At 33.6% G+C, this 72,089-nt stretch overlaps 3 protein-coding genes and 1 pseudogene across 3 annotated transcripts in view; 2 read left to right on the forward strand and 2 right to left on the reverse strand.

The window, feature by feature from the left end:
* Window positions 1-242: 242 nt before the first annotated feature.
* On the reverse strand, window positions 243-6,859 carry LOC128556458 (uncharacterized). Its single transcript, XM_053541676.1, has 3 exons — window positions 6,434-6,859; window positions 3,265-3,383; window positions 243-2,646 (listed from the first exon to the last, which is right to left on the reverse strand). The coding sequence occupies exons 1-3, from the start codon at window positions 6,473-6,475 to the stop codon at window positions 2,439-2,441; spliced, it is 369 nt and encodes a 122-aa protein (XP_053397651.1). The 5' UTR covers window positions 6,476-6,859; the 3' UTR covers window positions 243-2,438.
* Window positions 6,860-9,239: 2,380 nt separating this feature from the next.
* Window positions 9,240-13,951, forward strand: LOC123528028 (tryptophan--tRNA ligase, cytoplasmic-like; annotated as a pseudogene).
* Window positions 13,952-33,422: 19,471 nt separating this feature from the next.
* Window positions 33,423-39,606, reverse strand: LOC123524154 (tryptophan--tRNA ligase, cytoplasmic-like). The gene is made up of 8 exons (XM_053541653.1): window positions 39,383-39,606; window positions 38,733-38,847; window positions 38,186-38,305; window positions 37,437-37,622; window positions 35,655-35,862; window positions 35,209-35,382; window positions 34,650-34,793; window positions 33,423-34,449 (listed from the first exon to the last, which is right to left on the reverse strand). Exons 1-8 carry the CDS (start codon window positions 39,477-39,479, stop codon window positions 34,279-34,281), a joined length of 1,215 nt encoding a protein of 404 aa, XP_053397628.1. The 5' UTR covers window positions 39,480-39,606; the 3' UTR covers window positions 33,423-34,278.
* Window positions 39,607-63,441: 23,835 nt separating this feature from the next.
* The window catches only part of LOC123524147 (tryptophan--tRNA ligase, cytoplasmic-like), a 12,342-nt gene continuing 3,694 nt past the window's right edge, over window positions 63,442-72,089 (forward strand). The window contains exons 1-4 of the mRNA XM_053524702.1: window positions 63,442-63,651; window positions 64,482-64,590; window positions 64,939-65,058; window positions 66,484-66,669. Coding sequence (XP_053380677.1) covers window positions 63,564-63,651; window positions 64,482-64,590; window positions 64,939-65,058; window positions 66,484-66,669 — 503 coding nt within the window. The 5' untranslated portion in view covers window positions 63,442-63,563. The remainder of the gene's footprint in view (window positions 63,652-64,481; window positions 64,591-64,938; window positions 65,059-66,483; window positions 66,670-72,089) is intronic.

Consider the following 72,089-nt stretch of genomic DNA (forward strand, 5'->3'; position numbering starts at 1 on the left):
ACATATTTGTTTTGCAAATGTATGTTTCTGCAACACTTTTCTGGGTGTAAATGAAAAAATGCAGTTGCATTATTGCTGATATGACAATTCAATTAGAGCCTTTTTTTACACCGTCTTCGGAGGAAACTGCGTACCCATTAAGATGAGGTACAAGTTGCTCTTGCTTCATTCTTCACGTTGGCTGCCTATCAAGTGCAGTTTGTAACTATATACATGCTAATGTTGAAGAATTAACACGAAAACACAAGTGCACTTTTATTCAAAGTAAGAACATGAAAAAACAGAAAGAATAATTGTAAGTAAACTGAACATATGAAAGTTACGTATAAAATGTGTATTTCAAAAACATTGCAAAAATACTAGAATACATAACGTGATCGGAATTAATGTGTATTTAAACATCAGATTAGTTGTCATTTCTGTCGTTTAATTGAACAATGGTAGAAAATACATTTTTTCTATAATTTACAATGTATGAACCACTTTGACCTTATTTTATCTTTTACTATCGAAATACAAAGATTATTTCTGAAGAACAATTAAAGTTAGAAAGGACTGCAATATTTCATAATTTAAACAAAACAATTGTGCTGAATATAAACTTATTTCGTCTTTTCTGTATCCTTCTGAAGAAATTAGTTTGGCAAACTAAAATACAGACAATAAAAAACAACCTTGGTTAAATATAACACAAACAAGTGAATACCTAGACACACACACATAGAAGTAAAATTATTTAGTACAGATAAAACCCAAGCAGATGAAAAGGATGACCATAATACGCAGTTTAGGAATGAAAAAAAGACTAAAAAAGCTTGCTTTATAAGGCATGAATACGAAACTGATAAAAAGGAATGGATCCTTGTATATTTTGGTTGTGACGCTTCAGATTTCAATTGATAGACTCATCCGTTGATTAAGGTGTGAATTAAGGAAATCAGCATAATTTGATTTACCTTATCTAGGTTAGAACCACTACCCCTTATAGCTACTAAGAATGACGCAATAGTGCACGCTGGCTTCTCAACCAGGTGGCTGGGGTTTAATACTCCAGCGATGCCATTGCATTATATATAGTATCACCAGCTGTGTCAATGGATTCTTGGAGTCATAGTCTTCAGTTACAATGGCAAGCACACATTTTCCGAGCCGTGCATTACATACAATTATTTCTTAGAGAACTTGCACCTGCAAACAACTCCTATGAAGTGTTTTATACTTACATTTGTAAAATTATATTACGATACCCGACAGACATATTATTTTATGTTATATATCTCTCTTTTAATGGTGTATGAAGGGCGATACAGTTTTGCGTTTCTAATATTAATCTTTATCCTATATAAGTGTTATTGAACAATACTGTTTTGGGAACATTACCTTAATAACATACCTTTCCATTGTTTAAAGTACAAACAAGTCACTGACCTCGACAAAGAACTATAATATGAACGCTTATCAATTACTTTACATATATAGATATTAGACTTAAAATTATTTAAGACCTTTGAAATGTAATTGTTTTAGAGTTTTTTGTTATGCATAACAGTATCAAAAGTTTCAACGTCTATAAAGTATTGAAACTCATAATATGGTTTTCGGCTCTATTTGGATTTTGCCAGGTCTGTATTACATGAAGCGCGCAAGTACATAGTATGATGCGGCCTAGTAAACCTACCAGAGGCGAATACATCCGTAATCAAACTACTGTTATTATGTCCCTTATATTATATACCACCATCTGTTGTTTTTTTCTAACCATGGCAAACGGACTTTGAAATTGTCAAAGACACTTTCATTTATTCTGTCATATATATCATAAAATTCAATAATACATTAGTTCATAGTTTTAAAGTAAACTAGATGAATTTGTTTCGCTTTGAAACTAATTTTGGATGATTTTTTGCCTATATGTAAATATGAGAATATAACTACTAGATATTGTTCAATAATTCAGTGACCCCCATATTTATTTCTAACTATACCATGGCAACATAAATGCCTTTAAAACAAAAGTGTTGTTGTTGTTGGTGTTGTTGTTTTTCCTTTCAAAAAATCTTGCAGTTATATAACTGAGAAGTAATGCAACATACTGTTTAAAATGAGACATTCAAGTTTGCCTGAATATAATTTAAAAAAAAAACACATATAATTTTAAAATTCAGTCTAGAAAATAGCTAAATTCAGCTTAATTGTCCATGTCCTGTTAGTAAAAGCAGTTAGTACAAAGTTATAAAAGAATGTCTGCAAAACGTGCAATATTTTGTGATCATGCAAATGTCCAATATATATGATTAATTGATAAAAAAAACACACACACATACATATCACTGAAGGTCAGCAAAAGTATTTGATTAAAACTGTTCTCAAAATAAAACATTTCATGAATGGACATTTTCTTTCATTGTAACAATGTATTTTCCCAGTCACAAACATGATTAGTGTTCAGCATCTTGATATTTGGAAGATGAATTGTAATTGACAACTCCTTCTTCTCCAGAAGCAGGTCCCGGACGCTGTGCAGCTTTCATCAATACCTCTCGCGGTCCTGTGATTCCGCAAACACATTTGCGCACTTCAATTATCCAGTGTAGGCCGTACATGACGACCGCTATCAACAGAGCTACCAGAATGAACCCAGTTACCCTGAAGGTGTAATGGAAATATACTAATAAATTAGACAGTTAAGCTGTATGGAGATGATCTTTTCGTTTTAAATGCAATGTGGTTGTAATTCGTCATGTTTTGTACATAGTTGATGTCAGTGCTGGTTTTGGCCACTTTGGCCTTATAGATTGCAGAGGGGTCCATAAAATTTTACTTTGTTACCACTGAAGAAGAATGGTCTTCCGTGGTCGAGTAGTTATGATCGCTGCATTTAACTAACTTGCAACTCAATTCTATGTGTTTTGCCCTCTCTCAAGGCATATGAGGAAAACAAACGATGGTTCCCGTGTCTTAACTAATGTATTAAGTGGTTATTCCTCCACCATTAACGATGGAAGGTCAAAATATGCACTGAATTGTGTCGTTTTCACTAAACACATCAAACAATTAGGAGGAATATTGAAACACATTATTTTAATATAAACAGTGCAATATCTTTACAGCGAACACCACTGGGAAAAACAATTAAAATTCGTTTGTTACTCAGATAAAAACGTTAATTCTAAGAACTTGGATAATCAGTAAAGAAATAATTAGTCATTGTATGAAGGTATCTGGTCTTCGGAGACGACATTAAGACAAGTCAAATTGTTTTACCTTCTAAGTCGTGTCTCAAAAGCATCATCAATACAACAGCCTCCTTCACAGCAATACTCTGTGATTGGGCATAAATAACTCACAGCCGTTCGTGTATCCCATCGGCGGAAGCATTCAATCTGCAAAAAATAATATTATTATTTTCTTTCGGACCATTTAAGTATGTATTATCAAATGTTTCCTGCAGTTAAGATTTTTTATACCCTGTGAGCTTAATGAACATTAGTTTCTAAGAAAACTAAGAGCAGAAAAAGTACATGTCACGCCACTCTTTTTTTATTTTATAGGTCATTTCTTCACCCACGGTCTAAGCATTTTATGAAATTAAGCAAAATTGATAAAATGGGCGTAATTTATAAAACATATAATAGTCCACTTAAGTTTATACGGATTTTAGGTCTTACAGGTCACTATGAATGCATGTTGATATCAGTATCTCGTTCAATTTTACATGTTGACATAATCATCGCACCCACTTTTTCAATGGAAAACTGTTATTAAATGTAATAAAAATTTGCTGCTTTAATGACACATGACAATGCTTTAAAATGGAAAGAAATAAATGGGTTCACCATGCAATTAAAAGATATATTTAGAAAAAAATCTGGTGATTTTTATATTTTTAGTTATTTTTGTTTTAATGAATACCATCTCAAAATATAAAGTGCTATGTTGAAAAGTTTTATTTCAATATGTAGCTTATTATATATATTTATTTATCAGCCAGGAAAATATCAGAACAAAACCTGATCTGCTTAAATAGATATTTAAAATTTACAACCCCTGTCCCATTTTGCATCTTCCATCAGATTAAAGCAAATACCGGCCTAAAAAGTAAGGGTGAAAAACATTTCGCAACAAGTTGGTTAAATGGTACATTATTTGCCATATTTTGATGATTTTGCATTAACTTTCGGCATAAATTTCTTAGAAAAAAATATTCAAAGAAACAATTTTCAAAATGGCGGATATCCTGATAAAAGACGCTCGTACATCCTTAAAGTATATATTTCAACAGATGTTTTTAAAGTGATAACATAAGGAGTCCTAAACATTTTTTATAAATACATAAAATATCTTTTTGAAACATGTAAAACAGTTCAAAAGTATTTTTTGTTTTCAGAAATAAAGCTGCCTTGGCTTGGCTTAATTTCTTTATTTAAAAGTCAAATATGATGTAGTAGGGTAGAGTATAAGGGTGCACTTATACTTCCTTGCTATTGAGCTAGCTTTTATTGCGACGTGGTAGAGTGTCCGCCTTAGGTGTGAGAGGACCCGGGTTCGATTCCCGGTCAGGCCTGAAGTATTTTCAGCCTGTTACATTTGGCGCCAAACGTAAAAAACTCACGAGTAGATATGAATGGACACCTTGGAACGTCCCACAGAGGTTTAGACTCCTGGAATTCGAGGACGAATTCTAAAATGGAGGGGATGTATGTAGTAGGGTAGAGTATAAGGGTGCACTTATACTTGCTTGCTATTGAGCTAGCTTTTATAGCGACGTGGTAGAGTGTCCGCCTTAGGTGTGAGAGGACCCGGGTTCGATTCCCGGTCAGGCCTGAAGTATTTTCAGCCTGTTACAATGATATATAGACTGGCTCCTAGGCTATGACAGATTGAGAAAGAAAGCTTTCATATCATTTTATGATCAGTAATTACACCATATAAAAATAGCTTCATGAAATGTATTTAAGCTAGTTTATATCATGTTCATTTTTTTTGGATACCACTTTCGTATAAAAATATCAATTAGTTATGCTTTCCTCATTTACATTTATATCATTTTAATATGATCTTCTGATGTAAACACTTTCTGGAGGGCATCAAAAGAAGTGAATTGTGTGCACATTGCTTTACTGATCGTTTAAAATTAAGTTTTACATCTTATCATAGTTTAATATATTTGATTAAAGAAACGTTATTCCATTCCTTGAACTCTGAAGCAGCAACTTGTTGCATAGAATTGTATTTCACAAGCTTCACAAGGCCACAGAACAAGTAATATTTGCCTTAATCATAAATAATGATAATTGCAACCAAGCAATGTACTTAAAATGATAAAGAAATTATATCCAGACAGTCTTATGAATTTTTCATCTATATCCAACTATAAAAAACAAATGACATGTTATCATATAGCTATTTCTTTAAGAAATAATTTATAGGAAAAGAGTGTTTTATCACTATTTATGCACTATTTATGCACGATGGGCGGTTATACGTCGGGCTCAATAATTTCACGAGGGCGCAGCCCGAGTGCAATTATTTGTACGACCTATTACCGCCCGAGTGTATACACGGTTTTGATATTTCGATTCTAATATGCCCTTAATCTAAAACAGTAGATAAAATATAGAAGCGCTCTTTCTTGGTCGCAACAAAAACATTGACGTCACCGCACGTTAACGTGACGTGATTCTAGCGTAAGAGTGTTTTACAGAGAAAAGCATATTAGAATGTTTGATAAAACCTAAATGACTGAAAACAGCAATCAGTTGTTCTATTTTCTCTGCTGCAAGGATCAGTCTTTATTCTCAATTCTCAATAATTATTCTGGACTAGTAAATCACGTATGAATTAAAAAAAAAGAGACTAATAAGTAAGTCATTACAATACTCTCTATTACACATTCCTAAAATTTCAACATCAGAAGTTAGATGTAAGTTATAAGTCTAAAAACATACAAAGGTGTATTTGAAAACATATTTATCTCGATAAGTTTAAATAAAAATGTAGATATATAAGTTATCTAAAACGATTCATTATTACTCATGCTATTGACTATTGTCCCTACTACAACATAAGACAGCACACAGTCATCACACATAACCTCAGGCTATTCAGTGCTCTACTCAAACATTTCTTCTATGCAATGTGTTCATACGAATATCAACATCTCCGCTAATTCTTCTTACCTCTTAACAAAATTATTTATTTTACACGGTTATTCGTGCCTCTGAAAAATCTGAAAAATTTGTAAAGAACGGCAGAAACTTGGTCTCAAAATATTTTTTACAGAATAGTTATAAAACTGTGTCTTATAGGAGGCGATAACATATATATAGTCTAGGTCACCGTACGAAAAGGCAAGAAGGCATAAGCGACCATAGAGGATATAAAATATATGTGTGTTCAAAGAATAAAGTAAATTGTTGGGAAAAAATCATACTTGAAGCCTTCCGACACTGTTTATCAGCGCGATCAACTTCATGATATTTCTCACAATTCCACAGGTTAAAGCCTTAGGGTTGTTTCAGCAATATTACCAAGACCAGTTACCATGCCAACTCCATATTGTTGAATAAATTATCCACTTTAAAAATGTAAACACGGCCATTGTTAGAGAAACTTTGTCGAGAAGTATACAAATATAACTATATCCTTGAATTCTTTTGTTCATAGTTTCGGTAATTGTTTTATGTCAAAATATCTATCAAACTATAATCCAGGTTTTATTTGTTTACAAAACACATATATTGGATATATTCAAACAACACTGAAACGATAAAACGTCTCAAATCATTAAAGTTTAGAAAAACATATGACGAAATTAAAAGCGGTAGATAAAACGTAGTAGGTCATATAACTTTATTTCATCATACACTATATATATAGCTATGAAGTAACGACAAACATTGAACAAAACAGTCTCGACCACGTGATAAATATTGGTAAACGCATAATTAAACATATACGCAGGAGTATGATAATTCATGTGTATATAAACATTTCCAAAAATTACAATCAATGAAAACATAGAGCCTTTAAAGACGGTTGTCAAAGTATTCGTATTAGAAAAAGGAAATAGAGTTTTGATGGACTTAGGGACATGCTGTGCGTATTGCTCAGACTATTCCATTTCTAAATAAGTCCTATTTTATTACAGCGAAAAACGTGCATTCCCTAAGTGATGTTACCTAAATCTCTCACTTCTAGCATTTAAAATCAATTTAAGTTCTTTGCGTAGTTATATTTATCTTTTCAATGGCAAGGGAAGGTCATGTGTACCCAGTAACTATCACGCTATAGTGGAATGTTAGCTTAGTGTTTTATTGATCAAGCTATCTGACATTGTTCGCGCTCTTACCTCAGACTTCCAAGACAACGTAAACATCGAATGTTTAAATATAGAACCCATGCATTTTATATCATATTTCTTAATGATTGACACTGTTACTTGTATAGACATGATATATTATGGATTGCGCTACGTCATGTATGTTCAATAAGAACATTTTTCTGTCATGCAAACAACTTTAAAATGTGCAAAAAGTTTAGCGGACCAATAATAATAATGTCATAGCTCATTATGGTTAAACACCCGTCTATCATAATCTCAGCATAACAAGACATGTCCAGACAGAGCATGTTACTGACTATAGAATCCGTACCGATTGAACAGTATATGTGAAGGCCTGCTGTACAGTCGTGTTTGCAAAAAAAAAAAACATTTTTATGACAGTCCGTTCAGTGTTTTTTATTGCAGAGTTTTGCCTAGGACAATGCTATAAGAGCTGAGGCTGTGGTAGCACCTACTGACTATGACGCAACCAAAGATTATGGGTCAAGAGTTCAAGCTTCCGTTCTACATCAAACATTACTAATATTCGGATAAGAGTGCCGTGTATAGGTAATTTACACTTTGCAAGCTAAAGAATGAGGGTAAATTCTGAACTGGAGCGTCTTCTGTATCTTGCTCTATTCTCCAACTAAAATTATGAATAGTGTTATTGAGTATTCGCTGATATGGTTTACCTGATATGATGTGGCGACCAAAAAATAATTTAAAATACAAACAAGCTTTTGCAATAGAGCATGTGTTGCGTTCTGCTTTTCATAACCTTCATAAACAGACCCCTTCAAAATAAGTCAGGTTGAGTACATCTACTTTTATGTTCATTTAGACAGTTACACTGCAATGTAGTGAATCTTTGGAAAAAGTAGTTTTAACTGAGATAGAAATTTGTAAATCATAAATGTTATATAAGTAAAGAGACATCGTATAGGTCATGTCACGATTGATGACCAAGACTGTACTTGTCCTATATTTGTGTTCTGGGAAACCGGTTTGGGGACAAGATGAGACCTAGCAATTACTGTTTGGCCTGAATTGACAGTTTCTGGCATTTCGATTATAGTATGGAACATGGAGATCAAGAATTGACAAAGCATCAAACTTTTTGATTACTACGTCACAAAGCCTGTTAAATCAAACATATATTTTATCTCATTGAAACATTCCATATGTTTCTAACTTTTACACGACACAAATAATTTTTTTTTTCAACTTCTTCTTTTTAATATATAAAATACATTAAATTTTCATGTCTATAAATCCACTAACATCCTCGTGGTTATTTTCATTTTACCTACATGTAGGCATTTATGTACAAACAGAAAGTGAAGTTCGTGAAATGTTCAGTTAATAGAATAAATAGAATCGCTTTCTAAACATCATTTCTTTATACAATATAAGGCCTATTGATGAATTTTCAAACTGTTGAAGGTTGCAGAATATTTACAATAAAACTGAATTGTCTGTTGAAATCAATTACTGTACTACATTTAATAAGAAACTATATAAAAGAGCTGTTTAATTTTTACAGAATGTGTACGACTAATTCGAAAGTCTGTGTTGAATATTACAATGCTTAATTCTGTATATTTTTAACTGTGAACATTATTAAGCGTGTTTTGATTATTTTGCAGAGGTCATTGTGAGAAATAAACTTTTTCTTTCTCCAGTGTTTGTAAAGTCTCTCCAAAATAAAGATCTCTGAAGTCCTGTTATCATGGTTATAAAAGAGTGAATTCATCGATCAAAGAAGACCGAAGTTTGTAGTAGTGACACTATCCTATTACTTAAACTTGTGTTTTCTTTATCAGCAAAGATATTTTATCTGATTACCCGTAGTTTTGTAAAAACGCAATGTTAAATCATATTGTTTACGTAAAATATTGCTTTCAACGAAAACTTAAACTCTTGCCTTGTCATGCAGACATTTGCAAACCTGGTTATATTCAAGGTTAGATATATTGATCAGCTTGCTAAACAGCAAACGCGTGTAATATTTCTTAAAAGCGGACATTGCTTTACCTGCCGGCAAAAGAGGAAGATTCAGCATTTTTATAATTTGATAGTTAGATTTCATTTTAACTTCATAAATTTTCATCAACTTTAACTTGTTTTGAAAATGGTGGAAGAGCAATCGGAACAGACTGTAACACCATGGGAAGTGTCTACAAAATCTGAAACTGGGATTGACTATGATAAACTTATCCGTATGTTGTTAAGTTTTTATCAGTTACATTATAATTATTCTTTTTATTCTTATTTTAGTTATCTTAGAAACAACGTTATCAATAATAATATCATAATATAAATAAAGAGAAAATTTTCAGGCATTAACTTTGATATTTTGATTAATAACGCACACGTCAGCCAACATATTATTATCAAATACTGCAACTGAAGTTATTTAATAAGGCATTTAAGAAAATATTTGCTTGCTGCAAGAAATAGTACCGTCGTGTATTTCTCTTTATATGACTGAGTTTAGATTTTTAAAGTTTAACAATTCATACTTAGCGGAAGGACACATTACTTGTTCCAAATCAGGTATTAATAACATTATCGAAATTACAAAATTATCAGTTTTGATTGATAGATATGAATATCTATACCAAAGAAAAGATATATATTTGTAATAGCAATTTAAATTATTCAAAAGTATCCGTCATTCCCTATACTTACCTTATGAATATTTGCTGTCCAAGGGAGACAGCTCTTAACAATGTGAGTTCTTTATCAATGAAAAATGACTGAACGTTCATTGCTGGTATTAAAAAGGGCTGCAAATTTTGAAAACAATCTTTTTAATTATTTATTTATACACTGACTACCGAAACTGCCTATCGTTTGCATATAACGTAAATGGTTTTCTTTATGGACAGTCATATGTGAATAACAACGGTTTGTTACTGTTTGTATACAGACTTCACATGAAACTTTACGTTTCCTTTTCTTGCAACTTTGAAAGATTTTCGTTTGTAATTTCTAAACATTATGTACATTGTTAAAGGCGATTTTGGCAGCACCAGGATAGACGACGCACTGATCAACAGAATTGAAAAGGCTACAGGAAAACCTGTGCACCATCTTCTGAGAAGGGGAGTTTTCTTTTCAATGAGGTTTGTATCTAAGATCGAACAATTTTGAATTATAAAACAGTAGAATATGTATATCTTAGTGCTTTCTTTATATTAAATAACATGAAAATAAATACGAATAGGGCGCCGCAATATGAATTACAGATAAAAGAATTTAACGTAATGCCGAGTGAAAGTTACATGTACTAGTACATTTTCATTTCAAACTTTCTAAGACGTTTTGATAAGTAACGAACACACAGGATGTTGCTCAACATCCAACGCAAAAAAGGAATTAAGAAATCGTGGACATAACGACACAACACAAACATTTCACTAAATGTTATTCAAGCCAACAGATCAAAATATGTTACATGATTAAAAAATGTTTTAACAGAGACTTGGAGACCATACTGACGCTTTATGAACAGAAAAAGCCGTTTTTCCTGTACACAGGCCGGGGACCGTCTTCTGAAGCATTGCATTTGGGACACCTTATCCCCTTTATTTTCACGAAGTAAGTCAAATAAGCATTCTTCGACTATATATATAATACACAATATGTATACTTCTCTTAACTAACAGTAATTATAGTAAGTACTTAGTTTTCTGTCATTGAAAGCGTATATAACATTCAGCTATTTTATAGCTATTTCATTTTTTAACTATATTATCGTATTTTGACGACAAGGCTGATAACTGTCCCGGTTAGATACACACCAAATAATAGAATTAAATTAATCATTTATCAACTTTTACCAATATCTTCGTTGAGATGGCTACAAGACACATTTGATGTCCCACTCGTCATACAAATGACAGACGATGAAAAATTTCTTGTGAAAGACAATTTGCCGCTAGAGGAGGCCAACTGACTGGCACATGAGAACGCTAAAGACATCATTGCCTTGGGGTTTGACGTCAACAAAACGTTCATCTTTAGTGATGTAGAGTATATAAGGTAACCGATTTCGAACGTAAGGATTTTGCAAAAAAGTAATAATTTGAATGAAATAAGCTAATCAGGTATTATAAATATCTATGAATTTTTATGTATTTTAATGAAACATTATTTCTGAGAAAAATGAAACCACTATGTTAGTATGGTATATCACATAATGATAATTATGATCATCATATTAATAGTAATAATAATATTAATAATAATAATTATAAAAGAAATGACAATGATAATACATTATTATATCATTATACCTCCTCTTAAACAACTTAACAACGTTTTGGACCGTATGTTATTATCATTTAACTTAATAAATAACTTAGAAAATAGAATTAACCTCGGGAATGTAGCGGAAATTAAACCCTCACGAAAATTTCTGCTTTTACAATAAATAAAATTTACACTTTCATATAACGTTAATTATCCAACAATTTGAATTTATCGTAGAGTGTCTTTCCAATCTCTGGATATTTTCTGAATGAAGTGTTCATTGTCTTTTTCTTTACAGTTCCTCTAGAGATTTTTATATGAACATGTGCAAAATTCAGAAGCATGTTACATTCAATCAAGCAAAAGGAATATTTGGATTTGGTCCAAGCGACAATATTGGCAAGATCTGTTTTCCCGCAACACAAGCTGCGCCAAGTTTCAGTTCTTCTTTTCCTGAAATTTTTCATGGTATAAAGGACGTACCTTGTCTAATCCCCTGTGCCATTGATCAGGTATGTTAACAATTTTGATTCAGTGGTAACAAGTCCAACTGGATTCACAACCATGTCTTCTCATGAGGCATCAGCGCACATTATTGTAGTAAAAAGTCAACTACGTCATTACAAGTCAAAATACTTAAATGGGTTTACTATGAAATTCATTAAATGTAAAGTGTTTGTATCAATAAAAACTGATATTAAGTTATTTAGATTGAAATAAGAAGAAAGTTTTACCACATACTTCGTTGACGTTTTTGTAATTTGGCCAAAATCTTGTATCAAGTCCCAAATCAGAGAATGTGGGATTTTGCGTAACTTTTATGTTTTAGTATATTAGAATAGATATATTATTCATGTTTTGCTTCCTGGAACCAGGATCCATACTTCAGGATGACAAGAGATGTAGCTCCTAAACTTGGTTACCAGAAACCAGCTCTCATTCATTCCACGTTCATCCCTGGATTACGAGGAATGCAGTCCAAGATGGATGCTAGTGGTGATCCTAACAGCGTTATATTTGTAACTGATTCGGACGAACAAATCAGCAATAAGGTAATATGTTCGTTGATAAAATCAATCTGTTCTCCAAATGATCTCCTTTCCAATCAAGGTAATGGTGATCACTAATTCTGTTATTGCACAATGAAAATACCACAAAAAAGAGTTTAAAGTTATTTGATTTTGTCACACATTTTAGAAATTAAATGATCTGATATGCGCATTTTGTAAGTTTTACAGTTCAGTTAATCTAGAAATAATAGCTAAAACTTTGTTATGTTTACAACACAGGTTAAAAAGTACGCATACTCGGGCGGCGGCACAACTGCAGAGGAACATAAAAAGACGGGAGGTGACTGTGGGAAGGACGTGTCTTATCAGTATTTGACTTTCTTCATGGAAGATGATACTAAACTGGAACAGATCAAACAGGTATTAGCAAATATAAATTGAGAGTTCTTTTAAAAGAATGTACTCTATGCGATATTATAATGTTAACTCTTTAGTTTTCACTCGTGACTTATGTCGTTGAGTTAAAGGTATTTGAATTAGTATGAAAACATGCCCAGTCATAAAGTATATTAATTAAAAACTTAAATTTATAACTTATGATTTCTGATTGTTTTTACCATGAGATTGAAACCTTGTTGTTGTATATGTTCCAGTTTTATCCTGTATTTGCAGAATTACACGAGCGGCAAGTTATCTACGGGAGATTTGAAGGCAGAGCTGATATCTGTACTGCAAAGCTTATTTCCAGGCCCAGACAAAAACGTGAGAGAGTGACCGACCTGATGGTGTAGAAATTTATGCCTCCCAGAGAGCTAAACTATCCATACTAATGACGTGACGTCAGTTTTATACACGAAAAAGAGAAATGAAACTATGAATTCTTAAAATCATTAAAAGATATAGTAAATTAACGTGTTCTGAAAATGAATAAGATTCTACAAAAGAAATTGATATTTGATATAACCCTTACACGTTTCTATTTACATTATTTTTGAACACTTACAAACAAATGTGGATATAATCTTAAACTTGACATGTAGCTATATATGATATCAACCAACACCATGATGGAAAATCAAATCACCAGTAAGAAATAAATAGCTTAGTTTAAAAATGATGGAGACTGTGTATTACTTTTGGTATTCCTCATTATTGATATCTAAGTACGGGATAGCACGAGTATGTGAGTTCAACACTGTGTTAAACAGATTGATGTATTTACTTCCTTGTGTCTGTATCTACTGTTGTGGCTTACTATGTCTTTGTTATAATTTTTTGGTTTTATTCAATAATATTGCGCATATACACTTTGCTTTTATAATTTAATGTCAAATACATTAGTTTTTGAAAAATGAAATATCTTAAACTTAACCTATACATCAAAAAATGAAATACCTTAAATACACTGATTCTGGTATGCCAGGTATGTGGCCTATGGGGATGATAAGGTCTGCGTATTGGCGGTAAGAACCAATATACAAGACTGGACCTTTGATAGACATGCTTCTGTTTACATAATAAGCTACTGTATAGCTACTGTACAGTACATAAATTGCAGGTGATAATTCTCACCTTTTTAGCAAACCAGTTCTCACTCTCATAACGAGTTTAGAAAGCCTGATTAAATTAGGGCTAAACAAACAAAGTGATAAGACACAACAGTGTTTTTATTATTTCTTTTAATTAATCAAGTTTTTTTACAATTATATCTCATCATTGCTGGATTTTTTTATTGAAAATAAAAGAAAATTCATTCAGGAACCTAGCTTTTATAAATAATAAATTATGTGTATTTTGAACAATGATATCTCTTTATTGCTGGATTTTATTATAAATAAAAGAAACTGTATTTAGGCCACACAAGGGGAATTGTATATTCCCAAATCACCGTTCTTATACTATAATCAGAATTATCTGCAATTAATGTAGTTTTCATATAAGTCAGTTCACATAACACATTTCACATTTTGTCATTAGAAAGGTCTCCAGCCAAACAGTCTGTTCATCCATCGTGCCCATATATGTTCCTGTAAATATGTGTAAGTCTGTTAGGTTCAACATTTTCATTCCAACGGAGAATTGCCATGTTACTTCTCAGCATATAATTTGTATCATTTATTAAAAATGCAACTGAACGCTTCTTTTAATTTCTAATAAAATCCAGCAATGATCAATATTTCTGGTTTTATTTTGTTACTTAGATAAAAAATATCATAATAATTGAATAAAAAAAACCTTGTCATTTCTCTTATTAAGTTTTAAATAATTATTCTATTTTTTTTTAATGAAAAAAGGTGAGAGTTTTCTAAAAGGGGTGAGAATTGCTTTGCTGTAAGAATTACAATTTAATTTAATAGGTCAGCACATTACTCAACATGACAGAGCAATCAAAATTAGTATATTTTCAATTAAAATAAGTTTGTGTAAATTCTGAAAAAAAAACTGCATTTCAACCAATAAAATGCAAAACACAGGAAATAAGCAATTTATCTGTACATATAAATAAAATTTATGATCCGCTGACAATAATTAGACTACATGTCAAGTCTACAGGGGTTTTATAGACCCTTATCAGACTGGACCAGACAGGATCTTGTTTATTGCGGATTAAAACGTCTGGTAATTGGGGGGGGGGGGGGGGGGGGTCACTTGTATAGGAAATTTTCTTTGCCTTTACCCTATATATCAAAGGTCGTAAGTTAAAAATAATTTCTATTGACTTACGACCTCATAAATTCTATTCCTATAAATTTCGGTGCACTACAATATTAATATTCATGGTCCACAAGCCTTTCATTTGAATTGACCTAGCAAATTTTACTGACATATCGATACCATATATTGCCATAGGATCATTTTGTCAGTTATGTTATATTATATTTTCTTCTATCAAAACTAAATTTTGAATACATATAAAAATAAATAACAATGTACATTCCACTGTCCATATGAATATTCTTAATGTCAGTTATTAACACTTATTTCGATACTGGGTTCAGCAATTCAACTTAATGTCAGTTATTAACACTTATTTCGATACTGGGTTCAGCAATTCTATTCAAAAGTTCAATAGTTCTATTTATAGATATTAAAAACAGCCCATTTAAAAATATTTTAATTTTAATATATTGATGTTTGCAAAAATGGAAAATTGTTGAATGCCTAAAACTAGCAGCCAAACTGATCGTCTTTAAGCTTACAATAGGTAATAGACAATAATCTTGCTGACAACAATATATTTTATTTCTAATGTATACATATCAAATATCATTCTTCCAAGAAGGACTTTAAATCTGTGAAAATTTGCATTTGCTTGAACAAATAAAAAGCATACGTTCAAAACAGTTTATGAATTAAGGTCAAGGGTATTTCTGTTTTAAAATAGTTTGCAATCAATTATTTGAAATATTAATATGTATACCCGACTTGAAATTAACAAGCCTAACTGAACACATACCAATTGCTAGATGTTATTGACATCTAAATATACTCAGCTCCTGTCATTTCCTTTTTGTGTAATACGTATCTTCAATAAACTTTTACAAAAACAGAAATTGTTCTTTTGTATGTTATTTTTATGCTTGTATTTCATCATTTTAGACAGATTTGCCAGAAAACAGATATATAATTATGATTAGGAGCGGAGAGTTAGGGTGCGGAGACCCGAACTTTGCCAATGCCTAAACTTGATCGCTGTCCCCATCCCCTTCACTTCCATCCCTCTAACTTGTGGAACAACTTCACTTATATAAAGGAAAGAAGTTTTCAAAATATTTAGAAAACTTCAATGTTTTAAGTAGTTAGATCATTTGGTAAATGATTTAGACCAGAATAGTCTATTTCAGTGGGAAGAACGTATTTGAAGTTTCGAAGTTTGGCCATAACCTGTGTCCCCCACCCCCACCTCCTCGCCTCCCGCAGTTTAAAGACGCTCCTATGGCAATTTTATTTGAACCAGCTGTTGATTTAATATATATGATGAATAATATACGTGTCCTTATACGTACCTACACTGGATGTTATCGTTGTAAAGACCAGATATCTCCGGTCCACCACCCTCCCACACACAGTCAAAATAGTCTTAATGTAAACTGCACACGATTAAGACCTAAAAATTACTGCATTAGCAATGAGTGAGAAATGTCTTACTAGTATCTGTGCAGAACTTAATCATAAAGCAGCTGAGCGTATTTGACGTCACAACTAACACAAGTAGTCCGACCATTGAATATTTGTCCGTATCCGCTGGAAGATTAGCGCAGAATTTTGAAATACCCTATTTCTGTCCGAAAATACGCCGGTATATATATAGTTTGATTTTGACGTTTGAGAGTTCAAGTTATGGACTCGTCTGCCGATTATGGAAATCAGCATGATTGCTTTGCCTTATGTAGCTTACAACCACTACTAGCTAGAATAATTTTTAAGAATAGTGTAGTGGTTGCGTGGTGGCCTCTCACATAGGTGATCGGGGTTCAATACTCCGACGACATATTTTTTCAGGGAAAAAAACTTGAGGGGCACTTATATTCATTCTATTATGTTAGCATTATTAATTGTAACTATATTTTCCATTTTGTACAGGTACATTTCATTTTAATTCAAAATACCATTCACAGTGCGTCATTGGCGTTAAGTTTCGCCAGCTTTTGTCATTAAATCCCGGGACTCAGAGTCCACGGTACAAATGTTTGTAGCCAAGGATTACATAAAATTATAACTTATCTTATTTACACATTATACATCGAATGTGTATTCTTTAAAATATTTTATACTTATTTGAAAAAAAACAGATATTACAATACGCAACAGACTAACATTATAATTTCACTTTATCCATATAAAATTGCAACTCTGACGGATATCGAACACGCACCTAAACTATCACGGCTTTTAAGACGGTACATGTTTTTTGTTGACAAAATTATGATTGATCGCATATATGTCGGACTAAATCATACTATTCGTAAGCATTACCCAAATAGCGGACCGTTCAATTATTAAAAGTACAAAACATGGCTGACCTCAAAACCGAACTATGATATATAATTCTTTTTAATCGTCGGAATATGAAAGCCTAACAACCTATCCATGTTGCACATTTTAGGTAACTGCAAAATTTATTTGTACATTAATATCGATTAACAAATCATGGCCACATGTCTCGATTTTCAGGAGTTATTACCTTTATTGTGTACATGTAGAAATTGACACTTTATATCAGTATGTTTTGGTAAACAACTTGGTATAAAAAGTTGCAATGGTATAATAATCTGAAATAACAGTTCACTAATTTCGTGCACAAATGATTTCAATGAATAGCAATTATTACTCATAGCAGAACATGTATGCATGCCGATCAATTGCCTTATTTGTCGTTTTAAATATTGTATACACCAATAAGAATTTTTCGAATCTTTGAAAAACTTTAAAAACATACTAGGAAATAATTTGCATATTTTAAACACGAATTCATTTTTTCTATTTTGAAATGAAAAGGTACTGCATTCGATGGTCCTTGAAAACTTTTAATTTACTAAGTTATAATAGCTTTAATAATGTGTTGGAGTGCCGATAATCAAAATAATTACGACGGATAAAATTAGTCATACCACGAAAACAACTTTTTGATGAGTAAGTTAAATCAGCTTTTAGGTTATCATGGATCAATATTTATTTATTTATTTATTTATGTCTCATTCATTTACAAACATATAAAATTACATACAGACTAAAACAATTGTAAATGACCTTTCTAAATAGAACTATAAGAGACAATATACATACTCACATTTAAAAACATACCATATAACTTATAAATTCATATTAACTTAATTAAGAATTAAAATATAAAATCATGTGTACTATATTCAATATCATTTATGAATAAAATTCCTCTTATCAGTTATATCTATAAACAAAGTTGGAATATTTCAGAAAGCTTCTTAGTTACATCTTAACATAAGATAATATTTCTACAATTCTATATATTAATTTTAATTGTTTCAATTTGTTTTCTAAATCTATTTCGAGGATGATCAAATGAATTTTGATTTTATCTTGCTGTTCAATAAAAAGTATAAGTTAAACAATCCTAACATTGATTTTAAATGATAAAAAAATAAAATTTATATTCCGAACTAAATTGCTTCTTTCTACTTATATGCTTTCTGCACATGGGTTCAATTCTATACAAGTTATATCGTACTTATTTCATCGAAACCTGCTTGACTTTAATTTCAGACTCACTTTTCTGTTAATTCAGAATTTCTTTGCAAAGCCTTTGTATCAAAACCGGTCGAAACAGTGATATAGGATTGTATTACATATTTAATATGAAAGTATTTGAGATGAATATCATTTTATTAGCGTGCCACTAAAACAGAAATTAAAGACAGATACAATTGACAATGGCTGCATAAATACGTTTACTTTTCGAAAACCTGACATGGCATCGTAAATGTACAATTAACAATCCAGCAACATTTATATGCTCAACGAAATATTTAAGAATATCATGATGATATCTCTTTTACTTATTTAAAAAAATTACAGAAAATTAATACACCCGAACTGAAAATGTATTTGTTTTAAGTATGATTTATTTAAGTAAATTCATTTTGGCTCGTTGTATGATAGATTCATGAATACCATGAAAACATAATTTGATGCATTTATCCTTTCTATAAAATATATAACCGAAATCATTTCACAGTAAATTTAACTTTTCCTTTAGTACTAGCCTAAGCTGAATGTATATGATCCCAAACTTAAAATGCCGTTTTTAATAATAAAAATGCTAACAAAAGCAAGTGTGTAGTATTTATAATTGTTGATATGGTAATAGCTGTATTAGAATGATATGAATATGCTTTAATTGCTTTTTTGAGAAAGAAAATAAAGATTGAAAAGATGACATCTTGCCAAATAAACAAGCTCCAATTAGGTCAACTATACGTGAGATTGCACCATTTGAGGTACAAGACTTTTCTAGGCAGTGGGACATGCCCAGAAACAAATCGCCCCACATTCCGCCTCCCCACCCAATCCCATCCCCTAAACCAAAATCCTTGTTCCTTGGTTTATTATATGGGATTGCACTTTTGAAACAAGATGATAAGATTAAAACTATTATTTACTGAAAAGGTATGCATAGTACATCGAAACGGTGATAGACTCGGTATGTACAATTATATTCAAGTGCAATATGCAGATAATCTGTTTACATTAAACAAAGTGTTAACATATTATCGCACACTTATTTTTGTTTTAAATATTTCTAAATAGAAAATGAAATGTTATAAAATGTTGATATTGTGACGAAGTATACTTAATATTTAGACAAATAAGACTAAATACTCGTTTGAAGTGAGATACTTTTACATAATAAGACAATTAACGTGTTTTTAGTTCAATTGAACATGGCGATCTATGGCTTTTTTTTTCCTGCAAGTGTCTATTATCCATTTGTGCATAACAAAAAAATCATTCTTCCAGGAAGAATTAAATTTTTACTTCTTTGAAATCTTGAAATTCCTTTAAAACATAAAAAACATGTGTGCAAACATTTTATACATTAAGTTTCAGTCAAATAATGCCGTAGATCGATAGTGTTTTAATAATGATACGAATATTACACTTGAACAGAATAAAAAAAACAACAGGAAAGTAATAAACAAGTTTTAAAGCAATAATCAAATACCTAGTCACCAGCGTAGTTCCAAATGAAAAGGTTCACATAAGCTCTTAACAGCCTATATATTTTCTAATAGGCGATACTTGACAAATTTCAATATTGCTTGCAACCAGAATAATTGTTTATTTGGTTGTGACGGAAAATCATGCTTATATTAAAAAGTTAAATGTTTAATAAAAAAAAATTCTTAAAAATTGATTTTACATTTCAGTATTGTCAATCTGTATAATAGATAATCAAACTGCAATTTATAGAGTCATAAATTAAAGTTTTGTAATAGTTCATGCATTAGTTTTTTTTTTTTTTTTGATTGGCGACAAAATAGTTATCTGTAATCGAAGTGGGTCTTCTTTTTGTAACGTTAGAATACCCTTCATATCTCATATTACAGGAACAACTCTAGCGTAGCATAATACGCGCATTATTTCATAACCTGAACAGAAAAGGCTACACAATAACAGACGTGTTTGTATATGACTATGAACAGAAAAATAAACATAAGGCTAGATGAAAGGATCATATATCCGTTTCTTCAGTGTACACCTTTATTTCGAGGTTACTGCAACGGCCAGGTGTTTGCGTTGCAATACAGTGTGCATATGGTAAATCAGTTATGAATTAAATTGTTTTGCCTTTTATTTTCTTTCAGCGTACACTTGTTTAACCGGAGAGGGAAGTCTAAAATTTGGTCCCTGTGACCTTAACCTTTCAGTCACAAATCCCAAAAGTAATATAGAGACACAGTGACGTTGAGAACAGCTTCTGATTCCTAATCACTGGTTCGAATCCCGATGAAAAAAAAAAGAGAATTATGATAGATAGTCATTTAAGCAGCAGCTATTATAATGCGAGTGTTCTAAAAGTTGCGATCCGTAGATAATAACTTTTACATACGTATTTGACAATCATTATACATATTGTATTATTTAATATATATGAGAACTGAAAATGTTTCTTGAATCAGACATATGAGGCAGGTGCCATTAGCAGCGTATATTTCACTCGTTGCATATTTTTGATAAGAGAGTAACAAACAGATCTCCTTACATTGATTTCCCGTCTCAAGTTAAACGGTACGTGGACAAAAGTTTAACAATAACGACAACGTTTGCAACTGTGCATAATTTAAGAGCTTGGCTTCAGCACTACTACTGCATAAATATGAGTGAGAAAAAGGTGACACAAAAAGTAGATGTCTACTGCTTTGAGACAATAGTGAAAAGGTGATGTCCATCTTATACCAAAATCTTTGTACTGCCAGAGTTCGGAAATAAGAAAGTAAAAATTGCATTATACTATGGCATACTTTATCTCGTTGTTCTGAAATGGCATATCAAACGTTCTACATTTAAAAAAAGAACTGAACTATATAATGCATTTCACCTTTCTTTTGATTACATTCTTGTCATCTGTAAGAAAAATTGCTCCCTCCGGATGAATGGCACTCATTTTCCAGCGTTTGAGAGACGCCAGAAACTTTGTATGCAAAACAGCTGGCTTTGCAAAGCCTAATTTGGGAGCAATTTCTCTTGCCATTCTAAAGATGGAATCCTTAAATAAATAGATAAAAATGAACATTTACAAAATATTGCATGTGACACTGGCCAAAAATGTACGCCATTAAGTAAGAAATATCTATAAAACACATCAATCTGACAAAACTTCACTGGCATCGAAAACCTGTTACATGCCCTACCTATCCCCGAATCGTCCCTAATATATAGCCTATTCGGGGCCAATTGCATCAATACAATATCGTGCGTTTTATTTATCAACACCAGCACGCATTTCCGTCCAATCGTAGTCCCTTTTAAAGTGATAGAAAATGTAATTGTTTATTCCCAACTTTTGCCGCCAGGATTCTACAATTATTTTAATTCGAAGGATCACACAAAACAAGTAATTTGTGAGCACTCCTGCTTAACTCATTATGGAGAGCAAATTTCTACGGATCGCGGGGTCGACAGTTTGATCCTGGACGAGGCGTATGTTCTCCGTGGCTATTCGATAAAGAACATTGTGTCTTAAAATATTCGTTCTCCACCATGCGGAAAAGATGGCAGTTACTTGTTGAGAACAGATATTGGTACAGAAACCATAAATATCGGTTAGGTTAACTTCTACCCGTTACCTAACTGATAAACTGTAAAAAACAGCCATAAGCCCAAAAACAAACAAACAAACATTTTTCTATATATATCTTCATTTTCCAATAGGACAAGAGCAATTTTGAATCGAATCATTATATTGATATCGAAATATTTCAATTATATCCAGGAGATTGCTTGCAAGCATTAAGTAAGTCGGATCACATATTTTGTCTTAAACATTTGGTGAAAGCCTTCTGAAGCAGTAAAACAATCAAATGAGATAAACTGTAAAATTGTCTTCAGTGAAATCAAGAAGTAAGTGCAGTGGTGGCATATGTTTTATTTTCAGTATGGTTATAATAATGCCATTAGATTATTTAAACTATATTTTAGATATAGGTGCTCTTTGAAATATTTTCCGTTCCTGCTGGTGCATACGTATACATATATTTAAGCTTTCTGTACGTGCTTGGTGCGTGCATGTTCAAGTTTTATTACCTCCTAAGTACAGACTGATTCAAATCGATTATGCAGTTAAATTGGGTTTGGTTCTATTCTGAGCTTCGAATGGTTCTTATTAAAGATTTCAGTTTTAGATGGAAGTCAAACTCCGTAAGAACGTTTCGAGCAATATCGAAACAGAATTAAAAGTTTAACACAGTTGGAAGCCATTACCTATGGCACACGTTCTTCAACACAAAATAATGCAAACTGGCAATACTGTAGCTTTACTATTACCTGATCAATAGCGCATGGTATCAGACACGCAATATCTTTTCTTTTGTTGAAGAATTCTGGGAAGGACGAGCTAAAACTAGGAGCAGCTTGGATAATGGGGAAAGTTAACTTTCCGATACAATCGTCGTTTTTAAATCCAAACTGATGTTTGATGTCCTTGACATTGTACAGTTTTTGTATCCTTCGTATGTTTTTTGTAAAATTCGGGGCTGTAAAATTCAACAGTTTAGACATGCATTTTATACTAAACGAAAGATTAAAGGGATCAGAAATACATATAAAGATTTAAAAACATAACTAGCTACTAGTATCCTTTGATTAAACTGCAGGGCAGACCAAAATACACTTTTTTGTTATGTTTGGTCTATTAAGGTCCCATATATGCAAATTAAGAATGTTAATTGCTGGCTGGATTTCGAATTGTGAATAATTACTGCAAAATAAGATATGCTTATATTGAATTAGTTTTAAACGTAATTTCATAAATGCATTCTTTACAGTAGTAAGATCTACTTTTTCACGTGGCACAATATATCAGTAATGTATGGCTTTCGGACACTTTTCAAACACTACCAATGCCGGCGTTATGCAATAGGTAATTTCGGAATAAGCTTTTGTCATTGAGGATTGGCCTTCCACAGAAGACTACAGATCATATGGCGACTTTCTAGCGTTGATGTTCTCGCATGAAAATACAAGTAGAAAAACTTTGAACAATTTACCTTGGAAAATGTCTATGCTAAATATTCCACTATCCTCTATATAAGTACCTTATGCAGGGTTTTCTTACAAATGAACTACAAACTACACTTCTTCTCCTCAATTTACCTCAAACATCTTTAATAATGCAAGAGCACATTTTCGCTATATGGTATGTTCGGGCTTGTAAAAGTTTTGACATTATAATTTACTACAATTGGCACAGTAATCTAAAACAAAAGATATATACCGCATATATTCTATGTCTGTGAAAATAAATGTTTTCTTTGGATCAAATCCAAAGGCAATGATGTCTTTGATATTTTCATGGGCCATTTTTGTTGCGTCGTCAATTGGAATTTTTCTCCACAAGAACTTTTCGTCATCGGTGATTTGTATCACAAGAGGGACATTGAAAGTATCTTGAAGCCATCTGAGAAATGTACTTATAAGTTTTAGATATATTATTGTAGTTGTTGTTTAAATAAGATTCACCTTTAATATGGCCAGTATAGATACATCTTATACGTATTTGTACAGTACAAGAAAAAGAGAAGAACAGGAACAAACGATACTAAACAATGATTGATTATAGATCTACATGTTGTATATAAATTTTGCATTGAGTCGTTTGTAATTTATGTACCAAAAACGTTTCTTTACACAAACAACTAAATTCTTCATGATACAAATGAAAAATCGTCAAATGAAAGAATTGGGGCATTAAAGTGCACTGCAACGTAAGGAAATTAACTATGATCTGAGAACTTTCTAATATCAAAGCGATGTCTTTTCATACGTTTCGATTATTCTGTCCGACCACAATATTGTTTCTGACAATTTTTGCATATTATGAGATATGCAACATTTTAGATATACAGTAAAGTATCACAACGTGTACTGTGTGGATAGGAAGTGAAGCTATTTGATTTTTGACCTCTAGGTTTGACTTTGACCTCGGACCTAGGTTATGCGCTATGCATGTTAGTTTTAAAAAAATCTCCCCAACGGATAAGAAAGTATGGAGCGGACACAAAAGTAATAGCTAGAAGTAAAGTAGAAGTAAAGCTATTCGTATTTTAACTCCAAGTATGGCATTGATCTTTGACTTCGTATCCGGATGTGTACGCTCTCGTCTTGGTGAGGTAAACAATTGATGTTAGTTATATAAAATCCTATAAGCGGCTCACGGCCAGTTTGTTGACATTGCGTTGGAAATCTTGAAACAAATATCTGCTTCTTTAAATGAAACAGAAAAAGTGGAAACTCCACAGGTCTCTCAACACAACAAAAACGAAAATGATGCAGGTTCGGTTTGATTGAGCCTGTTCATGGACGGTAGTGGAAATGCATGCTACCGTCCACGCCCTCTAAACCCGGGTTGAGCAGAACTCAACATTTACACATGCTAAAAGTACAAAAAAAAAACATTTAGAGACATCCGATGCTGAAGCCATGTTAATTTTGACATTCAATGAATGATGAATTTTGTCAGTTTTACTTGAACAGGATAGGCATTTATATCGGTGCGTATTAAATTTAGGATGATATTATTATTATTCATTAAGAGCACAACATATGTTAAGAACTTTTATTTCAGATGTTTTATGGTTTTAAAGTTATATATACTATGTATATAGCTATAGTTTGTTATTTATGATATTAGTCGGTTTGCCTAGATCGTTTTCATTCTTATTTTGTATGTTACAATATACTCTCTAATGATACTTTTAAGGACTTCCGTGGCTCTGTAATTAAGGATGTTGACTTCGAAAGCCCCAAACTCTCAACGATGTGGGTTCGAAACTTCGCTTAGGATGTTGATTTTTTTTTTGTCATGTAAGGAACATTTCAAACTGGCTAACGGAAGGCCGGTGGTTTACTCATGTTCCCGCCCGTGCATAAAATAATGCCAGGAACTGCATCTTGGGTCTTTCTCCACCACCAAGAGGTAGACATGTTGCCGACGTAAATTATGTCGGTGTGACTCCAAAGTCGGCAAATATTAACAACACAGTATTTATAAAATTATATTAAGCCGGCAGATAAATTACTATAAAAAACTATATAAAACTATTATAAATTGGAAAATGGAATGATTTAGACCCTTATGCATTATAACTGAATACATTTCCCGTCTACCCTTGGTATTCGTATTTTCTATCAATGAACTTTTAGTGTATACGTACTCGTATTTTTTTTAGGGTGTGTGTGAGGGGGGTGGGGGGGTTAACGTCTCATCGACACAATTATAGGTCATATGGCGACTTTCCAGCAGCTTTTGATGGTGATAGAAGACCCCTGGTGACCCCAGGTGTACCTCCGTGCATTATTTCATCACGAGCGGGCACCTGTGTTGAACCACCGACGTACCATAAGCCAGCTGGACGGCTTCTCACATGAAGAATTCAATGCCCCGAGTGAGGCTCGAACCCACATCGATGAGGGGCAAGTGACCTTAACCACTCGGCCACGGAGGTCCCTACTCGTATTAATAAACAAAATGTATGAATATTTTTCATTTTTGCATTACATGGATTAATTGCTGGGAAAAGGCCAATCCATCAACCAGTTTCTAAACTCTCATAAGTACTATGACATTCAATTAAGAAAATGCCGAAAATCAAGTTTCTGAAACAATTACTAGGAGAAGATACATTGAGTTATGTTTTATCATTTAACCTATGGGAAACTGCAATGTTTCGGGAAATTAGATGATGAACCGGTCTTACTGTTAGAGCTGGCATCTTTTGAATTAGCCGGATGTCAATCTTTTGACATCTTAACCGCACTGAAATTTGACATTAAAAAAAAAGTTTGAATGACCTGTTTCGTGAGACTGCTCGTACAAATGCTGGACCAAGGAATTTTAAAGTTAATATATGAATATGTCCATTATTACACAAATGAGCTAAACTTTAATAACATTCTTCCAGAAAATAGAAACAAACTACAATACAAGTATTATATTAAAACATTTGCGCGTGCGCAATAAGATTTTCTATATTATGTCCCTATCAACGGTTTAAACACAGACACCTCATTAGTTGAATTGTAGGCGGACACAAAAGCTCATTGACCTCCAGAAGTAACTAATTGCATTGTAACGAAATAAAACACTGAAAAATGTAAACATCAGCGGCAATATGTATCAATATATTTACTCATTTCTCAAGTAAATTTAAAGTTTATGTATTCTTTGATATAACAATTGTTTCCATTTTAGTTTGGTCAATATGAGGATTATTTTATCAACCCGAGAAATGTGATACAAAGCAACCCTTTGATCGATATTATTTATTTTTCTTGTCAACTTTTCTTGCACTCATAGTAGAAATGTCTGATATTTGAAATGTTAGATTTGTGGTTATTCTATTTCAATAAAGACATTAAACCTACTGATAATAACGATAATTAATATTCAACCTACTTCTCAATTCGTCATAATCAAATCCAGTTTTAGTTTTGCTAATTGCTGTCCACGGGTCAACTTCATCACCCTATTCTTCGTCGGAATTTGCTTGAATTGGTCTATTGTTATCGTCTGTTTCATTGCCCACCGCACCTACTTTTTAAACATGGAATTGTATATATATTAATACTTCTTATATGTTTTCTGAATGTTCTTTAATGTGTTTCTTATTGCTAATTTGAGGATGAAATGTGCACATATCTCTTGAGCAATTACATCCTTGCAAATGCATTTTCAACATTTGCTAGTTTGTTTTATTGTGTTTATGATCTACAAGTAAATTGCATTTTATCTTTCAATTACATGAATGAATTATTCACAGTTATAATTGTTGCAAAAATACAGAAAATATAATGAGTCCCTTAACAGTCTATTTGTTAAATTTTCAGAAGTTATACCTTGTATTTTTTCATCGTTACAACTTAATGTTATTTAACATTATGACAAAAAATGTCATTGATATAGAAGATATTATGACAAAATAGGTAAGCACACAGTTCATTATTTCCAAAATTATAAATATTTTCTATATCAAAATCACAGGAAATATAACATGCCAAGAAGTGTCACTTTTCTATTCGACAAGTAAAGGCTACTTTTCAAAACTGAGTTCTGAAATAAAGATAATTTTATTTAGTTCATAGCTTAAGTACGTTTACTGTGTACTTCTAGAAAGTTAAAAAATATGTATAGGCCTTCCACATTTTACATTTGGAGACAGTCAAATGAGCTTCTTTTTCATGTCTCAGCATTATAATAGTCCGTATAAAGTTACTTTTTACTGCCTAGTGTAAACGTTTGGTCATATGCATTCTTGTTTCAGGAAAACAAGTTATGATTTATCACACTGTGTTTGAATAATACTAAGTATAACCTTTAAATATTCAAACATACTACAAATAATGTTTCCTGAAAAATGATGTATGATTTCTGCTATCTTAAATCATGTTATTTTGCTTTAATATTAATAAAAACATGATTTTTGATGCAAATAAAACGCCATTGTACCACATATAATCCGTCTTGAATCGAGCTTCCAGGTGATCTGCCTGCATAGGAATTTACTTTATCTTATTACAAATTTACAATCATTTTTGAATTATTACTATGCCTAAACTAAGGATACATTTTAAATCTGTATAGACTCATCATTAACTGCATTTTGTTTTTGTTTTTTGTGTAACGAGTGATTTTCCTAAAATCTTATAAACGTTTAGATAGTTTCTGTTACTTCGAATCCCTCAAATAAGCGTATTTTACATTTTAAGACGCAAGGTACAGAGCCAAAAAAAAACTAATAAAAAAAAACTATGATTTTCACATAGTGTGTCCTTCTTATTCTTAAATTACCCCGTAGCCTCGAAGGATTAGGTTTCTCTAGCCTTTTTTCCTTTTCTTTTTCTATGGAACTTAGTATTATATGGGTCTTTATTCGTCAATACACAAAGTCTTTGACAATTCTCTTGTAAGTAGATATGGCAAAAAGCAGCATGCATATATTTACAGCGAATTCTGCCACATTACTTAAATCAAAACGACAGTTTAAAGGTATACTAAACTGTTATTGTATTTAAATGCAGGTAATGTATATACGTTGCCGGATGTATTAAATTGCAATGTTTCACTGATAATGAAATAAAAACTTTAAGCATTTTGAATTTGGAAAAAGAAATTGTCACCTGTGACCGAGGGTCCTGCAGAAATGTTTTCAATGTGTCTTCTTTTACGTCCTCTTCGGTGAGCATGACAATTCTTTCTTTTTGTCATCTTCACTCATATACAACTTCAACTTGGAAGTATCCTGCGTAATACGTCTTCTTGATTTTATTTGATACAATGTCGGCAATACAAATATTATCAAAACACAATAAAGGACTTCTGATGCAATAATCAAACACTGAAATGGGTCTGACAACGCCAGTGTGTAAACGTGTGCTTTGAAGTCACTGTGGTAACCCCCGCCGCTGTAAAACATGATCTTACTCGTTGAATATAATGTGACCAATATGTGTTTAATAATGTAGGGCGCTATACATGCGTGCATTGTATGACAAATCTACCAAGTTGTTTTAGTCACCCTGTACTTAATCTGGCGGGTAAATGGGAAGTTCCGTTTCACTTCTAAGAAGTAATCATTTTTTTTACATAATATATTACCGTTATGAAGGGCATATAAATTCAAACATTTACAGTTTAAAAGTAAAGTAAAAGTGCTATCATTTGTTTTGTTACTCTAAGAAACTAATGAACGTGTAATAATATGACTGTAAATACCTTAACTGTTGATTATTTACGAAGAAAACGCAATACGCTATTTTATTGTCAAGTTACTAGATTTTAAGATAGCTTTTATACAGTGTCGATTTTTTTAATGTAGTAGAGTTACAATTTTTGCAACCGAAGTAAATGCATTTATTGATAAAAATGCTGTAGATCCGGTTTGATTTAGCCTGTTCATTAACGACAGAGTAAATTCATGCTGTCGTTCATGCACACTAGCCCCGGGATTAGCAGAAACTCAGAAACAAAATAAAAATGTAAAGCTTTTTTTTTTAAACTAAACTAATATGATGTCAGTATTAAAATGTTCCATGTTGAGCAACATTAAACTAAATAAAAACAAAGAAAAATATCAAACAGGGAATGCCACGCACCAAAAGCGCAGCCTCCTCAAAATGAACCCCCCAGCACGCAAACGCGTGCACCACACACACACACACACACACACTCAAAGCTTACACATCAGGACAAATCGAACAACACACACACACACACACACACACACACACACACACACACTCAAAACCAACATATAAGGACAAGACGAACAATAAGCATACACACACGCGCGCACACAAAGTCAACACACAAGGACAAAACGAACAAACAAAGGAACACAGTGTGGCACCGCCTTGGAACGGTCAGTGGCAAAAACACCACTGGGGAGCTTAAACCGGTTTATGATGCGCACCCAACCTCACTCTTACCCCCACCATGTTCCAAAGACATGGGACAGTGTAAATAAAAGTAATACCCTCCAGGTGAATCTCTAACACACGTAATGGAAACAAAAAGGCATGGCATGTAAAACACAAAAATGCTCGTGTATAAATATATAAAAAGCAAACCTTAGGAACCAAAAACGTACTCAATGCCTTTTCAGAAGACAGAGCAACAAGAGAAACACCCTTAAGGGCCCGACGAAACAGACCAGAAGACAAATATCAAAACAGTTCAGTCCTGGTAGGATTTAAAAACTGCTCATCATAGAGTCCTCCCCCTCTTCCGTCAGACGCAATCAAAGAGGGAAGCGTAGTGTCCAACTGTAAACGGGTTGAACACTAAACATGCGGTATGTCTCAAAACAGTTGGGTCGTAACCTCTTTTAATAAAACGTTTGGTAATCTTTCCAAATACATTTGGAAAATTACCATGACCCAAGATCTTACGAAGTTTGTAAACCACATCCCCATAAAAAACGGGTTTAGAAAACCTTCTCGCAGAAGTGTCTTTAAATTACTATTGAATTTTAAAACTAAATCAGAATTACGATAATAAAATTTAGTAAAATATTTAAGTTCACATTACAATTCAAAATTTAATATCAGACACAATTGATGACTATTTCTTTCAATGAATATGCAGACAACAGACTCAAGAACTTAAATACGTCCATTTATGCATTTGGAAAATTTGATTTAAGATGTTCATAATGCATATACATATACTATGAAATATGCATGATAAATAAGGGTTATAATGTGTTGATTTTATTGTACAAGTAGAAGCGTGCCTACCAATCAAGTTCTTATTAGGATATACAGAGATTCAGTCTACATTCTTACACGAAGTAACAAACATGTGATCTATAGGAAATTCATTATTTTCCATCATTTTTACCCAGTACATAACAACCCACTCATAAAACAAAGCAGATCGTTATTGAAAAGATACATAAATACATGTACCAAAATGCAGTAGTATAAAGTCAAAATTTTAAAAGAAATTTACAATTGCCATTGGTGGTATGTACACTGTTGATGCGGATGTGAATAATATTGTCTTTGTTGAACAGTATCGTAGTTTTTGTCCAACTTTGCGTCAATTGTCTAATAGCATGTATTTTTCTAAACAGTAGTTATATATTTCTGATTTATTATTTTGGCGCATATTTAATCCGTTAATACATGGTATTAAAATTAATGTTGTGTGTTCAGTAGAAAGACATTGATTTAGATTCTTTTACTTGCATATTTAGTGAGATACAAACTAACATAAGTAAAGCAGACGACAGGAAAAATACAATATAATCGTTAAGAATATGTTTCCCATTTTGCCGGTTTGGAGTCGTTGACTTTTGAAACACTTCAAACACCTGTCTATACCCTCTGTAAATCGGTAAATGTCTTTGAAGCTTACCTGACATGTCATTAAGAGTTCGGCTGTTTACATTTCAGTAAAGGGCGGGGGTTATTGATAAGCATGTTGCAAACACTGAGTATGATCTAAATTAAGCTGTTGTTTGTTTGCTACTTATTTTATTTTTATTTCTGTTATCTCGTGTCTTCCCGTCGAATTTGTAGTATTGATATTTCTTTAAAACATGTTTCATGAGGACTTTGTTGTTTCTTGATTTTACATTATTATATTAACTCAAACTGGACATACACATTTTTTTAAATTTTCATACTAGGTCCTATCACATATGTTCATTATATGCACAGATGGGGTTCTCCAACGGGTCATTTTTTCAAAAGGAAATTTGCGTGTAACTATTGTTAAAACTTATGAAGAGTTACAGTCTTTATGTAAAAAGGAACTGTATAAGGCTTTGGTTTAGTAGCATGTTTTTATCATATTAATCATTTTGTAAAGGGTCGAGTGGTTAGGGTCGCTGACTTGCTACAAAATAATGTTAAATTCAAACAGAAAACATTGAGTGTGAGAAGAAAACTCGAACAGAATCTTCAGACTGAACATGGGACCCGTACGAAGCATTTTGAATCACCAATTGTGGTAGGACATTTGCTATCCCTATTACAATAACATATAATAGAAATAATAAATTTGACTCAAATATAGCAGAGCCTCTGCGGAATGGTTAAAGCCTCTGACTTTGAATCACTTTTCCTTCACTTATGTGGGATCGAGCTTCTCTCGGGGCGTTGAATATTTTAGCTAAAAAAGCCATCCAGCTTACTTACGGAAGTCGGTGGTTCTACCCAGGCGCCTGTCCGTGATAAAATAATGCACGAAAGAACACCAAAGGTGTTGCCATATTACCTATAATTGTTTCGTTGCGACGTTAAACCGAACAAAAAACAAATCATCATATTGTAATCATCAATTCAGGTCTATAAACCTCACATTATTAAATTTGAAATGAACATTTTTAACCCAGCTGCGCCTTAATCAGTCAAATATAAATGTGGTTAGTACTGGTACTTGGTCAACAATCTCTTAAGTTTTGCTCAGCACGTGTAGGACTAACTAAATCTAACCTCAAGTAGCTATTTCTTTTTTATATAAATTGGACACCAGTTAAAATAAATCAGTTCAGCCGCATTTTTATCAAATGCAGGATGCAAAATTGAGATCTACAGTCAATCTAGTTCTACAAGACTACAAAGTATCTTTGGGCACAGGGAGGGGTATGGCGTGGTCACAAGTCGTTCCTCTATGTTAAAAATACATAAGGAGTGTAATAGCTAACCAGATGCAATCAACATGCAATGAGACTGCGACTAACTTGGTATAATACCACGAGGTGTTTTCTTTACCTACCAGTTTGTTACATGTTGTTGAACTTGCCAAGGTTTCACTGGTTTTCAAACATTTATAATGGTAATCTATAAGACAAAATAATGTGACGAGTTGTTGTACAGAGCATTTTCAATACGACGGATGCATTTCGGCCAGATGGCATTTACTTATCAGATATAGACTTACATTCTTTTTAAGTTTTCTATAGAGAATTAAACTGAATCAAACATCTTCTCAGGGTCAATTCTCAATAACTTCATTTCGGTTTGAGATACACTAGAGGAGTAGTTTTATGCCTGGCTTTATTCATTTGGCAATAAGTTTCAACTACGAGTGGTAAATGTCGATGAATTCGTATCACTTGCCCCACATCGCTGTGGGTTCCAAACCTCGCTTACGGCATTTGTTTGGGAAATTTGTGCTTGACACCAGTAAAGGTAGACTCACACGAAAAACTTATTTGGAATGAGCCACAACAGAAACTCTAAACTAATAATAAATTTGTTACTTTTTACTTGGAGCTCACGTGGCCGACGTACGCTGGAGCGTTCGTTCATTAAATAAAACGAGATTTTTTATTGCCGCTTACGTGACCGACATAGGGGGTTGGACGAAACGAACTGGTCCAATAAGCATGATCCAACATCAAAACAAACAGAAAGATAAAACATATTATACCATATAAGCCAAGATACTTTTGAATATGATTATGAATACTTATGATAGATTATGACTTTCTTTGATTATTTTAATATTTTTAGTAATATGTTTGGACAAACAATATAAGTCACTTCACATAAACAAATTACATAACAAATGTTCAGTCAAAAACACAATTTGCACATTTAACTGTTTTACAATTAAGCATATGGAATGCGAGCATCAGTATATGGTGATGCCAATCTATATCATTCTGATTACTGTAAAGGTGTAGGTAGTGTGAGGTACCATTATCGAATACGAACCTCCTATACACTCACATGGATTTAAGTTATTAGTTTGGAATTACATTTCATAGGAAAATCTTTCGTGGCGATGTCAATGAGATAGACTTGATATACTGAGTCTGTCTAGATTGCGGTCTACTCTTCTATAGCTTTTGTACATACTGTGATATTTGACAACGCACGTTCATGATGATACTCGTCAAATGTTTTATTAAATTCTGATTATAAGAATTAACACTATGCAAAAGTTACTGTTTCAAGAAAGTTTTAGAAATATTTTTACATCACATTCTTGTATTTGTAAATAAGTGGTCTTGGCGACATAAATTTTGTTACAATGTCGTCCGTGACGTTTTCACGCTCCTCTTGTATTTTTCTGACTGTCTTTTTAAGAACTATGATCAGCCTTTCCTTCAGTTCCATCGCTGATAATCTCCGTGTTTCGTAATCCTATAAAATGCAATACTGCATTGAAATACTCTTTTTTTTCTAAATAATTTGTCTTTACAAATTAAAGGTCACTCATCTTTGCGAAGCTTTATTAAAGAAACCATTTCTGTGATTATTTTAAATTCTATTTTATAGCATGTGACTATTTAAGTGTAATGCAGGAATAAATTAATATACTGAAATTACGAAAATGGTATCACCTGTTTGATTTCATTCCATTCCATTTCATCTTCAAAAAAGAACTTCGCCAATTGATAAGAGATGTCTGACTCTAGGTTCTCTCTCTTACCATACACTGGACCCATTCCACTGCTTACTCTGTCATTTACCTTCACCTCTTGTATCTTATGTAAAAATGCAAACTTACGACGTTACATTCTAGCTACTAGATATGTGTTAACAGATAATTCACATTTACGAATTGCAGTCCATATGGTAATACTACTGATACAAGTATAGTACAGTTGGCTAGAGACTCGGGCTTAATATCTACCTTTTCAACATCATGCAAAATGTATTCCTGGCTGAATTTAGGAGAAGAACACGCCAATCCGTCCATCTAAACTTCTCTTGTTTGACCTTTATATATCAATCGATAAGCCTTGTCTGTCTAAGTCGTTAATTAAACAAGTTTAAAATTATTTCATGAAAAGACAGTATTTAATTACTTATTGTAGTTGCGGTATTATTTGAAATTGAACTCGTCTACGTATCCTTAAGCTTAACGAAAAATATTCCTTTTTAAATATTAAAATATACCTTCTTTTCAATCTCGTGTTCTCTGTCGGTTAGAAAAATTGCAGAATTTTTATCACTAGCGCTCATTTTAGTTTTGGCTCCATTCAGAGCAGGAAGGAAGGTAGCATGGATTAAAGCTGGTTTTTTACCAATAATGAACGGAGCCACTTCTCTTGTTACTTGAAAGAAAATGTGCTGGAAGGGTGTATAATGAAATCATGTTAAAAGGTACAGAATTATGCATGACATGGTAATAAATGTTATGTTGTACGAATGTTTTTGGATTTTTACATAAAGAATTCATTTTAATAAACTTGAAATCATTCTCAAGAAGATTTCTAAGACGCAGTCTTAACAAATTTTTAACTTGTATCTCCTTTATCTATTAGACGAATGATTTCATTATAGGAGTATTGTGAGTTCAAATTTTTCAACAATGTCAATAATGTTGTAAAAAAAATAGTAACCTGGTCTAAAGCACAAGGAATAAGACATGCAATGTCCTTACTGCCACAAAATATTTCAGGGAAAGAAGAGCAGAAACTTGGGGCGGCCTGTATTGCTGGAAAGCTGGTCTTGCCTATCGAGTCACGTTTTCCAATTCCGAACTTGTTCATCACCTCGCCGTTTGTGACTAATTTCTCAATTCTGCAGATGTTCTTGTAAAAAGGAGGACTACGGTAATGTGTAAAATAATTGACTATTATCATAACAGTTTGTCTATTATAAATATAAACATGAAAATATATAAATACAAGGTCAATATGAACCCTCTCTAATCCAAAACTACCTAGCTAAATTAGGAATACTTCGGGCTCAATTGGGCATGAAAACAAAACCTAAGTATATATAACTTCCAGTCAAACGAGTGTTAACACAATAAACGTTTTAGACATCTCTAAACATTCTTGTACTTTTTGTGTTTGACCAACTACTTTACCATATGCCCGTTTTGAAAAAAAGCGGACGTATTGACTTTAAACTTAACATATAGGAGGTTGCGATGTGACAATATGCAGAGCGCTTGAACCGGCTCTGTATGTCAAATGTCAAGGTCATAAATTGAGTTAAAAAGTCAGAACTGTCCATATTTCGTGTCTGGAGAATAATTAAATAAGCATGCGAGATATTGACTTCAAACTTGGCATGTTGGTAGGTGGCGATAAGATGATGTGCAGAACACAAAAGCCGGGTCTCTAGTTCAAAGGTCTAGGCCACAAATTGAGCTCAAAGGTCAATCTGTCCATCATATTTCGTGTCCGGAGCATGACTTATTAACCATTCAAGGTATTGACTTCATACTTGGTATGAAGGTAGGTAGTGATGAAGTGATGTGCATAGAACTTGAATCTGGTCTGTAGATTTAAGACCAAGATCACAAATTGAGCTCAAAGGTCAAATCTGTCCGTCATATTTAGTGCCCGGAGGATAACGTATTAACCATTCAAGGTTTTGACTTAAAACTTGGGATGTAGGTAGGTGGTGGTGATGAGTCAACGTGTGGGGTTTATGAACCAGGGTGGTAGGCCAAAGGTCACGGCCACAATGAAGTCAAATCTGCCCTTCATATTTCATTTCCAGAGCATAATTTAAAAAGTGTTAAAGGTATTGACTTGAAACTTGGAATAAAGGCAGGTGGTGATGAGTCGATGTGCAAACTACAACAATCTTCATTACATCCCGTACACCCACTTACCCATCTCCAACCCCTCCCTCAAAAAACATGTAATTTATTTTTTTGCCGTTTAGCATCTTGTCAACACCACACACACAAACGCATGCACGGACGCACGCACACACACACACACACACGCACACACACACACACACACACACGCACGCACACACACACACACACACAATGCTCCTACATACACACCTCCCACCAAAAGAAAATTTTAAAATTTTGCTTATTCTTTAAATTTCGCTTCCGTCCTCCTCTGATATAACCCTTTGGGCGTATATTGCCCCGCTTGGCGGAGCTTTTGTCTTCATCACAAGGTCGTGAGTTCAATCCCAGGACGAGGCGTATGTTCCCCTTGAAATCATTCGTCCTCCACCTTTGATTCATGAGAAAAAGTTGGCATTACTTGTGGAGAACAGGTTGGCACTTTTACAATAACCAGAAACACAGGTTAGGTAAACAGCCCGTCAAAACGAACTAAAATTAGTCAAGAATCCAAAAATATACATATACTTCAGAACATAAGATAAACAGAATAATTCAAGTCAGAATGATATTTACTTACCACATATATTCGAAGTTAGAAAATATAAATGTTTTCTTCTCATCAAAACCAAATGCTATTATGTCTTTTGCATTCTGACGTGACAGTTTAACTGCTTCTTCTGGTGTTGAAATTCCCTTCCGCAAATATTTTTCATCATCAGTCAACTGTATTACAAGAGGTACGTCAAATGTATCTTGCAACCATCTGAATGTAGCAAATATTGTAATCAATAGTATGATTCAAAGACATTGGAATTGAATTTAAATATGGTTTAATACTGCCCTGACACTGTTTGTGCAAGCTTAACATTTTTGAACGAATGTTAATCTTTCTATGGGAACAAACTGAAAATAAGGAAAATGACAAAGTTAATTTCGACCATAACTTCTGACGTGTACGTTTCTGTCTAATTCACATATTTTCAAGCTTAGCTGAAATGTAATTATATTCTTAAAGGAGTCAATTTAGAATCACGTTTCGTAATTTGTTTCTTACTTCTATCCATTCCCTGGATATGTACATAAGATCCCAGTAAATGAATCAAAAGTTAAACATAAGTAAAACAAAAGATCATTGTGGCACTTAGATTTGTGCTGTAGTATGGTTATTACTAGTGTGTGGTTCTAAATTAATATTTTGAACAATTGAACAACCTTTTGTTATGAAGACTTGAGATATGAAGAACTCAAGTACACAACCACGTAAACTTAACAATACTGTAGCTAAATGACTTTAGTAGTTCTGATGAATACTTTTAAAATACATACTTTGTAAACTGAAAAGGTACAAGATGCCCAAGATGCAAAGATTCTGACGAAGGCCCGCGTCCTGTATATAGGTAAAATGGCTTTCCCGCTTGGTACAAATCCAAGATGTCATTCATCATACTGCCAAATAAAACTAGCCCAGATATCATATCAGTACAGGTTCTGAATTTCACATTTAGTTTACATCATTGAAATTAAATAAGAAATAAGCGGTTTTGTTCATCATTATGACAGCTCAGCATATAAATGCATATGTGACAAAACGATGACATTTGACTGTCCGGCATTATTTCAATTTATACTCAAACTGACAATTAAATCATCTGTTTACTTTTCAGCTATATTTGCAAATGAACGTGCTATGTGCTGCAAAGGACAATGTGTGAAGTGTGGGCGGACACCTGATATAAGACATTGCTACCTACGAAACAAACTAGATCGTAGTCAATGCTACAAGTATTCTAAAGCAATGCTGCCTGCTCTCCGTGGACACATTCAAGACTTAGTAAATAATTGTCTTTTCAGTTTCAATATTGCTTAGGAATACCTGTGAGAAATGACAATTCCTCTTCTCAGAAAATGATGGGCTGGTTTTCCAGTTATATCTTCTATCCTTTCTATTAGCTCGTCATTAATCTTCTCACAGTCTGCATAATGTTTTCCTAAAACAGAATGTATGTTATACGTATATTTGAATAAAGCTTAAAACTGGGTAGGTTTGAGTTTGTCCCTGCAATAATGGTTGTAGATTGAAAGACTAATTCCTAATTTTTACGATTAAGATATAACATAGAAGTGGGCTTAATTATTCATAAATGTCTGATTTCACGTTACATTAATGACACAGAACAGAAAGATCAAACAAATACAAGAAAGTGACATACATTTCACCTGACATAAAGGGCGTAGCACAGAAATTTCAAATAAATACAAGAAAGTGACATATATTTCACCTGACATAAAGGGCGTAGCAAAGAATAATCAAACAAATACAAGAAAGTGGCATACATTTCACCTGACATAAATAACCAAACAAATACAAGAAAGTGACAGACATTTCACCTTATATAAAGGGCGTATATACTTAGCACAGAATAATCAAACAAATACAAGAAAGTAACAGACATTTCACCTTACATAAAGGGCGTAGCACAGAATAATCGAACAAATACAAGTATTATCAACAACAGAGCTTACCTTTTAAGAGTGTGTCATAGTCAATTCCACTCGCCGAGGTTGCTGTTACTTCCCACGGAGTAACAACATCTTGAACAGCAGCTTTTTTATTTGCCATAACAACAAATGTATAAATACAGCTAAACGAAATATTAAACGAAAATACTGAATCAACTTATTCGTGTATAACCTTGTAAAATTTATCGGGAGTGATTAGGTTGTCAGTCGATCAGGTTTCGACTTGATAGAAAGAGCAGTAGTTTTTACAAATAAAATAAAATGGCAGAACTTTTGGAAACGTGCCAAGAGAGTACGGTCGATATAGAAAATCTTCGAATAAGGGTAGGTTCAAAAGTAAATAAATAAACACAATGATAACTAAACAGTGCCAAACATGGACATGTAAAGTTCAGCACGATATAAATGAAAGATGAATGGAATAATAAAACACACATTTTTAACAAATAGATACAAACATGCATTAAGTAGGATTACAACAGGGAACTGCATAGGAACGGTCTGTGACACTGAGGAGGTTAGGCCAGTTATTTGGTGTCATACTTCACTCTTTATCCATATGATTCAACATTTGTATATTACGAGTCAAAGTAAAAAAAAATGTATTCCTGCCAGGTGAATTCCAAACATACGAAAGGGAAATTGTTACACATACATATTCCTATATATTTAAAATAAAATAACGCTGGCAATTCGCGGAAGTCGGATTTTGAAACAGATAAGCATAGCGCTTGTGGAAACAATCAAAACGTAACTTATAAAATTAATATTAGAAAACATGTTTTGTCACATCGCTCACCTGCGTTTCACAGTTTTGACAGGGTCACGCAAGGAAAGCATCTGTGAAAATATTTTGAAATATGGTTAGTTTGTACGATAGGAAGATTTTTATAGTTTCTTCTAAACAAACGGGTAAGTGATGTGTGTGGGTGGTGGAGGAGAAGACGACAACAGATGCTAAGGCTATCATGAATTTATTTGAGGACAGGATACTTTTGGGTCGGGGGAAATATGGGTTGGAATTTTATACTCAGTCTGAAGTAATTTGAAGAGGGTCACCAAAGGTTAGCAATTATTTAAAATTCGAGCCAGCGGTTTTAGAGAAGATCTTCAAAGTTTTCAATAATGCAATATAGAAAATCACTAGCCTCACCCTTTAGTAGCTATGATTTTAAGAAACTGAAAGAGTGGAAGGAATTCTGTAGAGGATCAAGTAAGGGGCGGCCAAGTTTTTCAATGAAACAGAATCATCAAAAGGAATTTGGTAGAAGGTCACCAAACATATCTCTGCGAAATTATTTTGAAATCAGGGAAGTACTTTAATAGAAGACGACTTACAGCCTCGAGGTTTCAAAATCCAGTTCTTGGCGGCAAGGTAGTCTTTATCATCTTTACTAACTATGAAATTAGAACTTTCGTAAACTTACCTCTTTATGTTGTATTTAACGTTTTATATTATATATCCGTGTCTCTTGTTTGGTTTTATGTCTGAATATTTAAAGTGATTTATGATCTTTTATATTTTAGGTCTATTGTAATGCTCTTCTTAACGTATGAAAATATTTGTATAATGTTGTATAAATCTAACATATAAAAAATGATTATAGATAAAAACAACAAATCAGTAGGGTGTGAAAAAGCAGTATCTAGTTTTCAAAGCTTTTCAGCATATCGAGACTACTAAAACAATACAAGTGCAATTGATATTTTAAAATTTTACCCAAAATATGTAAATACAGTTTGGCTTGGTCAATGTTTTGTCTCAACAATGTAAAGTATGTTTTAGTTGTTTTTGTTTACTTTTAAATAAAATAAGAAAACAACGAAATAGCGGATTATATTGTAAAAGAACATTAACTAGGAGGGGGTCTGAACTATCAAAAAAAAAACGAACAAACCTTTATTATAAAAATTAGCAGTATAAAACTAGACGTTCGTTAGGCTTGGGTCTTTAAAAGTAATTCGATGACCTTGAATTAGTCTACCTATTTCTCAATATCACACAAAGAAATGTGTTTCAAGTGCAAGTAAAACTAGTTTTATTTATAGATCGTCCTTCATTTTTTCGTGGAGACGTAATTGAATTCCGAAATTGATTATGTAATCATACTTTTAAAAAACAAAGACAAATATCAAACAGGGAATGCCATGTACCAAAACGAAACCTACAGCAGGCAGACGTGCACACCACACACACATACACATACACGCGCACACACACAAAGTCAACATACGAGGACAAAACGAACAAACAAAGGAACACACACACAAACACGCGCACACACACAAAGCCTACACAAGAGGACAAAACGAACAAACAAAGGAACACAGTGGGGCACCACCTTGGAACGGTCAGTGGCAAAAATACCACTGGGGAGCTTAAACCGGTTTATGGTGCGCACTCAACCTCACTCTTACCCCCACCATGTTCCAAAGACACGGGACAGTGTATATAAAAGTAATCCCCTCCAGGTGAATCTCTAACACACGTAATGGAAACAAAAATACTGATATTGAATAACCTTCATGTTTTATTTTGTCTTTTTTATATCTGTCACATTCTTTTCATTATTCTTTGTGTCAATATACTGACCCATTACAAATATATGTAAGCATAAGTATCAATTAATATGCCCCTTTTAAGCATGTATCTTATCTATTAGAGTTATACAATGATGAATGTAGATAAGATACAAAAATATGTATGTACTTTCAAAATAATTCTCCCTTGGATTTCACATTAAAAATATTAAAGCACTGATGTGCAAAATCGACACAAACAAAATATATGTAGCGATTACTCGATAGCTAGGGTTTTCATTCTAACCATGTTTAAAAATAAAATTGTTAAGTTTACTTGAGAGCGACAACGAGCAACTCCTCTCTTCGGACACACCCGGTAATAGACAGATAAAATTACTTTGGTAAGATATGCATGATACATAGCTTATTAAAACCACAGTCATGGTATAAAAAATTTTAAATGGTACTTGATCATAATTACCACACCGACACCACAATTTCCATTGTCACACAGTGGTCCTTTGTGCTGACTGATTGACAAACAGGTGCTCTCATTCCGAGCTCGATCCTGGCACTCAACGCTTAAATGTGTACGAGGCGTGAGGTTCGAATGTCAAACACTGGTGTATCGCCTCAGTTGCCTTCATTCACTAATAATATTAGTAAAAGGCATACATCTGGCATATTAGCAATTTTATTTTCTTTTGATCAGTTTTTTTTTCTAAATTTCAATCATTCACTTTGCCTGACATTATCACACAGTAGTTGCATGATAATATGAAACGTCTACATATTGTCACTGATAGGAAAGAAATACAACCAATCAATATTTAAACTCTTATTTATCTATACTCTGACTACTGAGCGCAAAATAGTTGGATTATCGTTCGTTTTATTGTGCGCGGAAAAGTACAGTTATATGAATTAGCCAGTGACAACTGACCATTAACAACACATAGGTTTATTACATTGCGAAACAATACATATTGATAAGATATTCATGAAAGAAACATTTTCTTTATTTTGCTAAAGGGAAAATTGAGATAGTAAGTTACAAATTATCATCGTCTTGTTTCTGTCTCGAAAACCTTTTAACACCAGTTTGACTTAATCGCCCTAATGCGGTGTTACGTCATTCGAGAAAAACTCGTTTAAAGTTACGTCAGAGAAATTGGCGAAGTTCAACACGTTTTCGCGTCAATTAATGCATTTTATCCATTAATACTATATTATTGGCACAATAATTGAATGAAGAGACAAACGGCATTTATCAAGCATGTATTTTAACATTTCCGTGTTTTGCCATTTCGTTTCATTATCAAATAACTTATAATTTATCGCCCTTTGTATCAACACGCCATTTGTAAACATGAAAGGTAATTTGACGATCAATTTAAAGGGATAATGAATGACAATGCGCATATTAGCAGGTAACTAAATATTTCCACAATATGAAGGTTTGTAAAATATTATTTTAATTCGTATCGACAGTTTTGTCCGTTTTTTTTTAAATATATCGGAATTGGGCTGTTCCAGAAAATATCCACCCGAATTCCCCCTGTGGAGTCAGTTTTTTTAAATTATCCCGCCCCCTCCCAGAGACATTTTAACCCCCAGTCTCTTCACAACTAGGTTACCTCAAAATACCCCCATCCCCTCCATCAAAAATAACCCCCTCCCAATCTGGTACCTCCAAATATCCCCCTTCCCCTCCCATGTATCTGTGAAATCTTGAAAACTGCTTCCACACTACACAAACTAAATACACCCCCTCCTTCCCTCTAGACCCCCACTCCACCTCCCTCGTTTCCTTTTATTGTAAATTACCCCCTCCCATATCCCCACAAAACTGCTTCCTTGGGTATATAGCTAACTTTTTTTCCACAACAGTTTTGACTCATAGTAGTTCTAATCAGTATGAAAGACCAGTATGTCCATATTTATGTAGTGACTGACAGGAACAGTTTTATCACATCTGTTGTTAGTTTAAATCATTTATTTCTTATTCATGTCAAACCCACATTAATTATAAAAGTACAAAGAATATTGATGTTTGTTTTTATTTTGTATGAAACAGATACTCAATAGCTTTTCATGTAAATTTGCATTCAGTTCACTTGACCATGGTTGTTGGATTCCTCACCATTACATTATGTTCTTTGGAAGTTACTGACAGGAAGTTACTGTCACGAAGCTTACTTTTTTCCACAATAGTTTTGACTCTTATTCTCTTATCAGTAGTTCTAATCTGTATGAAAGACCAGTATGCAAAAAGTCACAGGCTTGTCCATATTTATGTAGTGACTAACAGGAACAGTTTTATCACATCTGTTGTCAGTTTAAATCACTTTTTTCTTATTCATGTCAAACCCACATTGATTATAAAAGTACAAAGAATATTGATGTTTGTTTTTATTTTGTATGTAACAGATACTCAATAGGTTTTCATGTAAAATTGCATTCTGTTCAGTTCACATGGTTGTTGGATTCTTCACCAATACATTATGTTTTTTGGAAGTTACTGACAACTTCCACACATTAAATGAATATATTTTAAACTTTATAGCGTTTTGTTTAGAAAGTCTTGCTTTGGATTAAAACATAAATATAAATCTTTGGGTTCTATGTACTGAGGTTACTAGCTAGCCTAGGCAACCTTTAATCTTTTAAGGACACTTTTATTTTTTGAGTTTAGTAATTCGATGAATTTCATAACACTCGGATGTCTATAGTAGTAAGTATTAATATAAATCCTCCTTAGATCACTGTATAGTTTGCACTTTATGATAAAATGAAATTCGTCCTCAATGTCATTGAGGTCACAGAGGACACATTTCCTTAATACAGTAATCATTTATGGGTTTTTACTGTACACCGATGCTCGTTCACCCCTGTAGAAGACTTCTTTTTCTGTGGTAACATGTCGGTCTTTCGAAACGGATAGAACACACTCGCTTGCTGATGTTTAATTTCTTTGAATCCCTCAAACACCGGTGAGCAATTTCAACAGATGTACCTCTAACTGAAATCGAATGTAAACTATCTGTATACAATATCCCGAAACAACTTGCAGTTTATTAGTCTTTAGATGTGATGGGACTAGAATTATTTCATAATATTTAACCTTTAATATAAATATACCTAGCAACTTGTAAACCAGCTATTCAATCATTGATAATTTTATTTTATTTTAAGAAGCACTGGAGTCCCAGAAGAAAGGCCATCTTAAAATAAGTGAAATTGCCTTACAAAGTCCACTTCCGAGTAAATCCTTTAATACGTGTGGGTATGATATTTCAGGTTCTGCTATATAAAACTAACTTATAAATTTGAACCCAAAATGCAACATTAATCTTCTTGAGTCTTACTGTGTTAAGAAATTATGTAAACATTTGTATACAATTATTTCAACTACGTAATTGTGTAACAAAGTTATGCCCCGTACACAAAGTATTGCTATATCCCTGTAATAAGAGGTTTGAACCCAAAGTTCGACCTGGAGGGGATTACTTTTATTTACACTGTCCCGTGTCTTTGGAACATGGTGGGGGTAAGAGTGAGGTTGGGTGCGCACCATAAGCCGGTTTAAACTCCCCAGTGGTGGTTTTATCACTGACCGTTCCAAGGCGGTGCCCCACTGTGTTCCTGTATTTGTTTGTTTTGTCCTTGTGTGTTTATTTTGTGTGCGTGTAGTGTGCGAGTGTTGTTCGTGTGTGTCTTGGGGGGGGGGGGGGCTGCGTTTTTGGGGCGTGGCTTTCCCTGTTTGTTGTTCTTTCTTGTTTTTGTGTGTGCGCGCGCGCGTGTGTGTGTTTGTGGTGTGCACGTCTGCGTGCTGTGGGTTTCGTTTTTGTTTTTTTTTGGGGGGGAGGGGGGGTGGGGGGGCTGCGTTTTTGGTGCGTGGCATTCCCTGTTTGATATTTGTCTTTGTTTTTTTCGGAGCAGGGTCTTGCAATGCGACACGGTCTTGCTTCGGTAAACATTTGTGTAAATATTTCAAAATCTCTCAAAGAATACCCAAGCTCCGGGCAAGAATTACTCTTCTTAAACTTATGAAGTAATGTAAAGTTTGAATGTTGGTCAATACAAGTAGCTGTCCGGACACAATATATAACACTTGGCAACAGATTTGACGCCAAAGTGTGACTTTTGCATAATAGGTACCTACCTGAATGTGCATCATATATCCTTAATTTATGGATATTACTTGTGTGAAGTTATTTGAAAATTGGTGGAAACCCGGTCAAGAAATTGCAGACGAACGGACGCATGGATGGACGGAACCAGCGACAATCACTGCTTTGTGACCAGTAGGGCGGTTAAAATGGTTTTATCCAGAAATTATTAGAAATAGTACGAAGGGATCATACACAAGTATATAGAAACGTGTACACTCATTGTGTACACGTATAATCAAATAAAAGACAAAAGAAATTGCAAATCAAAGATAGATAAAACATATACTCAACTAGAAAAAGTTGAAACTCTATAAGTCACCAAAATATGCATGACGAATGGAACCAGTAGGGCATCTAAAAATGACAACTAGGCAGTGTGCGCTTGTATTCTCGATAGCCAAAATCATCTAACTTTTACAACTGCCTGTTGCATTTTAGGCAGTCATATTTTTCACCCATATCTTGTAAACGTCTAATTTCTTTCCAGATGGAACGTAGAACCCAGTAATTTCCAAAATGACACATCTATTGAAACCGAATGATTAAAGTTTTCACAGATTGCTCATAAACAAAGACATTTGCATAAACTTTGGATTTTTGTCGACTCATTTAGACTGAAAAAAATGTTTGGAAATTTCTAAAACATTAACGATTGTGTTCAGTCTGGAACATATAAATGTAAGGTATGCCCATTCCTTAACGAAACTGTCAAACTGTCTTCGTATAAATAGAAATAAATGAAAAACTCAACCCACCCATTTACATCGGGTTTATTTTTAAAATATTGGACTCTATGTGGAGCCCCATTGAAAGCAGTCCAGTATTAGAAGTACAAATGAATGACGTCATGACAGTGTTTCAAACTATTGATACAGGGATAATACACGTTTTTTTGGATTAATTTCTGCAGAAGCCCGTAGGAATGTTTGTGACCGAGCCGAACGTCGAGATCACAAACATATCAAACAAACGAGTATTATCGCTGTTCTTACATAAAAAACATGGCACGAAGACTAAATTTATTGATTTAATATGCGATGATTTTACGACTCCGGTACAATTTTTAATTACAATTCTGTTGTACTTGGAAACGGTAAACATGTTTTGAATATCTATAACCAGAGTCAACAAATCAACAACACTACCAAAAGCATGTATTGAAGGTTTTTAGACTTTTTTTGATTTCTCGTTATCACAAATATGACATTTTGCATATTACATAAAATGTTGTTGTCAGGAACAGTAACTTTACATTCGAATTCTTTTGAGTACATACACATTTCGAGTACGGATGAATACGAACGTATGACAATAATTTACTTCCAATATTTATACGAATTCTGTTAGAGATTAGTTAAAAAAACATACCGACTGATACTTGCCAATTCCTAAAAAAAAAACAATCGCACAAGTTACTTGCGATTCAATACACCCACGGTTATCGACAAAAACTGAACAGACGCTGAGTTAAAAAGGTAGTGAATAGAGGGAGTATCGAGTAAGTACATTGTTATATATGTAGGGGGATGGCAGTGCGTTTGGGGTTGGTAACTGTTACGGTAAAACATACTATGGATTAGATTGCATCTTTTATGCTACAAAAAGAGATTACATACTATGAATTAGATTGCATCTTTTATGCTACAAAAAGAGATTATTATGGAAGAAACAAGACGCAGATATAAGATGTCCATCTGCGCAGGAATGAATGTCCGTCCCTGGCTAAGCATTTCAAAAATAAAAATTATGTATTAACAGCACGTGAATCGCCTTGTAAATACATGATTTTATAATACACGGGCGGATCCAGTGAAAGAAGAAAATATCTGTAAAACCGGTGGATGCTCCAGAAATATGATTCTTGCTGAATCAGTTCTGCTGTTATTTTTCCGCTTCGAAAGCATTACAGATATGCTGATATAAAAGTTCATGATAAGTTCAGTGGTTCGTATTAATGGCAAAATTGTATCCTAACTGGACATTTCATAAAACTAGTTGATAAAATGATGCCATATTCTTCAAAAGTCACAACATTCGTGCACATTTATTTTCACTAGACATTTTTTAACATACGGATGTAATTTAAACACTATAGATCGAGTGTTTCTAGTTTCATTAAAATATCTGAAGTTGTCATAAAAATCTTTTATCCAGTTTAGACGAGACAAGTATGACAAGGCTAAAGGTAGTTGTTTGTCTTGATTTCTAAAGATTTCATGGGAAATGGCGGCTTTAGATATTGATTTTTGATGAAGTTTTTTTTTTTTGAGAAAATATTTTGGCGTTACGACCGTATTAAATGTCAATATTTAGTTATGTTTTTTGGTAACATGTGAGTACTCATTGATAAGAATTGGTTTTATTTGATTGATTGTATTGCTCTAAAGACTAAATTAATCTCACAGATAAATAAATGTTTGATATCGAGCTGTTTTTATTTTTTGCATTGGATCGGATCTGCTTATATAATTTCGGTCGCTTTAAGTAATTTCGTGACAAGCATAATAAGAGATGTCCAATAGTGTCTGTTTTAGTTTTTGTTGGGCTTAATACCACAGTCACACATACGGCGCGGATAGCTACGTCTAGCTATGGATAGAAACGTAGTAATCCGTATCGATCCGTACCTGAGTCGTACGGATTGATACGGATTACTACTTTAAGGTAGGGCTCAGGTACGGATCGATACGTATTACTACGTTTCTATCCGTGGCTAAACGTAGCTATCCGCGCCGTACGTGTGACTGGGGTATAACGTCACATCGACAGACGAAATGGTGATTTTCCAGCTTTCGATGGTAGAAGAAGATTACAGAAGTATTATTTCTGGCTGGGGCGGGTACCTTGTTATCATCACAGGCCTTCTGTTAGCCAGCTGGATAGCTTCCTGAAAGAAATTACACCCAAAGTGAAGTTCCATAATTCTCAACTATTACTAATTCAAGCGGTTCTTTACTGGTATTATGTGGATACTTACCAAATGATAATTACAATATCAATTATGTCGAACTTCGTTAACTATTTGGTGGAATAAATAACATGTTTTGCAGATGATTACATCTGTTGTGTTAATATTCATCAAAAAGAAAGTTTTGAACGGGTAGTTTTATTACTATAACTAAATAGTCAAATTTTAAGACGCCATGTACCCCTCGCCATTCCACCCATTTTTTCAGACAAGGAAGAACTTTTGGATAACCAACCGACCTTCAGCAAGCTACATGAGGATCTTGCCAGGGTCCCTTTCGAAACCCATAGAGTCGAGCGGCAAGTGATTCAAAACTAGTTACCTTTACCACTCCTCCACAGAAGACCCTGTTTCCATTGTAGAATATGTATTTTTTAAAGTGATAGTTAAGTGTTTCATTTTATTTAACTTATAATATAATATGGTATACAAGACAACATTTTAATCGACCTTTAAGATACAGTGTTTAAAGAAGGAAAACTACCGAAAACTTACATTTGGTGAGGCACAACATAAAATGTGATAACGACTGAGGGGGTACAATTCTTGAAATAAATGCTTTATATCAACTCTTGTATTGTGGCCCTTACCATGTGTAAGCTATAGCATAAAAGGCAATATACAATGGAAGGGATGCTACTATAAAAACATTTCTTTATACGCAAGCATGCATTATCAGCCTTTAAAGTTTAATAAGCACAATACGCAGTGTACAAAAATTTATCCAAAGCAGTGTTTTTGCTGGTTTAACAGTTCGGCAGACACAATGTTTTACTTTAATTGAACAGTGATAAGGATTGCAGGCAAATGCGACTTGGTGTCCTTACATTGACACAATCTAGGAAAATGCATTTAATGGTCAAGTTTCAAAATCTTGAAATATGGACAACTGATTGTCAATCTTCTTTGGAAAAAATATTAGTAATAATATTATGATCTTAATTATTAAACTTATACCTGCTGGTGTAATTTAAGGAATAATATATCTTTTTTTAATGATTTATCGTTGAATAAAAAATGTTTCGAGTTCAGATGCGAAGGAGTTATATCACGAGGGCATAGCACTTGCGATATAACATTGCGCACCTGAACGACAAACAATAATTGTGTTCAAGAGCAAATCTCTGTTTGAGATATATTATTTCGATTTTAACACGTTATCAAGGATTATTATCTTCGTCTTTGAAGATACTCATCAGTTATTTGCCTGTCTAGAGTGATTATCCTTTTCGGTGCGCCGCTTTGACATTTGACGCCATGACACAATAAATGTAACGTACAAACTATGTGTGTGATGCATAATAACGCACAGTTTCAGTTTTCTTTAATTAATAGCGCGTTAGAATTTATAGTATTGATACTGTTTTACTTCTCTTTATTATGTTTTATTTAAATGATATACTTAAAGTGTGCTGTATCATAAAGAATAGATGAAATAAATACTAGCGAACTTAACCATTTGGCCATAGTGGTCCTCATGTGTAATCTATTTCAAAATGAAAACTCATTTGAGAAAAGACAATCACCTTGTAATATTAGTTAGTGTAATATAATTTACGTTACTTTACGATTCAGTGGATAACATATCTCGTTTAAACACTTAATTATAAGCTATTATTCTGGTTCACAACACAAGAGTAATGATTGCTGCCTAGTAGGTCAGAAGGATTTAAGACTTTAGAAACAAACGTATTTTTTATCATTAAACTTAATTATTGAACCTTTGAATGGCACCTAGGTCTAGATCATTTTCATAGATTATCAGTTGAACTTTAAGTTGATAGTGTAGATTTGTAAGAGTAGAAATAATAAACATTCCTGCATACCAGACTGGGATTTCTGGTGATTTCACCGGTGCTGGAAAACTCCATCTTACAACCCGGGGTGTAAGATGACTCTCGTGCCGTAAATGACGTATAACGAACTACAGCTGTACAGTAATTTTGTGTAGTAATAATAATGTTTTACGTAAAACGGAATAAAAATCAAATACCTTGATAGTTTCTCTTTGTTCCTTATAACATATTTCTCGATTCAATAAATGTCATTTTACGGAAAAAACATAAAGTTTCACTGCAAATGATAAAAAAACCAGAACTATTACGTTGTTTCCGTCTTTGTAACGTCATGACGTACTTCCAGTTTACGGACGTAAAGTTCCCGCGCTTTGTTGATGCGCCACTGTAAGGAAAAAAGTGCTAAAAGAAAACCATTTGTTTGAATTTATTTTTACTATTATTTGTTGAATATGGCATGCATGAAAAAGATTTAATCACTGGTGGTAGGTGCAGATGGGAATATCCGGCTCTCGAGTAACTGTTTAAGCGGTAACTCGGGTGTACTCGGGTGAGCCTCGTTACCGCCGTAAACAGTTACCCTCGAGCCGGATATTCCCATCTGCACCTACCACCAGTGAAAGAATCTTATAAAGAACTCTAAAGGATTTTTTCAAAAACACATTTTGAAAGGATGTAAACACTTGCATATTGAACAATATCTATTGTCATCTCGAAATACGCTGATATAACATCTTAATGTACATATGTTTCAATAGTTTCCTTGTATAACTAAATAAGTATCGCATACAGTAGGAAAAAAAGGAAATCATTAAACTCTAAACAAAAACCAGTGTGCTAATTAGTATAGTCATAAATGTGTAAATTGTCTCAACTTAAATTTAACCACTTAATAAAATGATACTGTAATAATTACAAGTGATGCTCCCTTGTTATGTAGTTTGTAAGCTCCGTTGTTTTAACATTATAAAAGATACGATTTTTTCTTTAAACAGGGCACGAGAAAATTGACCGGTGACTGTTACGCAGACGCTTTGTTTACAAATATGAATTTGTTATTGGGGCAAAGAGATGAATAAGAATGGTATTACATTTTTGATTCGGCTAAACGCTGAAAGCGTTTGACGAGTCCTTGCTATCGCCCGATTTCTCATTCTCATTAAATGGCCTCACAACACAGCGAACTGATGTAGTTCCATTACATTGTCTCTAATTTCAAAGAGTTCATTGATCGGATGAAGTTCAGTTATGTCAATCCCATTTGCTATGACCAATATACGATGTAATCTGTCAAATTTATGATGTGTAATTGTGCAATACCCGAATAAAGCCACGTATTTTCTTCCGTGGTAACTCATTAAGCATAAACACGCATAACGATTCTGCGGGATTTGGTAATACATTTGCGCATAGGATTATTATGACTAAGTTTATGCCCTTTTGTCACAAAATAGCAAATATGATGTTCACAAATCCAAATAAAAACTGCATATTAACTTATTAGCCAAATTATCCATTTGTTACTCTGTCCGTTTCAAAAAATAATCTTTAAAATCATTGCGCAAATAACAAATTTGCGTAACATCCAGCGAAAGACAAAATATAGTTCTAGGACATACTGCTAGTATTTTATTGAGTCGGGTACCTCTGAAAGCATTGGAATGTCTCTTATCAAAGAATTTACCACATCGATGAAATTAAATTATGACAGCTTCATTTTAAATGACCGGAATAACATATGTGCAGTACGTTAATTTTTCCGCGAGACTTCGCTGATGAATCCTAATTACATTCTGGACACTTGTCGGCGAACACACGTGATCTGTTTATAACAACGCTTCTACGACTTTGCGTTTGAAAATACGGACTTCGGTTTACTGAAAAAAAACCTATAAATATCGGCCAGATTAAAATGATGCAAAATCGCGAGTGGCGAAAATGCAAACGTCTACATACAACTTCGTTCTAAACCGTAACCTTTCTGGAATTCTGACTGGTTCCGATAATTTGCTTACGATTCAGGTCGCAAAAAAATGAAACCGTCACACATTCTGCGTTTCATGATGACACATGGGTTGAATTTTGCAGTCAGTAAGCGGATAAATTATCAGGAGAAGAAGCTCTTAACTGGTTTGTTTAATTACTACTGATTTTAAAAATGATTTTATTTCTTTTTTCTTGTCGGGAAATAAACAAATCGGCGAAACATTAAATTGTATTTTCTTGTAGTTTTGAAATCGAAAGTAGATCGTCTATGTTAGACTGCTTTGACGAAACGAAACAATTATTTTTTATGAAATGATTCAAATAAGAGGTAATTTCACCGTAAACTTCAATGTCAGATACTGCCAATTGCTGCTAAACTGTCTTCGTATCATCACAATTTGTAAAACATACTGTTGAAACTGGAGATTTTGGCGTATTTAAATAAGTGTAATCGTATCCGGATATAATATTTTGGGTAAATATCGGGCTGTGTAATGAAATTTTAACATTCAAGTAACAGACATGATAGATATTATTGTAACAGAAATTATTCTAGAAGTTATTTTTATAACACATACATAGAATCTATATCAGACTTACATTTTAGTCCTGAGGCATGATCTGAAAGTAAAAATATGAAGTGGCAGTCATTCGTACTTTGGATATTGTAATACTAAATTTAGAAATTGAAACATAAAATTTTCAGTTAGAAATTGCACCAAATGCTGTATCAAGGGCCTACATTTTCAAAAATTTCTTGCGGTGATACCCAAAACCCTACTTGTAGGAGAGAGGGGGTGGTATCCTCCCCCCCCCCCCCCCCCCCCCCCCCCCCATATTGCCACTTAACAGTTTGATACATTTGCCCTTTTATCACTTACCACAATGCCCATTTCAAAATCTGACTGCAATTCAAAGCGGGAAGGAACAACCCTCCCCACACCCACCCTGCTACCGACCACGTAAAAATGGCTCAAACATTTTTCAGCCCAGTCTGGGTCTGTCTATCTACATGAATAAAAATGGATAATTGAAAGTGCATGGACTTGGGATTACTGACATGGTTTTGAAGGGGTTAACAGGTGTGAAATAGAATAAATGATGGTTTTAACTAAAAAAAGAACTGCATTTATTAATATCGGTTATCTTTTCCGAAATTGGTAGCTAGTCCGAGTTACTTCCCTTAGTTTCGAATGCACAATTTTCCTGTCAGTGTAAACATTCATGACACTATATATTGACACTCAGCAACATTTACATATCTCTAAACGCAAAAGTAAGTATACTTTACATTCACATCACTTATAGTATGATTGAACAATACCTAATGTATGACACGGTTATCACTAGGCCCGTTATCTGTAAAATATCTAAACATTTCTTTGTCCATCCGTTACAAATTGTAAGTGGCAATCCGCGCTGTAAAATTTCAATATATAAATTGTCATATTTAAATTTTATCATGTGCGAATATATCCCAGCCGATAATTGCCTGTTTTGGTAATGCCGGAGTCAAATGTTTACTGGAAAAATATATATAGTCATGGGCAATATCTTAGTGTCAGCTGTCAAATTGTAGTTTGTACTTTCAACATTTTTATTTTTGCGAATCACTCTTCAATTTTAGAGAAATATATTGGGTTTAAATACTTGTATAATGTCAGTCAAAGTTTTACTAGGCATCGATTGAATGTCCATTTCATCTATTGTAACAAAATCTCTGTTCAGTTGGGGGAAAAACTAAAAATAAACTGAAACTGGTAGACTATACTACCAGTACATCAGTCATTAGCCGACTCTCAGGCCCTTCAGGCCTTTGATTAAATGTTAGCAAAATTGCAATAAGTCTAACGTGTAGAAAAGTTTGAAAATGAAAATAGATGCTCCTTTGATACAACAAATGTGCAGTATATTCAAAGTTTTATGGAATTGTCACAAACTGAACTAATATATATATTAGTGGTGAAACATCTATACCCATGTATGACACATTTATTATCATAGATAAGGAAGAACGCTCAGTATCACTCATCTGACCTGTTGTTTTGATACAAACTGACTTAGTTTCGAACTTAAACTAGATGTAGTTAAGATAAAAATTCTCACTTTGTTATTAGTATCAGGTTTGAAATATGGCATCAAGAACGTTAGCATGGTTTTAATAACTTTACCCAGTGACCTTGTTCTTGTCCACATTAAAACTTTGATTTTAACTTAAATATTTAAAACAGTCCAGGCTTCATGTAAATCAGTTAGATTCGTCTCGAACCATTTTTCTCTAGGATTAATGTCGGACTGGGCTAGGATTGAAGTAAGATGTTGCTCGGATCAGTGTTAAATTTGGCTCGGATCAGGGTCAGATTGGGTTCGGATCATGTCAGACTGGGTTCAGATCAGAATCAGATTTGATTAAATCAAGGTTAGATTGGTTCGGATCAGGATAGGATTGGGCTCGGATCAAGGTTAAACTGGGTTCGGATCAGGGTCAGATCGTAAGTTAAGTAGTACCCCTAGTATCATATCGGAGTCAGATGTAGGTAGAGTTCTAATCGTACTAATGTATTTTGGTCAGCAAACAGCTGAGTTTGATTCAAGGTAATAAATTGTCTTCAGTTATTTTAAACACTATTAAGAACTTATCTTTTTGAATCATTACAACCAAGCATAGATTTTTATACCCACACAACAAAATTACGCGCCAAATCAACATCGATCAATTTAAAAGTGAAATCATATCAGTCTCAGAATCAAGTGAAGTCTTTTTGAATGTTGCATTGAACATTGTTCCAAACCTTAATCAATATTACCGAAACCATAACCTTCTGTACACGCACGCACGCACTAATTGTTTTCATCTCATTCGTTCTCTCGTCGGTCTTTCTGCTATTTGGTTTTCCATTTCATTCAGGTCGTGAGTCCGCCTGTAAAGTGCACTATTCTGTGTAACTTTACGTAAGTCTCTAAAACAGTTCCAAAATTCATTTTACTTTAACAAGGCATTCATTTGCTTGACCATAACAGTCTTCAAGCTCGGTCTCAGTTTTTATTACATCCTTGTTGTATTACGTTTGCCTCTAACCACAACACACATCACGACGACTTCAAAACGTTCTTGGTATCTGTATTTTTCTTGTACTTCAACTCGAATTCACAAGGAATGGAGAGCACCACGATTCACAAAGAGACCGATTTTCCTTCCTCTCAACCTGAATGTGATCTTATCAATGATCAAAATCATGCAGTGGAACATATTTGGATTGTTGATTCAATTCACATTACACATTTAATGTTACATAAAATGCCGTGTGGAGGTTTTAAAAATGTCCCCGAACTGGGATTCAGTGCTGTTATTTTTCCAGTCCTTCGAGATCATGGATTCCATTCAATACATGTGTAGTTGAGTTTCGCTAAAGCCGATGCTAGTGGGTCTGAGAGGTGTTGCATATTTCATTACCTCCCATGAACAGACTCATTCATACCGAGTCTGCTATTATTTGGCTTGGTTGCATTCTATACTTCCCAAACAACTTTTCAGAATTCTTTAAGTGTCATGTGACGGCTGTAAAAATTTTCCCCGTACTTGGATTCGATGTATTAGAGTTTGCTCTTATTCTGCTTGGTTGCAGTCTATGCTTCCATTGGATTTTAGTTGAATGACGATTGATAGACATTGGAGCTAAAAATATTTACATATGTGTATCAATGTACACAGTATGAAAAAGTTTTAAATTAGCATTTTCTGTAAAAGAGTTATTTGAGCTGAAAAAAAAGATCCTGGGTAAAATACTTAGAAAAAAATGTAGACACCTCCGCTAAAACTTTATTGTAAGCTTAGATATACATTTGAATCTATATCAGCAAATCAGAATAATTTTGTTATCTTGACCGAAACTACATTAGGGAAGTACATGCAACTTTTTCTGTTATTTCGATAAGAAATATTAATGCAATGTGGCCGGTGCAAGATGGAAGACAAATTACCATTTGTTCACTATGCATGGTACCAATTTTACGAACTGTGCGTTGTAGGTTATAAATGCGCGATTAAAATGGGTTATTATATTTTCCCGTTCATTACCATGGTTCTTATGATATATCCAGGGGTAGGGTATAACATGTACAGCGGCCTTTTTTCTGGTTATTATAAAACATGAAGCCGTTATTTGACTATATATCAAATCAGTGTATTCCATCTAATAGCGTGTCCCGTCCGCTTAGCTCATTAGGAAGAGCGCAGTCGGTTATGCATGGACGTGCTACTGCTGTGATTTCCGATTATGATGGATCTAGTATAAAAACATTGATACCGGTAATAAAATCGTACGTATTTTTCTAATATTACTGCAAATGAAAAAGCATCAAATGCTGTTCGATGCAGGTTTGAACAATAATTACAAACATGAGATGTTACAGGCAGCGACCAACTATTTGCTTCCTATCAACTTTAAAAGTTGTATACATGATGACATTTCAGCAGTTCTGTGCTACTGTCATCGCGTTCTGCTATTGTTTTCGAACACATAGATTTCTTGACGAATAATTGGAGCCAGTCGTTAAATGATACACACACATTTCAATTTATCCTCACAAAATGTTATGAGGTTGTGGTTTACGACAGAACTGCTAAAGTGTATTCGAAGTTATGATTTGGTTGGTGATGTTATGATTCTTTGGAGGGGGTTTTGATTCTTCATAGTATATAATTGCCTCAGAAATTCAAAAAAAAAATGAAATAAAGCCTTGGATTTGCAGATTTCCAACTTATACCGTGTCTTTACACATACGTTCTTACAGCGGTACCTATGCTTGTCCAGTATACCTTTTTGTATGTACCCGTAGATGCGCACAAACACAATTGTATAACGGCGTAAAGAGGTACCCCATGATTCAGTTCACTGTGACAGTAACATCGACATTTGATTTACGAAGTCTATTCACTTCATTGTTTGTATTGGCAAGTCTCCGTTTGCTATGCATCATTTATATACCGTATGGCTGTAGTGTAATTTGGCGTTACGTCATCTGTGCTTTCATGCGATCTACATTTTCTAGAATATGAACTTTTGTTCAGAAAAATCCTATAACATTATCGCAATCTAGTCCTCACTAGGCATTGCTATTTTTATTTCAGGCATTCATTACATTTAAAAAGACAATCCTTGTGTCGGATACATCCGGAATCATTATCTTACCACACAATTTTAGGTTCGATTAACTAAATTATTTGTTTCCATTTTTCAGTAACACTATGCCGACATTATATGTTTTGTTATCAAAATCATACTGAGTTTTTTCTACGCGTTAAATCAATCTCATATTGGTCATAATTCAGCTACTGGCAATTGTAATCGTCACGGTATGATACGCAACAGGCGTCCATATTATCCAATTTTATCTATAATATGACAGCGTTATTATACCAGTAGCTTGATCTGGAATGTTGTATTCGACTCCAGTGGATTTTATCAGACCAGGTAAAACGAGGAGCGGAAAACACACAGATCAAGCTACTGTTATAATGACCCTTTTATTATATACTATCTACTTTTTGTTTGTTATCTTTTAGCAACAGATGACTAAAACACATCTACAACATATAGCTTTCGAAGGAATATATATATCGCGAGCAGTTATTGCCACCTGTTCAAAACCTGTTCGGATCCTTATTTTTATAGGAATTTAGCCGAAAAAAGTACGTACAAATCAATATGAACGTTTATGAAATTTGAAATTAAATTTCAATTTAAATATCATTGATGAATGCTATCATTGTACTTAAATATCAAACGTCAATTTGATCACAGCAGAGTTTCCAGTCAAATCGATAAACTCCTACACACTTAATTAAAGATCGCCTGTAATCGTATGTAGCGTCCGATTTATATAATATGTGCGGCTTCGTATGTCCCCGTTTCTAGTAGATTTCTATTACAGTTTCAAACAAATCATATTTATTTAATAGAATAAAAGCATAAAGAATACAAGGTATATTGTTAGTGTGTGCAATATATAGAACTGGGTCAAGTTATGCATATTAATAAGTGAAAGAAGACCGAAACATGCAATACAGAAGGTCAGTACGGACTGTTTTCTGTCTGTTCATATTTGCTTATGAAATACAGACCAAATGTATGAGAAAGTTTATATAGATAATTGATATAACGTTATGATCAAGTTTATAGAATGAAATACTAAAATAAATAACGACGCTGTCAGATATCGAATCCACACCAACAAAATATAGACATAACAAAGTTTATACTTGTCGGTACTGTCACGGCTGTAATCAAGGCGATACAGTTTTGTGTTGCTAAAATCAATTTAATCCATAAATTTTATTGAACAATACGGACTTGGAAACATTATCTAAATAATAGACTATTCTATTGTTAAAAGTGTATCAACATCGCAATTCTTATTGAGAATTCTTTATTTTCAAGAATGCTTTCACTAGAAGTAGGCAGCTTTTATCAATACACTTCGTGGTTCTGTGTTTGCACAAACACATTTTCGCGATTCACATAACAAATTCAGGGCGTACATGACCACGACAGTCAGAAGAGCTCGCAGAAAAAACCAAGCTATCCTGAGGGTGTATTTAAAATATACTAATAGATAAGACAGTCAAGCAGTAAAGACATGATCATGATCTTTTCGTCGTAACGGTAATGAAGTTGCAATTCGTCATGTTAAGTATTGTTTTTCTGTACACGGTTTATATTATTGCTGGTTTGAGCCACTGCAGTTTTATAAATTGCAAATGTGCCTAAAAGTTTTAAGATAATTTTTCACTTTGTTACCATTGAAGAACAAGGGACCACCTCGATCGAGTGATTATGTTCGCTGACCTTGGACAGCTTGTAACTCATTTCTGTGTATTTTGGCCTCTTAAGAGGCACGAGAGGAAACCAACCGATGGTTCCAGTGCCTTTACTTATACATTGAATGGTAATTTCTCAACCATAAAAGATGGAAAGTTAACATTTGCCTTAAACTATGTCGTTTCGACTTCACACATCAAACAGTCAGGAGAAATGTTGAAACACATTCTTTTAAATTAAATATAAACAGTCTCTTTACGGCGAACACCATTCGAAGAGAAACAACACAAATTCAGTTGTTGCTCAGATGGAAAGGTAAATTCTAAGAATTTGATAAGCAGGCTAGAAATTATCAGTCTATGTAGGGAGGGTCTGCTCTTCGCAGGTGACGTTTAGACAAGTCATACAAGTTTCACCATCAATGTCGTGTCTCAAAATCATCATCATTAAAACTGCCTCCTTCGCAGCAATACACTGTGATCGAGCATAAATAACTCACTGCCGTTCGTGTATTCCTTATTACTTTGATGGAAGTATTTAATCTGCAAACATTAATATTATTATTCTTTGGGACCATTTAAAGTAGTTACAACTGATTACAATCAAAGATGTTTTTAACATTATAACACGAGTATATGGAGTACTAAACATTCTCCATAAATATATGAAATGTCTTTTGGAAACATTGGCTGCCGTAGCTTGATAACTTCATTTTAAAGTCATGAGTGATATGAGATAAGCTCCAAGATTATGATGGATTTAGAAAGAAAGCTTTTATATCATTTTATGAACAGTAATTCCTCCATTCAAAACTGGAATCATAAAATGTATCTTAAATTGTTTATATCAGATTCATCTTTTAGGATATCATATCAATTATTGATGCGTTCCTAATTGATATTTATATCATTTAAATACTATCACCTGATGTAAAAACTTACTGAAGTGAGTTGTATGCACATTTTTTAAACATAAGTTTTATTTACATCTAAGCATGGTTTAATAATCAATTTGATTAAAGAATTGTAATTCCATTCCTAAAGCAGCAACTTGTTACCAAAAGCTGTAGTTTACAACATTCACAAGGCAAAGGAACAAGAAATAAAATAAAGAATGAAAATAATAGCAACGTATTATTTTACATTTTATCTGTCAAAAAAGTGCGTGCGTGCGTGTGTAAAAAATCTGAAGGGTTATCATAACATATATCTGAATCTTGATAAGTTTTTAACATAACACCTGTAGATTTGTAAGTGATTTCAAACGATTAATTATTCCTCATTTAATTAAATATCGTCCCTACTACAACATAAGAAAGGAGACAGCCATCACACGTAATATCAATCTGTTTGTCATCAGTCAAACATTACTGGCATATGTACGATATATGCAATATGTTCATAGTGATATAAACATCTCATCTAATCCTCCTTAGCTTTTAACAAATTTGATCTCATTTTACAATGCTATTTGAGCCTCTGAACCGTCTGAAAAGTGTTTTAAGAACAGAAGAAACTTTGTCTCAATTTTGCACAGATTGGTTATAAAACTTTGTCTTATCGAAAGCAATCTTATCAAGTACGAAAAGGCAAGACCAGTAATCATATCATCTCCAAATTATTTAATAAGTTATCCACTTTGAAGGTGTTAATACGGCCATTGTTAGAGACACTTTGTCGGAATATTTTACAAATATAACTATATCATTGAATTCCATTTTTCATAGTCCAGGTAATTGTTTATATAAAAATATTTGTAAAATCATTATTTTTTGCTTTATTTTTTTAGAGAACAGATATAGTGTATCTGTTTACATAACCCTGAATAAAATGTTTTCAAAACGAACAAATAATCTGTAAACTTCACATTGAGACAATAACATAATAAATAATTATGACGAAACAGAATACTGAAGATAAAACGTAGTAGGTTATAAAACTTTATTAAATAATACTTGTTCGTCTATAAACTCGACCACGTGATTAATATGTTTTGGTCAATTTTGTGTAGCGATAACTATTAACAGAATTTATAATCAAACATATAGGTAAGACTATACTATTTCATGTGCATGTATACATTTCTACAAAAATACAAATAATGTCAACATAGCGTCTTTAAAGTTACCTTGATTTGAATTACAAGCATTTCTATCATTCATTTAACGATTTCAGATTGCGCAAATAACACCTGTTATATCTAAACTCCATTTTGTTACCTTGTAATTATTTATTTTCCAAGAAGTAATCGAAACTTATTTTAGAAGTGTAGTATTTTCGTCGGTATTCTCATACTTCAAATGGTATTCCTAGATGTAAATACCAACAAAGTAGTTCCGAGATTTTGGTAAGATAATTTAATCATAACTTGTATTTTTGGTTAATGAAGTGTTAATTTTTTCTTTATTTATTAATCGTTTCTGTCTAGGTTTCTTACGGTCCGACATTGACATTGTTAACATCCGTAAATAGATGCCTGCGCATGCGCAAAGATTAACTGTTCTTTAAGCGTCATGGACGACAGTTAGTGGTTTCGAGGTATTTCCCCATTATATTTGAAACCCTGTGCAATTATGATTGCAATAAAATATTTTATGTCAGTCCGTTCAATGTTATTGTATGGTTGAGTTTTGCCTAAGCCAATGTTATAAGAGCGGAATCTGTGGTAACACGTACTGTCTGACTCTGACAAAAACAAGGTTTGTTGGTCTAAAATTCGAGCTTCCGCTCTTCCAGCTAACATTATTAACATTCGGATAAGAGTACCATGTATGGATGCTTTACACTCCACAAGCTAAAGAACGAGTGAAGCTTCTGTATCTTGCACTTTTCTCCAAATCAGGTTATGAACAGTCTTACTGAGGATTTGCGGTGGCGGTTAAAATACGTTTAAATACAAACAAGATGGTGCAATAATCGTATGAGGGGTGTTACACTTTTCATAACCTTTCATAAACATACTCAATCGAAATGCATCAGGTTGCGCTCTATGCGTTCACAACATCTTCTTTTGATGTTTGTGTATGACAGTTACACCGTAATGTAGCGACTCTTTGAAGACGTTATTAGATGTAAGATAGGACTTTGTATATTATAAATGTAATATAGCTATTGACATATCATATAGGTGGTGTAGATCGTGTATTTTCATGTATGAATGCTATGATAAATAACAGTTGTCATTTAGTAATTTCATCAAACAATATTTATAGTACCGTTACTATGCTATAGGTAAGCATCTGTTTTGGAAAGGAAGCTTAAAGGTAAAGATGATAGAGTATCAAATATCTGTTTGATGCATAAAATAATGACTGTTTCGTTTCATTACAACATCGTGCATGAATTATGAAATGCCTGAAGTTGTTAAGAAATAAGAAATAACTTTGTACATTATAGTACTATTCTCAAGTTTGGGCAGAAAGTACAGATGAGACCTAGCAATTACTGTAAGATTGTTTGTAAAGCATGTCTTAACTACAGATATCTGACGTCCTGTTATAAAAGAATGGCTCCATTTGATAAAAGAAGACTCAAGCTTGTAGGACACTATCCTATTACTTATATTTTTATAAAATCTCTACACAATAAATAGAAAGTAAATACTTAAATGGGTGCCTCTCCAAGGTTGTGCTTTCTTCTTTTAATTGTCGCATGATTACCCATGCTTTTGTACAAAGCGAATGTTACAATTATATCGGGTATGTAAACTGATTTCTACTAACATTTAAACGCTTGTCTTCACATGCAGTACAATGCAAATCAAGCTATATTTAAGGTCAAATAAATTGATCAGCTTGTTAAACAGCAAACGCGTAGTTTTTCTTAAAAGCTTAACATTGTTTACCTGTCTGCATAACAGAAAGACTGAGCATTTTTATAATTTGATAGTTGGATTTCGTTTTAACTTGTTTCGAAAATGGCGGAAGAACAAACGGAACAGACTGTAACACCATGGGAAGTGTCTACAAAATCTGACACTGGAATTGACTATGATAAACTTATCCGTACGGTGTTAAGTATTTTTATTAGTTACATTATGATTATTATTTATTATAATTACGTTATTATCACTGATATTATTGTTTAAGTATGAGCTCTTCAAGAGAGTACAGTCTTTTTTTCCTTTTTGTAATGTATTTATTGTAATATTTTGATTTATAACGCACACGTCAGCTTACATATTGTGATTTAATACTGAAATTAAAGTTAGTGTATGTGGCATTAAATAAAATCTTGAAGTAGAACAGTTGTGTAATTCTCTTGATATATCCGAGTTTAGTTTATTAACTTGAGTGGAAGGACACATTTCGACTTTCACTTATTAAACAGCAGCATATATCAGGTATCAATAATATCAAAATTATAAAATTATAACTTTTAATTGTTATATTGTAATATTCAAAACAATTGGATAAAGTTATATTTTTGTTTATATTAATTTGAGTTATACAATAATATTTGTCGTTTCTTTACTTACCTGTATAAAACCTGCTAAATATTTGTTGTCAGAGGGTGACTACTCTTGAAAATAAGAGTCCTTTATCAATGAAAATTGATCGAACGCTCATTGTCGCCATGAAAAACGTCTTAATATTTTGAACACAGAATGTTAATAGTTTATTTATACACAGACTACTGAAACTGTTTACATAAATGTTTACCTTTGGGGCTATCACATATTAATAACAACCGTTTGTTACTTTGTCACGGAGAACATATGCCTCACCCGATGTTTGAACCTTATCCCGCTATCCGTAGATCTGCGCTTTTCCTATTGAGCGGGCGGAAACAGCATTTCGTTTATTATTTCTAAATCTTATATACATTGCTAAAGGCTATTTTGGCAGCACCAGGATAGACGGTGCACTGCTCAAAAGAATTGAAAAGGCAACAGGAAAACCTGTGCACCATCTTCTGAAAAGGGGAGTCTTCTTTTCAATGAGGTTTGTATCTAAGATCGAACAGCTTTTAATTATAAAACGGTAGAATATGTACATCTTTGACTTTTTTATATGAAATAAGATTTTAAAAAACTACTAATAAGGAGCCACAAAATGAATTACAAATACAGGACCTAAAACTTAATGCAAATTATATGAACAAGACTAAGTGCATTTTCAATTCCAACTTTCTAAGGCGTTTTGTTAAGTAACTAACTAACACACAGGATAACACACATGAAATAGGAATAAAAAAAACCTCATGGATAGAATGACACAACATAAACATACCACTAAATGTTTGGTAGTCAACAGACAAAATATGTGACATCAATTAAAATGTTTTAATAGGGACTTGGAGACCATACTGACGCATTATGAGCAGAAAAAGCCGTTTTTCCTGTACACAGGCCAGAGACCGTCTTCTGAAGTATTTCATCTGGGACAGATTTTACACTTTATTTTCACGAAGTAAGTCAAATAAGCATTTTTCGCCTACATATCTAATAGACAATATGTATACTTCTCTTAACTAAACAACAATAATTATACTAATTGCTTAGGTTTCTATCACTGAAAGCGTATATAACATTCAGCTTTTTTAGGCCGTCAATGTTTTTATGCCCCCGGAGGTGGGCATATTAAAATCGCAAACTCTATCCTTGCTTCCGTGTAAAATCTTCTTTGGGCTGTATTTTGTTTGTTTGTTTTGGGTTTAACGCCATTTTTCAACAGTATTTCAGTCATGTAACGGCAGACAGTTAACCTAACCAGTGTTCTTGGATTCTGTACCAGTACAAACCTGTTCTCCGCAAATAACTGCCAACTTCCCCACATGAATCAGTGGTGGAGGACTAATGATTTCAGACGCAATGTCGTTTATCAAATAGTCACGGAGAACATACGCCCAGCCCGAGGATCGAACTTACGACCCCGCGATCCAATGCTCTACCTACCGAGCTAAGCGGGCGGGCTCTTCGGGCTGTAACTCTGCCAGCCATAAAGTGATTTTGAAATAACTTGGCATAAATGTTAACCATAATGAGATGACATGTCATACGCAAGACCAAGACCCCTACCTCCAAGGTCAAGGTCACACTTAGAGGTCAAATCTTAACAAGGTCTGTTCATAACTCTGCTATCTATGAAGGGATTTTAAAATAACTTGGCATCAATATTTACCAAACATGAGATGCGCAAGACCAGTTTCCTAGATCCAAGGTCAAGGTCACACTTAGAAGTCAAAGGTTAACAGTGTCTGTTTCGTGTGCGGTTCATAACTCTGTCATTCATCAAGAGATTTTGAAATAACTTTGCATAAATTATCCCTTTGATGAGACAACGTGCCATGCGCATGATCCAGAACCCCAACTCTAAGGTTAAGGTCACACTTCTAGGTTTAATGTTAACAGTGTCTGTTTCTTGTCCGGTCCATAACTTTTTTAAAATAACTTGGCATAAATTTTCCCTGCAATGAGAAGGCCTGTCAGATTCCTAGCTGCAAAGCCAAGGTCACACTTAGAAGTCAAAGGCTGACATGGTATGTTTCTTGTCTGTCCATAACTCTGCCATCTATCAAGGGATTTAAAAATATTTTGACACAAATGTTAACCATATTGAGGTGTGTCACACTTATGACCCGGATCTCTCATGTCAAGGTCAAGGTCACAAAATGATTCATACCTGAACTATTCTGGCATATTTTTCGTAGACAACTGTAGCATTCTTTGACATGCTTCGGGGACATTTGTCAATAATTGTGACAGCTCTTGTTAAATTTTATCATCACACCTTTACGACAAGACTAATAATTGTCCCCGGTTAGATACACACCGTATGAAAAAAATAAATCATGAATGGAATGATCATTTACTAACTTGTTAATTCTTCGTTCAGGTGGCTACAAGACACATTTGATGTGCCACTTGTCATACAATTGTCAGACTATGAAACTTTTCTTGTGAAAGATAATATGCCACTAGAAGAGGCCAACAGACTGGCACATGAGAATGCTAAAGACATCATTGCCTTTGGTTTTGACGTCAAAAAAACTTTCATCTTTAGTGATTTAGAGTATATAAGGTAACCGATAATGAAATGTAATCCGTTTACCCATAGCTTTTTCGAAAACAATACTCATCCTTTATTATAATATATGAATCTGCTTCCGGAATAAAAGAGGATCTTCCGGTCTGTCCCTCTTTTTTGCCGCTATACGGAGTTTTTACTGGTGAAAATCACAGCAAAAATTTAAGAAATCGCAGACCACAGCAACAGAAAATCAAAATTTGTTCGTACGTACGAACAAAATTCCAAATAAAATTTACAAATTCTTGTTCATTTCTCACATTTTTAAATGCAATTTGGAATTTTGTTCGTACGTACGAACAAATCCTGGCTGTTCGTACGTATGAACATTAATCCATATTCCGTATTATTTTTCAGTTCTGACATGCTGTTCAAACAGCTCAGATTTGTTCGTACGTCCGAACAAAATTCCAAAATAGCTTTAAAATTTCTTTTTCATTTCTCACTATCATTTGTTCATACGTATGAACAGCCTGGATTTGTTCGTACGTACGAACAAATGAGAGAACCAAAAAAGAATTTATTCTTAAAAAAATGCAATTTGGAATTTTGTTCGTACGTACGAACAAATCCTGTTCATATTATTTTTCAATTCTGATATTCTGTTCAAACAGCCCAGATTTGTCCGGACGTCCGAACAAAATTCCAAAATAGCTTTAAAATTTCTTTTTCATTTCTCACTATCATTTGTTCATACGTATGAACAGCCTGGATTTGTTCGTACGTACGAACAAATAAGAGAATCGAAAAAGAATTTATTCTTAAAAAAATGCAATTTGGAATTTTGTTCGTACGTACGAACAAATCCTGTCCATATTTTTTTCAATTCTGATATTCTGTTCAAACAGCCCAGATTTGTTCGGACGTACGAACAAAATTCCAAACTGCTTTAAAAATTCTTTTTCATTTCTCACTATCATTTGTTCGTACGTAAGAACAGTCTGGATTTGTTCGTACGTACGAACAAATGAGAGAACTGAAAAAGAATTTATTCTTAAAAAAATGCAATTTGGAATTTTGTTCGTACGTACGAACAAATCCTGTCCATATTTTTTTTCAATTCTGATATTCTGTTCAAACAGCCACGATTTGTTCGGACGTACGAACAAAATTCCAAATTGCTTTAAAAAAATTTTTTCATTTCATTTCTCACTATCATTTGTTTGTACGTACGAACAAATGAGAGAACTGAAAAAGAATTTATTCTTAAAAAAATGCAATTTGGAATTTTGTTCGTACGTACGAACAAATCCTGTCCATATTATTTTTCAATTCTGATATTCTGTTCAAACAGCCCAGATTTGTTCGGACGTACGAACAAAATTCCAAACTGCTTTAAAAATTCTTTTTCATTTCTCACTATCATTTGTTCGTACGTACGAACAGTCTGGATTCGTTCGTACGTACGAACAAATGAGAGAACTGAAAAAGAATTTATTCTTTAAACAAGAGCACCGCCTTGCGGGTGCTGACGCTCATCTGATTTTTTTTGTGTAATAGAAATATTCTCCTACCCATGATTTTCTAAGTCTAAAAAGGGCCATCATTCTTGCAAAAAGCAGGATAGAGTTATGTTTCTTGATGTTCAGTGTCCACTTATGATGGTGAAAAACTGTTGCAAGTTTTAAAGCAATAGCTTTGATAGTTTATGAGAAAAGTTGACTTAAACATAATACTCAACCAAGAAAATGATTTTCTAAGTCCAAAAGGGGCAATAATTATTGCAAAAAGCAGGATGGAGTTATGTTGCTTGCTGTACAGGGTCAGCTTATGATGGTCAACAAGTGTTGCAAGTTTCAAAGCAATAGCTTTGATAGTTTAAGAGAAAAAGTTGACCTAAACATAAAACTTAACCAAGAAATCTGATATTTTCTAAGTCCAAAAGGGGCCATAAATCTTGCAAAAAGCAGAATGGAGTTATGTTTCTTGCTGTACAGGGTCAACTTATGATGTTGAACAAGTGTTTTAAGTTTTAAAGCAATAGCTTTGATAGTTTAGGATAAAAGCTGACCTAAACATAAAACTTAACCAAGAAAACTGATTTTCTAAGTCCAAAAGGGGCAATAAATCTTGCAAAAAGCAAGATGGAGTTATGTTTCTTGATGTACAGGGTCTGCTTATGATGGTGAACAAGTATTCCAAGTTTCAAAGCAATAGCTTTGATAGTTTAGGAGAAAAGTTGACCTAAACATAAAACTTAACCAAGAAATCTGATATTTCCTAAGTATAAAAGGGGCCATAAATCTTGCAAAAAGCAAGATGGAGTTATGTTTCTTGCTATACAGGGTCAGCTTATGATGGTGAACAAGTATTCCAAGTTTCAAAGCAATAGCTTTGATAGTTTAGGAGAAAAGCTGACCTAAACATAAAACTAACCAGGCAACACCGACGCCGACGCCGACAACCGCTCAAGTGATGACAATAACTCATCATTTTTTTTTCAAAAAATCAGATGAGCTAAAAATGCAATTTGGAATTTTGTTTGTATGTACAAACAAATCCTGTTCATATTATTTTTCAATTCTGATATTCTGTTCAAAACAGCCCAGATTTGTCCGGACGTCCGAACAAAATTCCAAAATAGCTTTAAAATTTCTTTTTCATTTCTCACTATCATTTGTTCATACGTATGAACAGCCTGGATTTGTTCGTACGTACGAACAAATAAGAAAATCGAAAAAGAATTTATTCTTAACAAGAGATCACAGAGTGATCTTGGCGCCCACCAATGTGCCATTTTTGAGTGTTCCAAATTTCAAGACTTACTGACTAGCTCAAGGTCAAATTTCATTTCCGTACACAACACTTTGCATGTGGTCCAAATTCGAAAGCTGTTGCTTGAGAAATGTGAAAGTAGGTCACTAGATCAATTTCAAAGAATGTGAAAGTAGGTCACTAGGTCAAAATCAAGGTCAAATTACACTTCAGAACACAAATTTATGCATGTGGTCCAAATTTAAAGCCTGTACCTTCAAAAATGTGAAAGTAGGTCACTAGGTCAATGTCAAGGTCAAAGTTTGTTTCGGTACACAATCCTATGCATGTGGTCTAAATTTGAAGCCTGTAGCTACAGAAATGTGAAAGTAGGTCACTAGGTCAATCTTAAGGTCAAAGTTCATTTCGGTACACAAAACTATGCATGTGGTCCAAATTTGAAGGCTGTAGCTCGAGAAATGTGAAAGTAGGTCACTAGGTCAAAGTCAAGGTCAAATTTTATTTCGGAACACAGAACTATGCATGTGTTCCAAACTTGAAGCCTGTACCTTCAAAAATGTGAAAGTAGGTCACTAGGTCAATGTAAAGGTCAACGTTTGTTTCGGTACACAAAACTATGCATGTGGTCCAAATTTGAAGGCTGTAGCTTGAGAAATGTGAAAGTAGGTCAGTAGGTCAAAATCAAGGTCAAATTCCAATTCCGAACACAAAACTATGCATGTGGTCCAAATTTGAAGCCTGTACCTTCAAAAATGTGAAAGTAGGTCACTAGGTCAAAGTCAAGGTCAAAGTTTTTTTCAGTGCACAAAACTATGCAAGTGGTCCAAATTTGAAGGCTGTAGCTACAGAAATGTGAAAGTAGGTCACTAGGTCAAAATCAAGGTCAACTCGTGTCAAGGTTCATCTTGCCACTCACAACCATACATGTGGTCCAAATTTGAATCTTGTAGGTTATTGACAAGAAGATTTTAAAATCTTTTCCCTATATAAGTCTATATGAACCATGTGACCCCCAGGGCGGGGCCATATTTGACTCTAGGGGGATAATTTGAACAAACTTGGTAGAGAACCACTAGATGATGCTACATTACAAATGCCAAAGCCCTAGGCTTTGTGGTTTGGACAAGAAAATTTTCAACGTTTTTTCCTATGTAAGTCTATGTCAACCATGTGACCCCCAGGGCGGAGCCATATTTGACCCTAGGGGGATAATTTGAACAATCTTAGTAGAAGACCACTAGATGATGTCATATACAAAATATCAAAGCCCTAGGCCCTGTGGTTTTGACAAGAGGTTTTCAAAGTTTATCCCTATATAAGTCGTATAAACCATGTGACCCCGGGGCGGGGCCATATTAGACCCCAAGGAAATATTTTGAATCATCTTGGTAGAGGACCACTAGATGATGCTTCATACCAAATATAAAAGCCCTAGGCCCTGTGGTTTTGGACAAGATGATTTTCAAAGTTTTTCCCTATATAAATCTATGTAAATTATAGAAATAAACAAAGGGCCATAACTTACTAAAAAATTGTTGAACCAGTCTGATTTTCAGGGGGACACAACTAGGGTACCAATACATCATTCTGACAAAGTTTGGTCAAAATCCCCCAGGTAGTTTCTGAGGAGATGCGATAACGAGAAATTGTTAACGGACGGAAGGACGGACGGACTGACGGACGGACGGACGGACGGAAGGACGACGGACCACGGACGCAGAGTGATTTGAATAGCCCACCATCTGATGATGGTGGGCTAAAAAAATGCAATTTGGAATTTTGTTCGTACGTACGAACAAATCCTGTCCATATTTTTTTTCAATTCTGATATTCTGTTCAAACAGCCCAGATTTGTTCGGACGTACGAACAAAATTCCAAACTGCTTTAAAAAAAATTTTTTATTTCTCACTATCATTTGTTCGTACGTAAGAACAGTCTGGATTTGTTCGTACGTACGAACAAATGAGAGAACTGAAAAAGAATTTATTCTTAAAAAATGCAATTGGAATTTTGTTTGTACGTACGAACAAATCCTGTCCATATTTTTTTCAATTCTGATATTCTGTTCAAACAGCCCCGATTTGTTCGGACGTACGAACAAAATTCCAAACTGCTTTAAAAATTCTTTTTCATTTCTCACTATCATTTGTTCGTACGTACAAACAGTCTGGATTTGTTCGTACGTACGGACAAATGAGAGAACTGAAAAAGGATTTATTCCTTAAAAAATGCAATTGGAATTTTGTTCGTACGTACGAACAAATCCTGTCCATATTTTTTTTCAATTTCTGATATTCTGTTCAAATAGCCCCGGTTTGTTCGGACGTACGAACAAAATTCCAAACTGCTTTAAAAATTCTTTTTCATTTCATTTCTCACTATCATTTGTTTGTACGTACGAACAAATGAGAGAACTGAAAAAGAATTATTCTTAAAAAAATGCAATTTGGACTTTGTTCGTACGTACGAACAATTTTCTGTCTATATTATTGTCAATTCTGATATTCTGTTCAAACAAATCCTGTCCATATTTTTTTCAATTCTGATATTCTGTTCAAACAGCCCAGATTGTTCGGACGTACGAACAAAACTCCAAACGGCTTAAAAATCTTTTTCATTTCTCACTGTCATTGTTCATACGTACGAAACAAATGAGAAAACTGAAAAAAGAATTTATTCTTAAAAAAATGCAATTTTG

This window comes from Mercenaria mercenaria, chromosome 1 (assembly GCF_021730395.1).
Source record: "Mercenaria mercenaria strain notata chromosome 1, MADL_Memer_1, whole genome shotgun sequence".
Classification (NCBI taxonomy): Eukaryota; Metazoa; Mollusca; class Bivalvia; order Venerida; family Veneridae; genus Mercenaria; species Mercenaria mercenaria.

Bases quoted from the DNA above. Each gene is read 5' to 3' on its own strand.
- LOC123524154 (XM_053541653.1), bottom strand. From the start codon at position 39,479: ATGGCAAATAAAAAAGCTGCTGTTCAAGATGTTGTTACTCCGTGGGAA. The intron at 38,848-39,382 runs GTAAGCTCTGTT...ATTCTGTTTTAG, and splicing joins CTATGACACACTCTTAAAAG to GAAAACATTATGCAGACTGT. The intron at 35,863-37,436 runs GTAAGTAAATAT...ACATTACCGTAG, and splicing joins TCTAACTTCGAATATATGTG to TCCTCCTTTTTACAAGAACA.
- LOC128556458 (XM_053541676.1), bottom strand. From the start codon at position 6,475: ATGAAGTTGATCGCGCTGATAAACAGTGTCGGAAGGCTTCAA. The intron at 3,384-6,433 runs GTATGATTTTTT...TATTTTTTGCAG, and splicing joins ACAGTGTCGGAAGGCTTCAA to ATTGAATGCTTCCGCCGATG. The intron at 2,647-3,264 runs GTAAAACAATTT...TTACACCTTCAG, and splicing joins TTTGAGACACGACTTAGAAG to GGTAACTGGGTTCATTCTGG.